The 60,948-nt window shown below is 44.1% G+C and overlaps 3 protein-coding genes across 5 annotated transcripts; 2 read left to right on the top strand and 1 right to left on the bottom strand.

Moving 5' to 3' along the window:
• Positions 1-8,092: 8,092 nt before the first annotated feature.
• LOC134142925 (homeobox protein MSX-3-like) lies at positions 8,093-10,088 on the top strand (the record flags this gene model as incomplete). The annotated part of the gene is made up of 1 exon (XM_062580493.1): positions 8,093-10,088. A coding segment is annotated over one exon (540 nt), but the record flags the coding sequence as incomplete, so codon positions are not given.
• Positions 10,089-11,224: 1,136 nt separating this feature from the next.
• On the bottom strand, positions 11,225-17,470 carry ZNF511 (zinc finger protein 511). Its single transcript, XM_062580494.1, has 6 exons — positions 17,339-17,470; positions 16,790-16,863; positions 16,162-16,363; positions 15,292-15,416; positions 13,771-13,956; positions 11,225-11,633 (listed from the first exon to the last, which is right to left on the bottom strand). The coding sequence occupies exons 1-6, from the start codon at positions 17,468-17,470 to the stop codon at positions 11,564-11,566; spliced, it is 789 nt and encodes a 262-aa protein (XP_062436478.1). The 3' UTR covers positions 11,225-11,563.
• A 37-nt stretch (positions 17,471-17,507) lies between these two features.
• Positions 17,508-52,531, top strand: TUBGCP2 (tubulin gamma complex component 2). Of its 3 annotated transcripts, none has more exons than XM_062579937.1 (18): positions 17,508-17,535; positions 17,917-18,633; positions 20,321-20,449; positions 21,779-21,955; positions 26,361-26,520; positions 27,791-27,998; positions 29,035-29,234; positions 32,739-32,928; positions 33,818-33,963; positions 34,639-34,819; positions 35,366-35,546; positions 37,197-37,369; positions 38,779-38,907; positions 40,341-40,461; positions 42,108-42,251; positions 42,830-42,958; positions 43,523-43,686; positions 52,182-52,531. In XM_062579937.1, exons 2-18 carry the CDS (start codon positions 18,484-18,486, stop codon positions 52,285-52,287), a joined length of 2,688 nt encoding a protein of 895 aa, XP_062435921.1. In that variant the 5' UTR covers positions 17,508-17,535; positions 17,917-18,483; the 3' UTR covers positions 52,288-52,531. The 3 variants fall into 3 exon arrangements, with proteins under 3 accessions (XP_062435921.1, XP_062435920.1, XP_062435922.1); XM_062579936.1 differs by having other exon boundaries at positions 17,531-18,036; positions 18,463-18,633; XM_062579938.1 differs by having other exon boundaries at positions 17,531-17,647.
• The last annotated feature ends 8,417 nt before the right edge of the window (positions 52,532-60,948 follow it).

Raw genomic sequence — 60,948 nt, forward strand, 5'->3', positions numbered from 1 at the left:
CCTGTGTCTTACCAAGACAGAGCTCATTAGAGAGCACAGAACAAAACAACTGAGAGGTATGTTCTATGGTCCTAACTATAGACTCCACTAGCATGGAGTCTAACTGCTCTACGGTCCAATACTGCCTGTCCAGGCTCCGAGGAAGGATAAGAAAAGCAGCAGCAGTTGAGGATGAAGGAAAAGGCCCAGTAGGTCGGGGATGCTCACTGATCATAAAAGGAGGAAGAGAGGGACATTTTCATAAACTCAACTGAAGGTTGGTTGGAAGGGACCTCTGGAGGTCTGCAGCCTAACCTTTGAGATTGCATTGAGATGCACCCCTCAGTACTGCAAGAAGTATTTAAAATGTATTTGCTTTCATTCCTTCCCTTGGTGTACCTGCTGGGCTCTGAAGACAGCTAGCAGAAGGCAAATTGTATCTGCATGCACCTCTGGTGTCCCTGGGGGATTCACTAGTTCATCTCGCTGCCAACAGGGAGGGTACCAGCATACCTTTCACTGCATGGTGCATGAGATATTTGGTTCTCAACTGCGGTAGAATAGTATCTTACCCAAGGCTGTTTGCTTATCTGTGGAAACTAGGAGGTAAGTATCATTCTCCTTTCCTTTCCAGACCAAAAACATTTCAAGGAGGACATGAGAACCTGCTGTGCATTCATCCCATGAATGTACACAGAGCTGCTGAGGGACCTCTTGCCTCCAGGATGTCAGAAACAAACAGACTCCACTAGGAAGAAAAGTAGATATGGAGGCTGCAACAGTGATTTCTGCCTTGCTGAAAAAAAGTGGAGAGCATAGCTCGAAGCACGGAACATCACCAAACAGACATGGGGAATGCACAATAATCTTCTCTTCACAGCCAGCCACAAGGAAGGCTACTGCTAACCTTAAGATTGCTAGGTCACAGCCCACATTGTTCTCTTTTTAGTGCATCTGCTTGTCCAGATTTAAGTCTGGGAGGATTAAAATATATACATATACCAAAAAAAGGGGGGGGGAGGAGGGCAAGGAGAAAGAGATTCCAAGGTGTGTCTCCAATTTGCAAAAAGTCGGACAGTTTCTCACACAGCAAGGACTGTGGGAATGTGTTGCTTTGAGTTCAGAATGCCAGTGGTTTTGATACAACACACCCTAACATGAATCTCTAAATACAATGCTGTCCATGGTGGAGCTGCTTCCCTCAGAAGTTTTGTTTTTACAGAGAGCATGCCACTGTGCAGATTGAGGAATCACTCTGATCCAGGGGACTCATTCAGTGAAAAGACACTGCCATCACAAGCACCTCCGGTTAAGAATGGGGGACATCACAGGATTCTGCCCTGCACTACAAGCCCTGAGAAGCACACATAGTCCTTCAAGGCTCTCTCTCTTATCCACCTCAAACTGACCAGATCAAGGGAAGAGCTAAGGTCTCTGCAGGGAAAGCAGCCATTGGGCTTCACTGTGGGAGTGATGAGAACAGGAGCTCGGAGGTCCCTAGAGTCTTTTGGTCAAAGTGGGTAACCACTGCTTGAGAGTGCCAGAGTGGATGAAAGCAGCTAAGTCATATTTACCACTGGGAAAATGAGACTTTCCCACAGTCTCTGTGCTGTAATTACAAGAAAATGAGGTCTGTGATAAATAACTTATTCTACTCCACAAAACAACTTTGACGGCATCAACTTTCCATCATCTACAAGGCTTAAAACAAACCAATACTGAATAAACCTGGGGAAAGTGTCTCTTTTGGGTTCCCTTTATTCCAGTCTTATTTGGGCTGGGTTATGTAAGAAGAGACAGGCATCAACTCTCCCTTTACTTCAGCTACAGTCAGACATTGTTCCTGTCATCTCTTCAAGGATGACAATCAGGATCCAGAAGTGGCTATCATCATTGCTGGATCCTCAGTAATGTCTTGTATGAATATGAAGAATATCATCTCATAAAGAAGTCAATGGAAAGAGAGAGGAAAAGAGAGGCTGAAAATACTGCTTGAAGTGGTACAACCAAAATGGAAGAGAAGATACTCCAAAAGATAAGAGTAGGAACTGCAAGCAATGTCCAGATAGGCAAGAGAAACAAAGGAAAAAATGAAAAGTCTACCTACAGTGAGGATCATGAGCCGATTTTACAGAACTGAAAGGTGTAATCTCCAAAGAAATGTAGTACAAGGCTGCATAACTAGGATGAGACACAGAAGGAGTAAAAGTATGTGTCAAAGCTTCCCTTCAAGGGGACTGTTTGCCTGGAGAGAAGACCTTCACATGTACCTGCACATCTTTTTTGACTTTGGATCGCTGTAGTGTCTTAACTAGCCATGCAAAGAAGTTTCCCACATGTCCCATATACAGGTAGCACATCAAATACATTGACCACATAGCTAGTTCATGTTTGGAGTACACTGGTGCAGCAAAACTGTGTGGGGATGTCCAAAAACTGACTTCGAGGCTACAGATTGGGAAATGCTATTAGCTCTCAACCAGCTCACCTTGCTTTAATGCCTTGCTGGGATAGGAAAAAACTGTTAAACTAAGCATCAGGGCAAGGTGTCACTCTGTGCTGTTCTTCAACTTTGGCCTGACTGCCTACGCTGGCAATGCAAGACCCAAAGGAAAGTAGGAGAGGCTGAAGATAAAAATTCAAAGCTCCTGTTTGCCCCTGGGAGAAATCAAAAAATCATAGAAAGATTAAAGCTGGAATGGGCTTCTGGAGGTCTCTGGTCTGACCCCAGCTCACAGTAGGGTTATTGTTGCAGCTACAGTAAGTTGCTCAGAGCTGTGCCCAGGCAAGCCTGGGCAATCTTCAAGGATGGAGACTACTCAGAGACCCTTCCACTGCTCAGAGACCTGTTCCAGATGGCACCACTTGCACAGGGAAGGACAGTATGCTTAGGGCCACATTGTGGCATGGGCTCTGTTATTTTTGCTGAACCCCTCTGTGCAGAATCTGGCCCCATTATCCCTGTAACCCTTTTAAGTAGTGGAAGGTGCAGCTGGATCCCCTTTCACCTTCTCATCTCCTGGCTGAACAAGCCCAGGTCCTGCACCCTTTCCTGGTCTCCAGTCCCATTATCTCCCTGGACTTGTTGATGCTTGTTTGTACTGGATAAAGACTAGGATGTGACCTAACTATGCGACCAGCAGTGATGAGCATTAGCACTCAGATGGAGATTCACAGGCACGTTAGTCAGAGATCTATCATTTCAGATAGAAAATACAACATATCATCAACATACTGTTTACAATGATCAGTGCTTGTATGCAGCTTTAATACATACAGCAGTGAACTGGCAGAAAACAACTCTCCCAAACGTGAGCAAGCCTGAGGGAAACAGAAATAAGGCAGCTGTTGTGCATGCAAACCAGATGTTTGTTTACATCTGTAGACAGCAAAACCCAAGCAAGTATTTATAGTTACTGTGTTCAGTTCATTCCCCTAATGTTCCTATGTCCTGCTACACCATTCACACATGAAGTCTTCTGGCCAGACAGGGACATCAGAGCCTTCAACAGCTCTGAAATATGTTTGTAGGAAATGAGCCAAATAAATCCAGTCCATGATAAATAAAACCTCGGGCTGAACCAAGAACAAGCAGATGGCCCGTGTACAGACCTTAGTCAAAACTGTCTCATGATTCATCTGGATCTTGGGAAAATAAAGCCATATATCTATAGACTCTACCTAGAAAAGCTATAAGATTCAGGTTTTTTTAATTGAATTCCCCAGACAGACTTGATAGAAAAAGGACTTCAAATCACCTGTTGCAAATGGCATTGTGCACTTCCCCATATCACAGCTGATCAAAAACATCTGTCCAAATTGACTGGAAATACTGCTAAAAATGCTTCTGATTATAACCAATCATAATAGCCTGGAAAAATACAGGAATAGTTATAGGGTAGAATTCCTGTATGGTGTTTCATAATATGACTTCTGCTAATTTCAGAGGTTTTAAACACCAGGAGACAGTTTTCATAATCTTGGTAAGGATATATTAATTATAAGGGACCACAATACAAGTTTATGAAATACTCAACAACATGCAAAAACGAGCATGAGACCCTGTCTTAGAGCTCCGGGCTAAAAGATCCCAAAATGGCATGATATTGGTCCTCAAGCTCATGACATCTACCATGTTCTATGAGAAGATCACCCTTATGTAGATTTGCTTTCAAGGAGATTAAAATAAGCAAAACATAGAATCATAGAATCAGTAAGGTTGGAAGGGACCTCTGGAGATCATCTAGTCCAACTTCCCTGCTCAAGCACGGTCACCTAGAGCATGTTAGACAGTGTTGCATCCAGGCAGGCCTTGAATATCTCCAGAGAAGGAGACTCTACAACCTCTCCAGGCAACTGTGTCCCATACTTGCCTCTGCTATACTGTTATCTTCCCAATTACTCTTTTACCAGGCTGGAGAGATCTGGTTGGAGTTCATCATTTGTGAGAGAACCTGACGCTTCCCTTGTGTAGCTCTCAAAGATCTCAAAATACAGCTCTGTTATCTAGACATACAAACTGCACTGGAAATCATGGTGACATCCCATATTTTTGAACAGGTAGGTGACACATACCCTTGCACTGATGCCTGCTCAATCATCCCTGTGCCCAGAGCTGATGAAACAGGGTATGTGAGAAAAAAAAACATTTGGGAAAGCTTTGTTCCTTTTAGAAAGAAAGTAAATCCAAAGGATGCAGCAACAGAGGTAAATATTATAGCCTTTTAGAGCATATTGTCTATTCCTGCAAACAAAACACAACTCTTCCCCCTCCATACGATGAACTACTTTCCACTCGTACTGTTTATTGCGTGTCCTTTTCCTGTAGCGTAAGCAATTTCTAAAGGGGGGGATTTTTCTGAAGATGGAAATGCCTTTCCCTGAAAGGCTGAATGAGTCATGGCAACTTGAGGGGCTGAAATTTCAAAACAGGGCAGATGATTTTGGGGCAGTAAGAGGACACAAGATGTTCTTGGCCAACCAAGAGCTACTGAGAGGAAATTGCCAGACTAATTTGAGGATGGTCGCAAACCTCCAAATGCTGACATTTCATGGCTTGCCTGTGTGATATTATAGCTTATCCATGTGCCTAGTCCATCTTCCTGCTGCCAGTCCCTACCATTTGGCTGCAGTTTCACTGCTCATTTATGTTTGGAAAGGGATGATTTATGTTGGTTATTTACATTCTTCCACCAACTTGACCACAACAGTACCATTCAAACAAAGCAGCTGACTCCTTCCTATCCCCACACTTCTATATCATGTCATAGTGGAGCTCAGGTCATGGCCAGGATGGCAGGATCAATTTGATGCCATGAACCAAGATCTAGATTCAATAAGTTGGTACAAAAATGGAAATGGTGTCTGACTTCTGTGTGTGCTGCACCTCAGTGTCTACTCCCTGCAGGCTTGCACCCACCACACCTGGTCTTCAAGGGGTGTCCCAAGGAAGCACTCACTGCACCTTTGATGACCACCAGATGGTTAATAAGGATGAAGGTGTCCTTGCTCTTGCAGGAGAGGTGTAGATATTTTTGTGCAGTCCCAAACAGCTACCTCCTAGGGGATGTGGCCAAGAAAAGGGTCTTCATAGAATCACAGAACCCTAAACTTAGAAAGTGATTGCATGTAGAAAAAAGCCCTTTAGAGATCATCTGGTTCAACCTCCCCAGCAAAACAGGACCAACAGGTTTCTCAGGGTCTTGTCCTGACAAGCTTTGAATACCCCTAAGGATGGAGATCCCACAAGCTCCCTAGGATTATGGTCCAGAATTTGACTGCCTTCAGGGCAAAAAAAAATTTTATATTTAATCAGAACTTCCTTGTCTCAGCTGGTACTTGTCTCATTTCCTATCCCCACATATCTTCATAAAGGTTCTGCCTCCATCTGCACCCTGCCATTAGGTAGCTGTATGCGGCAATAAGATATCCCCCATCTCACTCTTCTCTCTCCTGGCTGAAATAGGCCCAGTTGTTCCATGTGCATCCTGAGCTTCAGGTCCCTGAACAGCTTGGTGGTCTCTGCTGGACTCAATCTAGTATACCTATTCCTTTCTCGCAATGGAAAGAATGCCTTTCCTAGACCTGCTTGTAACAGTCCTATCAATAGCACAGAGAATGCAGTCAGCTTTCTTCGCTTCAAAAGCACATTGTTAACTCCTATTCAGCTTATTGTCTACCAGCTGCAGGTCCTGAGGGTACTAATTGGCCTTACTTGCCCAACTAGCCTTGTCTGGGACCCCGTTCACACCCTCTGCCCCTGGACTCCAGAGCTCCATTTAAACTCAGCCCTGGACCTTCTCTCTTTCCCTGAGCTATGCTGTAAGGTACTTATCTCAAGTTCTGTCTCCTGAGTGGCCCTCACACCTATGCTGTAACCTTATCTCCAGTCCTGTTGCCAGCCCAGTCTCCTGCTGCTCCTGGATGGACCTCCTGGATGGACCCTGGACCTGGTTGGTGAGGGTACTACTTGTGCTGGGTCACCCTCAGCTCCCAGCTCATCCTCCCTCCCTCATGAAGCCCTGCTCTTTCTGCTCCTTGACACCAAGACCCTGAGCTCCTCTTCTACAAAGCTGTTTTCTATCCTGTCAATCTCCAGCCCATAGTACCTCATGGGGATGCTTGGCAACAATTGCCACAGATAACTACACTTGCAGAAGAGTAATTCTGTTGATAGGATTAAGGCCCTGTTAGCGGTCAAAAGATAGAACAGCTTTGAAAAAATCAAAGACAGAGGACTTTCCAACACGTGAAAGATGAAAGACATAGATAGTTATCCTCTATGTAAATATCAACAGAGCATCTAAAAGCAGTGGAGCAAAGCCAGGCTTCTCAGATGAGCTCCAGGCAACACCATGAGGGACTGAAGTTGGTAGATGCAGAGTCTAGGCAGAAGCTCATAGTTTTGCTTACACTAGCAACCAGTTTTAGCTGATAGAAAGGTAGATACTCCTTCCTTTGCAATGGCTTGCTTAAATAAAAGATAAATGCTAGGTACTGTTGGCCCTGGCTCTCATATTTAAGAGGCAATTGCATAGAGCTGCAAACCAAGCATCCTCATCACTTGACAGATGGAGCAGCTGCGCCCAGCTCTGTTCCTTTCCAGATGTTTGGCCCTCATCTATTGCCACTTCTCTATCAGCTGAAGCTCTTGCTCCTCTTCTATTTTTCAGTGCTGTTTGGGGTTTTCTGGTGTTTTAATCCTGGGACTAAGTAAAGACCCTGTATATAATTTCATGGCATCTCTGAAGAAATAGAGATATGTTGAGCATGCAGATATTCTGGAATAAAAAGCCTGTATGGTCCTTTTCTATTCCAGAATATCTGCATGCTCAACACGTCTCTATTTCTGCAGAGATGCTCCCATGTTGGCTGGGGCCACCTGTGCCATTTTTTTATGAAGATGGGCTGCACCAATCTACAGGGTTTGAGTATGATACGTACATAGTGTTTGTAGATGCATGGGAGAACAGGGATGTGTGTACATGGGATTGTTTGAGCATGTGTGAAGGTGTGCTGGGATGCAGGTGTGCATGCGTGGGATATAGGGGTGTATGTGTGGGCGATCGTCCATGCGGATACAGGAGGGTGTGTGTGTGCATACACGGGATACAGGAGGGTGTGTGTGCATGCATGGGACACAAGAGGGTGTGCGTGTGTGTGTGCATATGCATGGGATGTTGCAGTGTGTGCGCATGCATAGGGGGTGCGTGTGGGTGTGCGCGTCCCCGCGATTCAGCGGCACGCGCACGGCAGGAGCGCGGCGGGGGCTCGTCCTCCCCTGCGGACCTCGCTGCAGCCGCCGGCTCGCGGGACGGCGGCCAATGGGTGCGGCGGGGCGGCCGCGTCACGGGCTGCGTGGCTCCGATTGGCGGGCGGGCCCATGAAAGCGCCGCGGCGGAACTTTTAGCGCCGTCAAAGTTGGGAGAGGCGGCGGCGGGGGACAGCGGGCACCGGGCACCGGCTCCGCTCCCGACTCGGCCATGGAGCCCCGCGCCGCCGCCAGCAGCGGCGGCGGGCGGGCGGGCGGCCCGCGGCGCCGCCTAGCCTGGCCCCCTCCTGCCCAGCCATGAGCGCAGCCTCGCCGCCGCCGCCGGACGGGGCGGCCGCCCGCCGCCGCGGAGCCGCGCCGCCGGGGTCGCCCCGCCACGGGCCGCCGCTGCCTTTCAGCGTGGAGTCGCTGCTGGTGGCGGAGCCCGAGGCCACCGCCCGCCGCCCGCCCGCCTCCCCAGGGCCGCCGGGGCCGGGACCGCGAGGGGAGCGGGAGAGGGAGGCGGCGGTGGCGGCGGGCGAGGCGCGGAGCGTGGGGCGGCGGAGCCCGGCGGGCTGCCCGCTGCGCCAGCACGGGCACAACCGCAAGCCGCGGACGCCGTTCAGCGCGGCGCAGCTGCTGGCGCTGGAGGGGCGCTTCGGACGGCAGCGGTACCTGTCGCTGGCAGAGCGGGCCGAGGTGGCGGCAGCGCTGCGGCTCTCGGAGACGCAGGTGAAGATCTGGTTCCAGAACCGGCGCGCCAAGGCCAAGCGGCTGCGCGAGGCCGAGCTGGAGCGCCTTAAGCTGCCGCCCTCCGTGCCACCCGCTGTCCTCTGCGCCGCTTGGCCGCCTGCCGCACCGCCTGCAGCTGCCCTCGCCTACCGCCTCTTCTACCTGGCCTAGCCAGCGGACCTCATTCCCCTCCATTCATCCTCCCCATCCCTCTGCCCATGATGCCCTCCGTCCATCCCGTGCCTTCATCCACCATCCCTCAAATGCATATTTCCTGCTGTCCTGTCCTCCCATCCGTCCATCTTGGCAGAAGATGCTCCCTGGCATCCTCACTTGGCTGAATGCGAGGCTGCTCTTGGATAGCGTCCCCTGTGCCGCGTGGCTCGTGATGCTCGGAAAGCAAAGTGCCTCGCACAAGTCGCAAAACCCAGGAGGCTGTCAAGCAGAAGGGCTGCACAGTCCTTGGGCCAGGCTGCAAGGAAGAGCAAGGCAGCGTGGCGAACTGCGATGTGCCCTGAATGGGGCCAGTGACCACACTGGGGCTTTCGCTGGACCATCCTCCCCAGGAGATCTGCAGTGCTGTACACTTGGATTTACAAACTGTAAAAAAAGCCTCGCGTGCATATATAAAAACTGGTCTTTCCCTAGGCCTGGTCACTGCTCTCCAGTGCAGAAAATTCAGTTTTGTTCACCAGGGGGCTGGCTGCAAGAAGTAGTTCTCCCGACATGGAGATGTGCAAAGCAGCAATCGCAGCACTGAAGCTAGCGATTCCCACTTGGGGAGCCGAGGCAACTGGTAAGCGGTTTGTGTTGGAAAAGTGTAATTTCACAACAAAGAGCCTCACAGTTCTCGCAAATGCTGATCCGTATGCTGAATACGGCTCCTTCCCCTCTTTGGCAAGAAAGACCAAACGCCGTGCCCCCATCCCTGCTTGGCTGCTGTCAGGCAAGTGGCTGTCCTGGCTAGCACATTGGTTAATGTCCCCCAAGTAAAACCGGGTGCAGGACCAATTGGGACACTGCTTCATAGAAAAGGTTGCTAGCCTTCTCTATAGGGTGAGCAAGAATTGAAGCTGGACAAACTGGCTGACTTTCAAAATAGTAACAGAATGAAGCATTTTGAAATGTACATGGAAATTTCCTGCATGTCTATAAAAATTACTGCCAGCTGCTATTGGCAAGGATTTTTCAAAGGCCTTATACCTTTGTTAGATTTTTGGGATGGGAGGAGGTGGAAGCAATTATAGACCCTCAAGTTCTCCGACAAATGCTGTACCAACTTGCCTGTACTTCTTCCAGATGCACACACATCTTTTTGAAATTCCTTTCTTTTCTTTATGGACAAGTTTTTAAGCGTCACTGTGTAATGGGATTTCAAGCACTGGACACAGTGTGCTTATGCCAGCTCTGTGACCTGCAGTGAGGGATCTGAGCAAAAGGGTATGTGTTTAAAACTGCATAGTTTTTCTCCCAGCGGGACAAGTCTAAACAGGAAGGAAGAGACAAAGCAGCAAAATAACCTCCACGATTACCTGGTTTGGGGGATATTTGGGGCAAAGGGTGGTTCATTGTGTGTGTCAAACTCCACCTTGTTCTTGTAACGTCATTTAAACTGTCTGCAAAACAATTTATTTTTTAGTTTTTATTTATTCACGTACTTGGAAATGTGCTGCAAAGCCATGTATGCTTTCCCTAGCCTTGGCAAACCTTTTGCCTGAGGTTCCTGAGTAGCTGCTGGGCTGTGGTAGCAATACGGAAAGGGTTACAATTAAGGACCAATGCTTTTAATCTGAGGGGTTTTTTTTTTGTTGTTGATTATGGTTCCAAATAGTTTCTGTACAGTCAGCATATTTCTTTTTTGAACTTCTTGAATCTGTTTTTCCCCAAAAAGGGAAAATGAAAATAACCCTCTGTAACTTAACCTCCAGCATTGCAAGACAGTTGATTTATTGCTGTGCCCTACTGCAATCCTAAATGAAGATCCTGTTCTTTTTGCTAGCAATTCACGCAAAGAAGCTAGGGAGATCAACCTGCCCCACTTTTGCCTGCTATCGAGGCTTTTCTCACTGGGATCTTTTAAAAAATGCTACTAGAAAATACATGACCCTTTAATTAAAGGGTATTGTAATAATTGAGGCAGTGTTGTACCTGTTGATCTCAGAGTTTGCAGGTATGGTCAGTAAATTTAAGGCAAGACCTCTGAAGATAGGGTTGTAGGAATTAAAATGTTTTGTCTCTGTGTATGCTCTCACTCAGGAGCAACACAGCGCTAAGCTACTACAATGGCAGGAGGTTGCTGCAGCCCTTCTTGAATGCTGCGCCTCACAAATGTATTCCTCTGTATTTTAATTCTCTCCTATGCAAGCAAAGCTGCCGGGAAAGTGTAACACAATCACACCAGACTAGGTGGTGGCATTAGGGGGACTCAGAAAACCTTTTCCAAATGCGTCACAGGAGTTGAGTTACCCGTATTAATCACTCACATGGTCTGGGGGAAAAGACAGCTTGTACCTAAGCGCAGGTAAAGGTCTTAAAACAGAAAGAGGGAGAGAAATACAATGTATTTTTTCTCCATGTTATCCCTGCTGCATTTTTGGCAGTGACTCTGCAAATTATTCACAAACCATCTGCATGATTCCTGTGGTTGTCTGGAGTTCAAAATATCATTTGCCATTTCCAAGCTCAGGCAAGATAAGAGCGTCTAGAAAGCTGCTGTTGCTCATAGCAGTACTGGCACTGAAAAGACATTAAAAACTCATAGCATAAAGGCAGATAAATTTATTTGCAGATCGATTCCAGGGATGTTCAGAAGACAGAGTGATGCATCTCATGACGAATAAATGTAAGCATGGCTCTGCCTTAAGGTCCTGTTGAGGGAATGTGGTAGAAAAACATGAAGGAACTGTAGCTCCCAAGGTATTTTTGTAACCCAAACTGCTGTGGCTGCACAATCCCCATTCTCCTGCTTCCACTTTTCTTTTACCAAGTGAATCCTTGCACGCAGCTGCAATTATTCCAACTTGGCCACAGTGCTGTTGCTAACTTTTGCTGGCCAAGATCGCTGGCACCTTTTCATCTTGTGCAAATCGGCTGTGCTGACCTTCAGACTTCTTTCTTTGGGCCTTTAAATCCTCGGGTGGCGCCTTGTCCAAAGCAAATTGTAGGTGGGATCCTAGAAGGGGAGACACACTTTAATACACATTTTTGACATCTTTTTGTATCAACAGAGGTTCTGCTATGTCAATTCATTTAATAGGAATAGTCAAACTTTAAAATATAAAGCTGGTTTAGTCCAAAGTGCAAAAAAATAGTTGCTGTTTTATAGGGAAAGCGTTTGCAGACATTTTGCTTAATATGGACGCAGTCAGCATATCAGTTTTTACGGAGGAAAGAGACTTGAAGATAATTTTCATTTCCTCTCTTCAAACATCCATTAGTTCTCCAGCCCTGATTCCCTCACAAATCTCTAGCTCTTCCAAACAAAAAAATAACTTTCAGATCACAAACGGGTTGGGGATAACCCATTTGCATGAACAAATACAGCTACACAGGCACAGATTTTGAAGGAGAAAAATACAAATCTGATGAGGCATGCATGTCATTTACATAACTTGATCTCGCTTTCTAAACAAGTTGTTGGAGCTGAAGGAGTGTGAGGAAATTCGTATCAGTAGAGAACTGATGGTTTGATAAAGCAAGACTTAAAGCACAGAGCTGAGTTGCAGCCAGCACTGAAGGTCTGGAGCCCTACAGAAGTATTCACTCTTATCTACTTGAGCTGGCATTGAGCTCTGCAGGAGCTCTCTAATATAGATGTTGCTAGCAGGCAGGTCTGATTGTATACTGATTCATTTGGACATGCTTTCAGCATGCTTATGCCCAGCCCTGCGCCCTCATTTCCCAATGTAAATATACTTCCCTTAATCCCCCACCTCTCACAGGGTAACTGAGATGTTTTATGCCTTGCCTGAACATTTTAAAGCTTTCAGGGTGGGAAGAGGAAAGTACCATAAGAACATAAGGTCTAAGTCACCAAAGTGTAATTTGAGAAACATGAGAACTATTGGTCTGCTTTTACATCTATTTAGTACATTTCATTTATATTCTGGAGGCGCCTCCTCTCTTCACAACCATGCAAGGGTAAGATGTTACAAAATATAAGTCATTGGACAGTTGTGGTGATTTTTTTGCAGCGGTATATGACTGTAAAGGGCAGAAGAGCAGTTGCAGCATGACCTCTGAGCAACAAATTTTTCTTGTGGCCTGTAGCATCATGCCAAATTCATCAGTTTCTCTCTGGTTTACCAGTTGTTATTGCTGAAAAAAAGCAGGGAAATTTAAAATGTCACCTTGGCAGCTGCTTAGCATCATCTTAACCCCTCTGAGATTTAGAGGGTCAGGTTTTTGTCAGAAAAACTGGCCCTTACATGCTACCACCAAAAGCAGAACTAATCAGCTGTAGCACTAGCACTTCCAGACATGGCTTCACAGCTTGTTAGAGAGCTATGGAACAGCAGCATTCACCTCCTTTTGTGGAGGTAAAGCAAAGTGTTGATGCCCATGAAAGCAGGAGGGAGTTGAGGGCAGAACCAGCATGGTTGCAGGCTCACCACACTCCTGGCAGGCTGTAACTGGCTAACTGACGCAGCAAACCAGGGGCCACAGCACAACAGCAAACCCAAAACATCCCTCTGCTATCCGGAATAGTTAAGCAAAACCATATTAAACTCTACACTGAAAGACCATTAAAAAGGTAAATAAAATAAGCAATGCTCATCTGGTCTTGCAAAAAAAAAAAAAAAAAGAAAATTAGCAGAGTAACGGAAATAGTCTGTTGACAAGGCTTTCACAATGCGTGCATGCTCTTTTCTTCCTCACACTTTCCTCAACATGCAACAATGCCAGGTATGATTGCAAGGACCACAGAAATGCATTTTTGAACTCTGATCCTTGAGCTTTTTAATCAAAAAGCATCTGTTTGCCACTGGCAAAGCAATAAACACTCAAACTGCAACTTGCCAGGATTATAAAACAAACACTCTTCATAATAACTAAGGCTTTCCTTTGAGATTCTTGGCAATCCTGAACCCGGTACTTTTGCACAGATGCAGGGTTAAGTGAGAAACCATGGGTTAGAAAATTCATCCTGCTTCATGAAAAAGGCTTTAAAAATATATAAGGAAATACCTCCTGTTTATGTTTTCAACTCAGAAACGCACTGAGCCATGGTACACTAGGTACAAAATGCAAATAAGATCACACTGTCCCAGCCCCAGAAATTTTTGCCTGCGAAAGTAAATGGTACAAACCGAGATTTATAGAGTCGTTTCTCAGGCACCAAAGGAACTGGGTTGGGTGCAGACTGAGGGATCTCCATGTTCTCACTGGGACTTATTTCCATGGAATCTGCTTGGAATTGCTCCAAAGTCTCCACACTCACATCCATTGGCACACCTGCATCCTGCTTCATGGGAGATCTCTTGGGCTTGGTGCTGCTGCAGAGACAAAATTTTGTATCTTCTCTCAGTAGTTGCCATGTGAGCTCAGAGTGAAGGAAGTGAAAGATATTTAATCAGGAAGCTATGAAACAAGTCAAATCAGACTTGTGGGAGATCACAAAGAGCAGGGACAGAAATTTAGCTGTGCAGACTGCTAGGAGCAACCAGAAAGCCTCTGCAGAGCCATGTGATAGGCTGTGATGAGCTCCTGCTAAATGATTCAGGGTTGTTGCCTTATAGTACATGGCTTAATCTACTTTTTTTTTCTTAAATCTATAAAACATAACTCATACATGTGCTTGAGTCCCCCGACAGGGGAACTCTGCCACAGACAAAAGTGAACATTAGCTTTTAATCCTCGGCTAACAAATTGGCAGTATATGCGGTACGCAGTTTCTTTCTTTCTTAAACGTGGAGCCATTACATTAGCAGGCAGCTGGCTCTACTTGCAAAGTTTTTGACCAACTTTCCCCATCAATGCCCCTATCAGTCTGGAGTACCCTAAAGCATCTGGAGTAGAACAAATTCCACCTTTTGCTATCAAATCTGCCCCAGAAATATCATGCTGTGATGTCATGGCACTAATGGACAGCCTGAGTCCCTTCACTGCTTCTGTAATCAGCTTTTTCCATATTCAGAGCAGCATTACGTCACTTCTTACCATAGAAACACAGAAACATTTAGGTTGGAAAGGAGCTCTGAAGGTCTCCAGCCTGCCCCTCTGCTCCAGTCAGGGTTCATAGCTAGACCAGGATAACCAGGCAAGCTTTGAAAGACTCCGCAGGCCCAGTCCCCTGTCCCTTTGGGCATCTCTCCCAGGACTGCACCACATTGCTAGGCAGGAGAATTTCTTTCTCTTTCCATCCTATTACCCAAGTCACTGAAGAAGGAATTGTATCAGCCCCGTATTAATTCCTGAAGTGATAGACAGTGCTTGAAATAAGCAGCCAAATCAGAGAGCCATTCACCAAACTTACAAAGCCTCCCTCTGCTCTACGCATGCTTTCGGAGAACTGGGGAAAAAAGCAGAATGCATGCACAAAACGATGGAGAGAGAGGTGGGCTTTGTGTTTAGACTTGAGACAGCATGAAAGGAGCAGAGTCTGGTGCTGCACAGGAGAGAGATAACTTCAACACTAACACACGATACATCATTGCTGTAAAAGACATGCCAGTTCACCTGTTCTTACAACTGGCAGAAAATTTTTCTGGCAACTCAGCCTCAGAAGGTGTAAACTTATTTACTCTGGAAAGGGAGTCAAACAGCAAAGCACAACATCTCTACAAACACAAAGGGGAAAAACAGCTACACTACTGCAATTCTATGGTTACCTTTTAATTTTTTTTGGTCTGTCAAATCGAAAGTCAGCAGGATAAAGGTGAATGGTGACCAAGTGATCCTTTCTGTCTTTGCTGCTCTTGAACTTCTCTGTGCAGCCTTCCACTAAGCACTTGTACTGAAAAGCAGGAAGAAAGAGAAATGATTGGAAAAGGTGAGTGGTGCCAGCCTGTTGCATGGCTGTGCTGTACCAGTGCATAACCTAGTGTCAGGGCAGGGGCACTGCTGGCACATTTTAGCAGATCCCCCAGTGTTCGCTCACAAATAGCAGCAGAGGGAGTCCTCTCCCTCATAATGTCTCAACAGAGCAAAACTAGAAGCTAGCTTATTAAAACTATTTGACCTTACTATCTAGCCAGCATCCAGTCATGCATAGAATAAAAATTGCCATTAATATGTGGCCAATCAATCTCCAAACTGGTAGCGTCAGTCTATAAGAATGAGAGCCCATGCCATACACACTGGGACATGATCTTACACTACAACCGTCAGTAAAGGGCTGTTTTGTGAACAATAGGCTGGGGTACAGCCCCACCTTGCCATGACAAGGAGGTCATCCTACCTTCTCTCGATCTTTGCTTCCTCCCACTGGGACAAGAACCATTCTTGCCCACTGCACAGTAGGCTGGGGAGCCTTACAGGTTTCAGATGCTTGGAGATCCTCACATGAGGAGATCTGGCAGTCACAAAGACTGCAATACCTATCTGCCTGCACACCTGCAATTATTTTTTTGGCATCTCTTAATTGTATACTGAAAATGAGAAGTGGCTGTACCAACCAGGATGCTATCGCTAAGGAAAAAAACACAAAAATCAGATATTGCAAGTCTTCAGGCAGCATGTGCCTCTCATTCATTACTCACCATGTTCTGTTTCTCTGCCATTATCTGGAAGAGCGAGTCATGCCACTCCAAGATATGAATATCCAAGAGGTGTCCTGATGGAAAAGAGCGCTTACAGAAGGAGCAGACGTTCCTGTGCAGCGTGTTGTAATGGTGCTCATAGCCCTCCAGGGTATCAAAGACCTGGCAGCACCCAGAGATGTGACAACAGAATTCAGACACCCTGCAGGGAGATTAGGACAGCCGCTCTATGTTAAAGGCCACCCCCAATATATAAACCAGTGCCTTAAATTAAGTTGCATATGTTTATTCTTACCACTAGGTGACTTTTCTTACTTGCAGCTTTTTTTTTTGTAATAATAAATTAAATGAATTATTAAGATTATTACAGTCATTTTAAAACTCTTTTGCAATGCATCTTGTTTTCTCCCTCTTAACTTGCTTCTGCTTGTCTGCCCTCACAGTCAATGCATAACAGGAACAACAAAAGTTCCAGCCTAGTATCTTTATAATAGGAATGGGCAGGATTCAAATACACAGAGTGACAGGATCTCCTCATTGGAAAGAAGATTCCATACTGCTCCAATAAAAACTACATTTTTTTAATTAGAAAGATCTTGTGATAGTTTGCATGCGCTGTCTCACTTACTTGGATCTTTCCGCCACCTCCGTAACACTTGTAAGGACATCCTGGAGGTACAAATGTCTGTGAATGTCTCCATCCTAGGACAGGAAAAAGATGTTATAGGCAGGCAACAGCAATCAGCACCTGCAAAGGAAAACGTGAGCTTTTTTACTAAGGGTAATACTAAAGTTGTCAAAAAGGATTTAAGGATAAGAATCTGTATTAAAAGAAATCCAAGAGACAGGCAGATTCTGAGCTTCACAGAGGGACTTTAACTAAGTCCAATCTGTTCTATTCTCCAAGAATAACCTGATGCCTTGACCAGGCCACGCTCGCACACCCGTGTGCCTTCCTCCAGCCCACACAGCTGTGCTTGAACACCTTGCGGGACTGCTGCCTGCGCGTGAAGCCCAGCGATGGCGCAGCCAGCCGCACTCGCCTTTGGTAAAGGCAAACGCAGCCGCCCCGTGTCATCGCTGCGGGAGGGCGGGGCTGGCCCTCCGAGGCCTCCCGGTCCTCCGAGGCCTCCGGCTGCCGTTGAAGGCAGTGGAGAGGGGGCTGGGAAGTCGTTACCTCGAGCAGCGGATGGTGGCGGCGCAGGCGGAGGCGGCGCGGGGCGAAGGCGAAGGGCGGGCGCGGCGTGGCGCGCGGCGCGGCGGGCAGCACCGCGGCATCGCGGCCGCGCAGCTCGGCCGGCAGCAGCATGGCCGCCGCCGGCGCATGCGCGTGCGGCGCTTCCGGCGGTGGCGCGGGCGCTTCCGGGCGGGCAGGTAGGAGCAGCCGCGCCGATCTTCCCGCCGCCGCTGCCGCGGCTATTGCGGCGCCCCGGGAGCAGCGGCGGATGCGGCCTTGTACAAGAGGCTCTGGAGGTCTTGGCTCCATGTGAGGGAAATAGAAAGGAAACAGGTGGAGGCCGCTAAGGTGGTGGGGTTGGAGGCCAGGGCATACGGAGAGGGGCCCTGGGAATTGGGCTCGTTCAGCCAGAGTGAACGGTTGGACCGAAGCTCCTTTCTGCCTGAATGAGTGTATAATTTGGGGTTTTACCTTGAAAGTATTGCAGAGCATAAGCGAATGCTTGGTATTTTGCATGTATGTGTCTTGAAACATTAAACTGCATGCTTGCATGATGCCTCGCTCTGTTTCTTCTGCAGCCCTCGTTTAAGTAGCTTTGCAGAATTCAATTCTTGTCTGCTTATGAAATGGGTAGTAGAATATAAAGACCCACAAACCCGGAAGACTGCTTTTGGATAACTTCAGAGGCAGCAGCACAGGTGAGTAGCTGAAGTCGGCTGTTTCAGCTGTGTCTGCAGGCTGGCGGTGCATGAATCCATGGTGCTTATGAAAACACAGTTTTCATAGCTTTTCCACCACTGTGACTTCCAAAATGAAATTTCTTCTGCTGAAGTACCTGCACTTTTTTTTTGTCTTTGTTGGGTTTTTTTGTTTGTTTTGTTTTGCTTACTTTCTTCTCCCTGTATGTGCATTTTTTTGTTCCACTCTAATGTTTTAGCAAACTTCTAGCCTTATAATACTTGTAGACAATATTACTTGTACGTGTATGCTCTCTCCTGTAACAGTATAATAATAATTTACTGCCTTTACTTCTACATCCTGTGGAGTTTATAACCTTAGGTGGACGCTCTCTCCTGTAACAGTATAATAATAATTTACTGCCTTTACTTCTACATCCTGTGGAGTTTATAACCTTAGGTGGAAGGATGAGCGAGTTCCGCATTCACCATGATGTCAATGAGTTGTTAAGCCTGCTACGTGTTCATGGAGGGGAAGGAGCCGAAGTATACATAGATCTTCTGCAGAAAAATCGAACACCTTATGTTACCACCACTGTCTCTGCACACAGCGCTAAGGTGAGTACTGATATATTGTAATCATAGTTGAGAGGTGTTTCAGATCTAATGGGGAAGCCGGTAGGACTCCTAAAGCATCTTGCTTTCTTCCTTTGCAGAGGTTGATAGAAATTCCATTGGCTCTCAGAGCACAATCATTTCTAAAGAGGTATTCAAGATAAATATTCCTCAGCATGATTTCTCTTGGCTAGTGATGTGAATTACCTTTTGCGTACTCTTTAAAAAAAGTGCTGAGATAGCTTGCTTTGTCCCCTCTTCTGTGAGATAACTTGTCTTCTGGAAGTATGAAGCTGGGCACGTGTTGGCAGTAACAGCTGACTTGAGGTTTTTTTTGTTTGTTTGTTTGTTTTTGTTTTTCCTTAGGTGAAGTCATGTTGGCAGTGGTAGGAAAGGAGTAATCTGATCTGGAACCTCAATCTTGGGTATAAAGTAGGGATATTATTTCAGGAAGAAGGCAAATTCCTTAGATTTTAAAAAGATTGTTAGAAGAATGTGAGGAAGATTGTTAAAACTGCAGGAAAAACATGAAAGAAAAGCCTTATATTGTGCCTACAATGGTTGTTTCAGGTTTTAATTGGAAGGGCCAAGGTTTAGAGGAATAAAACAAATGAAAAACAGAAGACATGTATGAAATAACATGATGTGAACATTATCTGCCTTCTCTTCTGAATATCAGCCAGGTGTTAGGAATTTAAAGCCTGAAATTTGCCATGACCAAGCATGCGTCAGAGGTCATAATACTACTTTTCATTGTCATCTTGAAAATCAGTCCATCAATCAAGTAATAAACAACAGAAGGTCTGAAAGTTCAGATGTTTGTAGCCTGTACTGCATGTTTTTCCTAGCTCCAGTCTTAAGATCATAATGTTTTAGAAAGATTTAGGCTGGAGGCACACCTGGACATCTCCAGTCCAACCCCTGCTTGCAACAGGGCAAAAGGAACAACTACATCAGGTTGCTCCATTAAGTTTTGAATATCTCCAAGAGGTACTTTGATCTCTCTGAGCCCTATTCTGTGGTAGCCACTGTTCACATGGCAAATGACTGTTTCTTTAGAGCCAGATGGGTTTTCCCGTGTCGGAACTTATGCTGGTGCTTTCACTTGGCTCTCTGAGCAGGGTATGGCCGTGTTACCTCTGTAACTCGTTTGGGCAGGAAGATTCCCCTTCACCCTCCAGTCTCCCAGCTGAGCCAGTCCAGCTCCCACAGCCTCTCCTTGTATGCCCTGGCCTCCAGCCCTGCTATTGCCATGGCCTTGCACGGTGCTCACTCCAGCTTGGAGATCTCTCTTGTAGTAGAGGCCCCAAACGGAATCCAGTATCCAGATGTGGCCTCACCCATGCCAAATAGAGTGGAATAATCCCTTAATAATGCCGTTGATATGAAATTACATTGCTTCAAAGTGAGCATTTGCAAAGTGAGTCCTGCTACAGTTCTTGTGCTTAACCTGCCTTTTTTTCTCTCCCACAATTCCTGTCTACAGCTGAAGTGCTAGGACCTCCCACTACATCCCCCACCTCAGCCTAATTATTAGTGGGAGACAAGTGTTGCATCATTCAGTCCGAAAGCTATTCACTGAAGTATTTTGGCAGCAGCCTGCAACTTGTCACCTTCCTTGTCCAATGCTACTCTCTGGAATGGTGTAATAATACTACTGAACATTTAATATTAACATGGTGTTTTATAGGTAAAAATAGCAGAATTTTCTCGAACTCCTGAAGACTTTTTAAAGAAGTATGATGAACTGAAGTCTAAAAATACAAGACATCTAGATTCCTTGGTATATCTACTGTCAAAACTCACAGAAGACAAAGAGGTTTGTTTCTGCATTAAAAATAAATCTGTTCTAGGTATTCAGTAGTAGCAATAATGCAGTGACTTTAAGTACTGCACACTTTCTGGTGAAACTCATTGAAGTCGATAGAAGACAACCAGTTATAATTAAAGCACTAGTGTGAGTTATATGGCTGGGGTTTTACTAAGAGACTCATGTTAATCCTTTGGTTTCAGCTTCTAGTGAGTTTGGGAAGGAAAATCTACATAGGAGATGAATTTGCAGATGCTTTGGCTTAGGAAAGGGTGAAAAAACATGAAACTAGCACCGAGGAAATTAGATTGAGATAGCTTTTTAAGTAATGTTAAGTAATGTTCAGGTTGTTTAAACCTGGCATTTATGTTTTACATGCTTAGAAGTATGTAGCGCTTTTTTTTTTTTTTTTTTTTTTTTGGGGGGGGGTAAGAATCTTAAAACTATGTTAATTTACAGTGGTACCTTCTTCATGTTTTAAGTTGTTAAAACAAGCTCACAAAGTACTTGAATACTAGAAGTGAAGGGAAAAGTACAGCCAGAACCTCAAGAGGAGCTGAAAGAGTGTGGAGGACTTTTAACCTCTAACAGTATCAATACCTTTGTTACATTTTATGTCTGATTTGGTGTTGGGAAGGGTCTGCAGCAAATGATCCTTTCTGACCAAACTGAGATGCACTCTGGTCAGCCCAATGGCAAGGTCAGATTTCATCGATCCTGACACAACCATAACTAACCACAAGAATTTAAGAACTGTAGTGCGTGTTTCCTCTAAGAAGTAACTCACTCAGTCTTTTAAGCATCACCGCAATGAAACACATTTGGTGGTATGTTGCGTTGGGGTTTCTGTCTTTTTTTTCTTCATTTATAAAGAAAAAAAAGGGAATTTAAGTGAAAATGTGCCTTGTCACAGCATATTTAATGCTCAAATCAGTATTTAATACCTGAAATCAGATTGCGAATTAATGCTGACAATGCACAGCAGGAATTGTTCTGTGTAATGAAGCATCTTGCCACAGGGCACTGTAGCTTGTAAAATTTCGTATATGTTTAGAAAACACCTGGACAAATTTGTGGTACAAAGTTTGAAGGATGTTGACTGCAAAGGGAAGTTGCTGATCTATAGCTTACTGGACAGTATAAGAGTATTCTGCAGAAGCAGTGTTTCATGTTAATCTGCTTTTGCACTCTTCTCTATGAAGCTCTGCAAGATGCAGGAGATTAGGCAGAAAAACCTTTGGTCTAGTTCCATGCAACCATTATTATAATCTTACGTCTTTTGCTTTAGTTTGTGCCATCCAGTGTTCACAAAATCTATTCTTTTTCATGTTTGTACAGACACTTCAGTATTTGCAACAAAATGCTAAAGAAAGGGCAGAACTTGCAGCAAATACAGCAGCCAGTGGTAGCACAAATTTTTCCATTCCATCATCTGCTTCAAAGATTTCTCTGCAGGAGCTTGAGGAGCTACGCAAGCAGCTAGGCAGTGTCACAGCCAGCTCCAGTGTACAGCAGGTACTGTCTCTTCCTTAGCCTTTTGGCAGAATCTGTCCCTGCTGCTCATGTATATAGCTGCACTCTTAACATTTATGCTTACATGCAATTATAAATATTCCTGTCTACACAGGTAATCTAAACTAACTCTCAGAATTGTTTTTTTGAATTACATTAAATCTTTGCCTGTTCAAGATGCAAGTGGCCTTTTCTTATTTAAGTGAATTAAGGCAAGCCGTGTTTAGGCCACTGCAGTTCTAATTAGTGGGGGTTAATGTAATTCCATTTTCCTCTTTCAGATGACTGCTTTAAGCTGTGCTGCCATTTTCTCTTCTACCCATAGCTATACTTGCTCAGGAGTCATTATGTCTTGTCCCCATTCTCACTAGAATTTCTGCTCCTCTGCTACACGCTTAAAATGCATCATGTAATCCTTCCCTAAGGAAAGCCAGCCGTTCCTTCTGTTTGCTGCAAAATGATTCTAGTTAAAGTCAAGGAGGAGGAAAAAAATCATCTAAAAGTGATCTAAAACCAGATCTTTGCACAAAACATTTAGAAAATGTTTGTTTGTTCACGGTATTTATTTCAGTATCAATAGGCAAGGAAGAGCAGAAAAGGATGATTATTACCTAAATCCAAACTTCCATTTTCCTGTAGTCATTTGTATAAATAACCACACCTAGCTACCCTGGGTCGTTTTGGCTGCAGAAGATAGTAGGAGCAATTGTGTGGACAGTTATACAGACAGAGTTGAAAGAGTGGTGGAGAAAGGGGGCTCAGAGGTCCATAAGGAGCAGCTGGACAATATGCACAAATGCTTCCATTTAGAATTTTGCAGCTTACCTTCATCCTAGAGGCTTGTCCCTGCTCTCCCTTCTGATAACTGGTCAGTAAAGCCTATCAAGAGACAGGCTCCAGGCTCTGGATGTGTCTGACTGTCCTTGAAGGCATATGCCTACTGGTGAACACTCAGAAATGATGTGTTGATGTCTTCTTAATCTGCAGAGTCTGTAGCAATTTTACATCCTTGCTCAGTGGAGGCATGTCTATCTCTGGATAAATCCCATATACCTCATCAACTTGGACAATGCAGTGTATGTTTTACTCATCTATCCACCCTACAAAACTTTCTGCCCTATCTGGTCACATGGCAGCATTTACATTCCTGATGTATCATACCAAACTTTCTGCTGAGAACTCCAGCTGTGGCTGTATATGGTTTACTGCTCGTACCAGCTCCCCAGCAGATGTGTAGTTATTCTTCACTCTGTGGTGGTTTTTCTGTTGCACTGGCTGGCAGAACTAACACCTGTCAGGGTGTTCCCTTCTACCTCAGATGATGATGATAGTAGATGCATCTGTCACTAAGCAGGGAGTTTGCAGTAGTGATCAGATCACTTCAGGCCATTGATGGCTAGAGAAATGGATTCTCCATGTTCAGTGTTTTGAGACACCTACAAAGCCTGTCAGCATGAAGAACTATGTATGTGTGTGATGATGGAGAGTTCAACTCCTGAACAGAAGACAACCAACACCTCCTCCTTTGTCAGGTAGTGATGAAACTGGCTGTGTCCCATATACTTTATGAAATAAATGTTTTCATAGGCTATCTGCCTAACTCATCCAAATCCTTCTGCTGATCTAAGTCAAGTGGTTGATGTAGATCATGAAGGAAAGATAAATTTGCAGTAAAATAGCTAATCTCTCTGTTATAATTTGTGTGCAGACTTGCTCAAAGAAGAAAGAAAAGTGGTGTTTTCCGGCACATGTAGTTCAAATAGATAAAGTGATTTTTCCATCTATACTTCTCCTTTGAGTCACAGATATGGTTTTGTGACTGAGAGGAACTGAAATGGAAATGCAAGTGGTCTATTTTATTTGCCAGCATGCTATTTTATTTGCCATGCACTGAACGAAAAGAAAGGAGGAGCATAAAACATGTTTCCTGGGAATAATGGGAAATAGAAACCTGTCCAGTCTGAAGTCACTGAACATAAATACTCTCAATAATTTGTGTTCTTCTGGCTTACATTTATCAAAACACTATTGACCAGTATCTTGATCCAGAGTTTCTACTAGAGCTGCTGCCCAAGAAGTTTTCCTCTGGGAAGTAATAATTGCAATTGCCCTTGCTCTGTAAGAAAAAGTCAGATTGCTAAAGTTGCTTTCCCGGTGCTTTCCTCGCCATCTGTGACTCCAGTACACCCACTATTACAATTAGGTTCCATCAGCTGTGCTGGAATTTAGTTAACTTATTTCTCCAGCATCTGCCAAAATCATTCCAACTACGTTTCCTTTCTAGAAGCCCGGTTGTGCACTGGCAGTCTCTGGAGTGATCCTAGTTACCATAACTGATGCTGAAAGATGAAAGGGTCTCTCTTGAGCTGCTGTTTTTGTGATCCTCATGGCACCATCTTCACTTGGTATGAAAGATAAGTGCTAGTGTTTCCACTGGTTCATAATAGCATTGGTGGGAGGAACCTGTAGGGGTTTTTTGTCTAACCTCGTGCCCATAGCAGAACTGTCACCCACACTAGATCAGGATGGCTGTGGCTTTGCCCACCTGAGGCCTTACGCACCCCAGGGTAGAGATCCCTCACTTCCCTCGTGGCCCCAGGGAAGCTGCTCCCTGCTCCAGAGAAGACTTATTTCCTCTTACTCAATCTGAATATCCCAAGGTGCAGGTTGTGTCTGTTACCTCTTATATCACCTGTCACTGCTGATGGAAGTTTGGTTCCATTCGTCATCTTGCTTTCTCCGTAGTTGTGGGCTGTTTCTAGATCACCCCTTCACCTTTTCTTGGCCAGACCCAGCAAAGCCCAGCTCTCTCCACCTCTCCTCACTGGTTGTGTGCTTTTGGTTTGGTGTAAACCCACTTGTTGCCTTCCCTCGCTAGCACCAAGGCTGCGGTGCAGAGATCCTTTTGACTGAGTTGACAGTCACTGAGCACAACGAGCTCTTTCTGCTCTCTTGATGGATGTGGGCACTGTCATTGCTTAAGATAGCAGATGCAGCTTCATCTGTGTGACAGTGGTAAACTGCTGTCCTGTCATGTAGGCTTTTAAGCACGAGGCTGATACCTGAGGATCACGTGTTCAATCTTGGGAGTTTTATTCAGGCTGTCATTGAATTCTGTAATGACAGCAGTCTAAAATTTAAGTTGCAGAGAGAAGGTGATTCATGGCGCTGAGACATGTGCCTTATCACCAGTGCCAGAAGTGCTGGATCACCTGTGTTGCGATTACTCATTTAGTGGTCACTGAGTGCTTGGAGTTGCTTCTTCTGTGTTCTAGGAAGGACATTAGACCAGTTTTGGTCCAAACATCATTGAAACTCATCATTGAAATCACGAAACTCGCATATACCCTTTCAGGTAGCAGTATCCTGTGCACTGATACTGTAGCACTCATACTGTGTCAATGTTTTTGAACTCTACTAGTTAACAAATTCACACTGGAGCTGGTTAAGCTCCAATAGAAGATCCGTGCCTCTTGTCATCCAAGTGAATCACTAAGAAATTACAAGTCCCTAAAAATGAGAATTTCCTTTCTGACCTGTTTCAGCTCTGTTGGCAAAAGCTAAAATCCTACAGGTTTTGTGATAAGACTTTTATGTATGCTCACTTCCTTCCTACACTCCTCTCTCCTCTAGGACCTATGAGGAGGATGTAAAATGACCTTGTGCATACCTGATTCCACATACATATCTGTGTAGCTTAGGGAATGACATTCATAAGCATGTTTCCCATATTTGTGGACTTCTGGCTGTGAATGTTCGTGTAGATTATACCTCTTTCAGGCCTCTGCCACCTGGTAATTAACCTTATGCTTCATCTATTTGACTGACTGAGACCCAGAGCCAGGAATAGAAAATCATTGGGACTTTTAACAGCTTGCTTCATTCATTGACTCCTATTTAGAGTAAAAGCTGCAGTCGTCTTCCAGCTATCTTTGGGCAGATTATCTGGATTGCATTTCACATGCAGCTATTCAGTCAGCACTGTGTATAAACTGAGTTCAGGGGCATTTATTACCTTGTCTGCAAGTGCCTTTTGAGTGAGGTTTAACTGCTGCTGTTTCTGGAAGTATTTGCTGGCTTTCATATGATCCTCTTTGTAAAAGCCTTTCTAATTCAGGCTTGTTGCTAATGCTTGTGCATGTCCCCATTCTGCTCTTGTATGTGTCCTGCAGCACCTAGACTGCTGAGGAGGGTTGCAGAAAGGCAATCTCTCCAGCACTGAGACCCACAGACTAGATGGTATTGGAAGATAAATCCTATATCATGCTACTAAAAGATCAGCTCTTCTGATTTCTGTTCTCAAGCAATCTGTTTAAAGTCAATTTCTACTTAAAATTCAAAATTTGAATTTGAACTTCTAAAGATATCTCTGTTTTTCCCTTTTTCTTTCTCTCTCTTTTTCCAACAGCCTCTTGAAGTTACACGAAAAATGCTCCGAGATAAGCAAAACAAGAAGAATTCTGGTCAGCCCATTCCAGTATTTCCATCCTGGGTATATGAGAGACCTGCACTTATTGGTGACTTCTTAATTGGCACTAGTTTAAGCACTGACACAACAGTACCTATAGGTATGTGATACACAGGGAAAATTGCTTTAACATTTTATGTTTTGTACTTGTTCAGAAGTATCATTCAGATTTCATCATATTCCAGAGGAAAGCAAAACTTGGCTGCTTGGACTCTGCAGAAGTGCAGGGCTCAGGAAAAGAAAAGAAAAGAAAAGAAAAAAGCCTTGTTATTTTCTTCATAGTTTCTCCTGTAATGAATTCCAGCCCTATATCCATCTATGCGATCTAATTTGTGTTTTGAGTTTCCCAGTCCTTTTCTGTCTTTAGTCATAGCCTTCATAAAACCCTACCATAGGGGTATCACATCGGTCTCTTCAATTGGAAAATCTGGAGCAGTACCTGCTAAGAGAGCATTCACCAATCCATCCAGATCAGTATCCCCTCCAGCAAGGCTGTTGGTAACCTCCACTGATTTTGCTGTCTGTTTCCTAGTCAGAGCAGCAGGGACTAATCTTTCACTGTTGTGTCAGCTTTAACCTGAGCTCTGTATAGTTAGTTATTTGTAAACTAGATTTAAAATCTTTTTGTGTTTTTTAAACAGAGCAGCTGGGTTAAAGACTTTCCACTTTCCATTCCCCAAGAAAGCGGAGGCTCCTGAAAGAAACCTGTAGCTTCTTCCAGATGTGGATTTAGGCTGTTAAGGGAGGGGGAATAAAAACTGTAGTCTCAGCCTTCATGTGCCCCTAAATAGCCTATCCACCAGTACCTTTCTGCTGGGGCCTCCTGCAATGTGTAATGAGAGTTTGTTTCTAGCAAGCACCAGAAACATTTTGTCTCTCAAAGTTTGGGAATGGCCACTACAGCCTTTTTGCATGTGGACCTTCTGGCTTATTCTTTCCTTTGGTGTTCTGATTCAGATAGCAGTGCTGAGTGTTTACCTGTTGTCAAATGGTTTTTGTAGCTGCGTGGGAATTTTGAGGTGTTTGATGCTTATGTTTTACAGTGAATTCTTTTTTTCAAGGCTTTTGACCTTTGTGTGGCTGAAACTCTCAGTCGTATCTCCACTTGAAAGTTTTTTTTCCTAGAGTCTGTCTAGAAGTCCTGTGGTACTACAGGTACTCTAGTATCCAAAAGTGTCCTAGAAAGCAAAGCAGATGATTTTGAAATTGACCCTAACTCAAGTTTATTTCACTGTATCTTGGTTCAAGTCTGCATAATCTTTTGAATGATGGTATGTCTTGCTTTCAAGTTTCAGATACTAGATCAAAAAGGAATGAATGGAAGTACTCTGGCACGTTCAGATTTTCTTTTGTCCTCTCTTTTCAAATAGGTACTTTACCATTAGCCTCCCAAGAATCCATGATTGTAGAGGACTTGTTATATGTTTTGATTGGTGTGGATGGAAGATACATCACAGCACAGCCTCTCATAGGCCGGCAGAACCGAGCATTTTTAGTTGATCCGAACTTGGACTTGTCCATCAAAGAGCTGGTGACCAGGATTCTTCCTGTAGCAGCAAGTTACTCTGCTGTTACCAGGTACCAAGCTGACATTTTTTCACATAGGAGGGTGTTCTCTTTCGAGCATCACAGTGTAGAATGGAGCCAGAGAATCTGTCATTTGTGCAGGTGGTAGCTTCAAGGCTTAATTTAAATCTTTTGAGATATGAAATAAAAATAACAATTCTTCAAAGTGGTTATGGTTATGATTCTTGTTGCTGCCATTCTTTGTGCTGCCAGTTCATTTTTGTGTTCACTTCACCTTTTTTTTCTCCAAGCTGTGTCTTGGCACATTAAGGCAAGTGGCAAATAGGATCTGTCTGTTTATTCTGGCTTTTCTCTTCCTATTCTGCTATGGTTTTCTTCTCATTTCCTGCTTTTTACTCTCTTCTGGGTGTCTAGGGGTGAGACAACTTTTATGCCTGCTGCAGATCAGGAGCACCTACTGCTACCTAGAGGCTGGTAGCCGCAAGATGCACCTCACTAACAGCAGACACTTGTAATACAGATGTCTGCATCTGATCTAAACTCCCTAAAAGATCAGCAAAGAGACAGAAGTGTTTTTAGGAGATGAGTTGTCTAATCTTTTACCTGTGTTCCTGCAGATGTGATGAATTGTGTTCAGCAACATTTGTCTCTTTCCACTAATGCAAGTGAAGCCATCTAAATCTGATCAGGTGGATCCTCTTTGTGGCATATTGAGTCAGAAGCTAGCAGCAGTTCTCCAGTCGTTGAATCTATCATATTACTTCCTTTTGAGATCTTTTCTTATCCTCTAATATATTGTATGTGCAATCACCTTGCAAATCCTAGCTCTGTCTTTTTATATACTGGTTTAGCAAGTAATTCTAGATGCCCTGTGATTTGAGAGGAGGCATTCTTACACAGCTTTCAAAACTAGGAAATGCAGTGATAAGAAACAGCCGGGGAGAAGGAGAGCAAATATGGCACCTGAAACTCCAGTACTCCATTTCGTGCTTGTACTCTCAATGCTTATGCAGGGTCCTAAAGATAAAATTCCTGAAAGCTATAGAAATTGCCTTGCCCAAAAGAGTTTCTGTTTTTCATTTTGTAGGTTTATAGAGGAAAAATCTTCCTTTGAATATGGACAAGTAAATCATGCTTTGGCTGCAGCTATGCGGACCCTAATCAAAGAATATATGATACTTATTACCCAGCTGGAGCATCTTCAGAGACAGGGACTTTTGTCACTGCAGAAACTCTGGTTTTATATCCAACCCACAATGAGAACCTTGGAGATTCTTGCCTCACTTGGTAAGTTCCAAAAATACAATTATTTTTTGGCAGGTCTTCTGAAAACTCTACGGAGTGGTCATACAAACAGAGCATGCGTCAATTTAATTTTGTGTTGTATTAAAAAAGAAAACCAAGGGGAATTGTACTTGTCTGAGCACTGCTCTTTTCTGAGAGAGTTCACTTGTACTTTATCGCACTGCATGTGTGTGTGCACGTGTGTGTGTGTACTATGCTATGTAGAACTGGAAATGTTCCCCTCTGCAGTGGACAGAAAACTGCTCCCTTCTACACAGAGTTGATTTCCACCAATGTCTATTCTTTTAACCAATAAGAGAGCACATGAAAAAGCTGGTTCTGTCAGGAGATATTGAAGCCTTGGAGATGGGAAATTGCCAATGAGATACAGCTCAGTGATTCATCTGAGTGCCTTTGCTGATCTTGCAGATGATCTTACCAAGTCTGAGATTCTGGATCATGAATTTGAAATCCACTCCACTCTCCTGCTAGATGTTTTTCTCAAGCAGGAATAGTCAAAATGAACTTATTTGACATCAAGAAGCATTGCAAGTTCTCTTCAAGACTAGGCAGCGGCTTGGGATCCCTCAGATCTCATGTATTCCTGTGGTCAGTAGGCTTCTGCCATGTATTTCTCCTTCAATCCCTTTGTTTCCTTAGAATCTCTTCATATTTCAGAGAGAGCACTAGCAATTTGGATTTGTTCTAATCTGTCTGTGGCAGTGCTGATTCTGGGATCTGCTTTATTGTCTGTTCAGCATCTGAGTATTTGGACTCTTCTCCCGGGTTTGCTGTCTTCAGAATCTGGCTAAGGGATCTCAAGATCCACATTTTTCAGGATGGATGACAGATGAGTCTTAGTAATGGACACATTGCACTCTCTTGTGTTCTAATTTGTTCTTGCCAGTAATTGAATGGTGTCCATTATACAGATATATTTTTCTTGGGCTCAGGTCCTAGCATTTTTCTACCTCTTCCGTGGCCTTAATCTCAGCTATTTTGGGATAGCTTTTTAGATTGAATCATTCAGCCTTCCTCCAGCTATATGAAAATCTGTCTGGCAGCTGTGTCAGTTCACTATCCTGCAGTTGTTCAGATTCCTGTTTTCATATCCCACTGCTGATAAAAAATTATCGACAGGAATTGATTCAGTGGAGAAGTACATGAATAACAGTGTACAATGGGATTTGAATTTATTTTTAATGAGTCAGCTGCTGGATTCTTATCCCTTTCTTCTTCTGCTTTCCTTGTAGCTGTCACGTCAGCCAGAAGAGCTGAGGGAGATTGAGGCAGTTACATCTGTCTTTATTTGTTTTCTTCCTCAAAGACAGATTATCCTCCAAATTTGCATAAGCATGTGCTACAGATGGTGTAGAGTACAGCTTGCCAGGAAATAAAACTTCCATTGCCTGCTCTCAAAAACTTAATTTATAGGACTGAGTGTGTCCTTCAAACCCTTGTCATGAGGAAAGTCCATCCATTTCATCTTCACAATCCAGGCCTTTCAGATTAGTTGTTTCTGCCACTGCTCTCTTTTCAAGTGCATCTCCAGCTGTGTATGGATGTATGATTGGAAACAGATTCAAACAGGAGGACAATCTGGAAGCCTGTAGTTGGGCCCCTTGTTCACAACATAGCCAACACCGCTACTGAGCAACAGCTAAGCAGTTTGCTCGGGGCCTTGTTCAGGTGAATCTGAGCAGTCCTCAAAGATGGAGTTTCCTCACCACTCTGGGCCCTGCCCCATGGCTTCACTACCCTTGTTCTCTGAGGGATTTTTTTTTCGCATCTCTCACTGAAGTTTCCCTTGTAACTTTTTCCCCCTTGCATCTTGTCCCCTAACTTGTCACTGTGCTCCTCCAAGAGGAGTCTCATACCATATTCTCTAGAACCATCCATTGGATAGCAGAAAATTACTATTAGATATACCTCTACTTCACTTTCTTTTCTTCTGGCTAACAAGCCCAACTCCCTCAGGCTCTCCTTGTATTCCTGGGCACCAGCCCCACATCTTAAGTAGCCTCTCCTGAATTCTCTATTTTGACAACATTTCTTTTATACCCGGGATCCCAAACTGAACCCAGTGTTCTAAGTGCGGTCTCACCAATGGTGAGTAGAGGTGAATAATTGCTTCCTTCAGTTTACTAGCTACCTTCTTGGAAATGCAATTGGTTTTCATTTCATTTCTGCAAGGAAATGTGGCTGACCCCTGATCAAATGGCTATCCACCAGGTTGTTCTCTGCAGAGCTACTCCCTAGCTAGTCAGTTCCAGCCTGTACTAATGCCTGAAGTTGTTGGTCACAGATTCAGGACTTTGCATCTCTCCATGGGGTAGTATTAGCAGGGTAAGTGCTTGTAGTAATTGTGTTTGTACATTTATATGTGGACTACCTCAAAGAAGAAAGAAGGGTTTCACCTACTTTCACTCCCACAAAAATATCTTTGAGATAGCATTGCACTGAGAGACATGCTTCTACACGCCCTGCACCAGGCCCAATGGAGGGACAGTGTGCGCCCTCTTTGGATGCCTCAGAAGAAAACTACTGTGCTATATGGCAAGGCACAAGTATAGCCCGTTTGAGAGTGCACATGTCTGCATATCTCAGAATGCTTCTAGGCAGATAACCATTCTGTGGTAATCAAGAAGAGGAGCAAGTTGCAGCAGTTTTATAAGTGCCATTTGAATACTATCATTTCTCACTTAGTTGTACTGTTGCCTTGATAATGTTGGTTAATTAAACTCTTTTTTTGTGTGTGTGAGAAGACTTTTACATTTCTCTCAACTCAGTCTAGATAATTTATTTCCAAATAAAAATCTGTTCTGTATGAAACCTGGACTTGTATGATCCCTCTTGCTATTTACATTTCCTGAAATTGTTTTTTTGGAATACAATAGTTAGTCAACTGAGTTAAAGTTTAACTCAGTCTGAAACTCACAGTATTCTTCTCCCCAGGTCCTTTACATTCCTTTTGCAATGACAAAATACAAACGTCACAACCGACCTGTCTAAATCCAGGTATTCCAGCAACATGCGTGGCTGGCTCAGTGTTATGCTGTGTCATGGCACAGAAGTATTCTTGAGATCAGAGATTCCTTTAGCACGTCACTCAAATATGTGATTCTTTAGTTAGCATCTGGAAAACAGATTTCTGTACCTGTTTCTTCCTATCTAGAAGCCTTTTCGATTCTGAGCCACCAGATACATTCTGTCTACCTGAGTTTAATTCTGCTTACCTGAGGGTTAATTTTGGTTGTTGCTTTTTTGCGTTGTGGATCATTTGGGTTTTCATTTCTCAGTGTTTCAGGATGTTTGTGTAAGTGGAGTGGCCTTGTACCTTCATATGTCCTCTCTACAGGAAGGGTCTACAGATGACATAAAAATTTGTGACTTAAGGTGGTCAGCTAATCAATGCTAACTTCATCACTTTTACCTGCATAACCTGTGGAATTAATCTGTGTATTTAAATGAAGAGTTTTAAAATACATTTATATTTTTAAATTTTAGCTACTTCTGTGGATAAAGGTGAGTGTATGGGAGGATCAACCCTGAGCTTACTCCATGACAAGACTTTCAATTACACAGGAGACAGCCAGGCTCAGGAGCTGTGTCTGTATTTAACCAAGGCAGCCAGCGTGCCTTATTTTGAAATTTTGGAAAAGTGGATATATCGAGGCATCATTAACGATCCATACAGGTAAAGAACAGTTAAGGATTTATTTTTGGTTTTGGCTTTTACTTTTTAGTGCACATATCTTCTGTAGAGTCTGCATATCCTAGCAGGCCTGGACTAGGCAGCAGTGTTTAGATGAGGCAACATTGCCAGGAAGGGGAGCTGTTAGAGTATGCTTACTTGCATTTCTTATTTGATTCAGTGGTCATGCATTCAGAGGTGTTGTTGCTTACTTTATTTGTCCAAATTAAAGGAAATTATGTGCAAACGCCCACAACACAACAGTTCAAATACATAATCCACTCAGATTACACCTTCTCATGTTTGTCCCATTTTATGTGTGTTCCCCTCTAACATCCTCATCCTTGTCAGGTTGGGGGTGAGACATATTCTCATGGCACATGAGTGCATTAATATACTGGCTCAATGCTGAATGTAATCCACTAACAGAATAATCTTGTAGGAACTAACAACACTCTCTGAATTTTCTTAGCTTTTATAGAATTATTTAAAGCATTTTTCTGTGTTTAATAGAATATACAGCATTTTTGTTTCCTGCATTTTCAGAATCCTGTGCAGGGAGAGCTAATTGAAATTAAATAGCTAAAAAGAATTCCTTCTTGATAGTAAGAAGGCAGAGAGGGGCCACTTTCCTCACCTATGCACTGACAACTGAATATTTAGACTTGGTTTGTGGGCTCTATAAAATTCTGTTGTAATGGATAGCAGATTAACACAAACACTGAAGAATGCTTTTCCTATTACTACCAATATAGACTATTTTCAGTTCCTGATTGAAATGTATCTTCATGAGACCTTATTTCTGATAGATCATATTACCAGTTGGCAGGTTAAAAAGAGTAATCCTCATTGTACCAATTCCTGCTTCTCAACACATGCTTTAACTGTTCAGTGAGTTCATGGTGGAAGAACATGAGCTGCAGAAAGAGAAGATTCAGGAAGACTATAATGACAAGTATTGGGATCAAAGATACACTGTTGTTCAGCAACAGATTCCCTCATTCTTGCAGAAGATGGCTGACAAAATCCTAAGCACAGGTAGGTGAAGATATGCTTCTGATGTAGGAACAATCTGAGGCAAGCACTGTCATTCTTTATATATAGACTCAGTAAATGTTACTGTGCTTTGCCAATTTATGGAGTTGCAACTTTTCAGAAGAATAGAAAAATCAGGGAAAAAAAAGAAAAAAACAAAACCAGTAAGTAAAACAAAATGTGGGAAGGAGTCTAGCAGGAAGGGGAACTTGTTTTGTTACTGCTCTGTGTTGCATGGCTACAGCTAGCTAGATGGAGCTGTGTGTCTGATGTTTGAACACGTTGAGTTTTAATTTGGACACTTAAATGAAACATGCCACCTGATGGTTACTCTTACTCTTTATCAAAAGCACTATCTGGTAGCTGCTCCTGAAATGTAACACCAGATTTTTGAGGTTTCCAGATATCTGCAAAGATGTTTTCCTGCCACTGGGAAACAAAACCGTTTCTAAATCACTCCTTAAGCATGACTTTAGGAGCGAAAGTTAAAATCCTGTCCTATCTCAAAAGACATTTAAATCCTTTCCAGCTTTCAGTACAACTTAATGTAAACATTTCAAAACTTTCACTTGAAAACAGTGAATTGAAAGTTTCCCTGTTGGAGAGATGTATAGTTGGTAATATGGGTCATTCTTTTTTTTCTTTTTTTCTTTTCCTTTTTTTTTTTTCCGCTTCTAGGGAAATATTTAAATGTTGTGCGAGAATGTGGACGTGATGTTACCTGCCCTGTGGCTAAAGAGGTCATCTATACTTTAAAAGAGCGAGCATATGTGGAACAAATAGAAAAAGCATATAACTATGCTAGCAAAGTTCTTCTTGATTTCCTAATGGAGGAGAAAGAGCTGGTGGCTCACCTAAGGTTTGATTTATTTTACTAACTCTGTGCTTCTAATAGTGAACATATGATTTTAAAGTTAGTTTTCTTTCTATGGGACATTATTGAATTTTCTATGTTTTCATTAGAAATGTTGGCCTGAAAAAAATAAGTTTTTTTCTTTTTTCTGGGAAAGAAATGTATAGAATCATAGAAATATTGGGTCGAAGGGGCATCAGTTTCGCTGTGTGAATCGAGCTTCTAGTCTGTTATTATCTTCAGAAAATGGTAAAAAGAACCTAAATATCCAGAAGACAAAGACAGAAACAAATAGGTAGAAAACTGTAATCAATAACTACCTGTAAAATAGTTTGCAGGTGGGCTATGACCTAGTACTAGAGGTTCTGCTTCAAACCAGTCACACAGAATGTGAAAATAGTGATCTGAGCTTCATGGGAAGTCTAAGGGACTGTGATCAAAACCAGCAGGCTGGCTGAATTGATTGCTTTTGTTCCTGTATGATTAGTGTTACACATGGGTACATTTGGTCTTTAAATACTTAATGGATTGTCTCTTAATCTTCTTGAGCAGATCTATAAAGCACTATTTCCTGATGGATCAAGGGGACTTTTTTGTTCACTTCATGGATCTCACGGAAGAGGAACTTAAGAAGCCTGTAGATGACATCATAACTACTAGGTTAGAGGCTTTGCTTGAATTAGCCCTGCGAATGAGCACAGCCAACACAGATCCTTTCAAGGATGATTTAAAGGTAAGAGTATGTGCAAGCAGAATATAATTGAATCTGAACAGAAGATCTGCTATTGGGAAAATCTGTGTGCCTTTAAGAACTTTCTGAAAGTGCAGTGAAGGAAAACAGAGCTAATGACTGTCTTCTGTAGATCTTCTCCTAGTAAGCTTTTTCATCAAGGTTAACAACTAGAAGCACACATCCTGGATAACGAGCAGCATTTTCTTATGTCTGAAGACAGAGAAGGTACTTTTGAGGGGCATCAGAATGAGATGGAAGCAGTAGTGTGTCCATCATGCTTATTCTCAGATTGGATACCCCTTTTACAGTGCAAGAAACAAATTGATTAAAAGTCCTGCCGAGTAGTAATTACTGCAGCTCAACTGAAAGCCAAGCAAAATGGTCTTCCACTCCAGTATTTCATAGAATCAGTAAGGTTGGAAGGGACCTCTTGAGATCATTTAGTCCAATGCCCCTGCTCAAGCAGGGTCACCTAGAGCGTGTTAGACAGGGTTGCATCCAGGTGGGTTTTGAATATCTCCAGAGAAGGAGACTCCACAACCTCTCTGGGCAACCTCTTCCAGTGCTCTGTCACTCTCACAGTGAAGAAATTCCCCCTCACATTCGGGCAGAAGTTCTGTGGTTCAATTTTTGCCCATTACCTCTTGTCCTGTCACATAGGACAACGGAAAAAAGTTTGTCCCCATCCCCTTGACACCCTCCCTTCAGCTACTTATACACATTGATAAGATCCCCCTTTAGTCTTCTCTTCTCCATACTAAACAGGCCCAGCTCTTGCAGCTGTTCCTTCTATGGCAGATGCTGCAGTCCTCTGATCATCTTTGTAGCCCTACGCTGGACTCTCTCCAGTAGCTCCATGTCTCTTTTGTCCTGGGGAGCCGAGAACTGGGTGCAGTACCCAAGATGAGGCCTCACCAGGGCTGAGTAGAGGGGCAGGATCACCTCCCTTGACCTGCTGGCAACACTCTTCCTAATGCACCCCAGGAGACCATTGGCCTTCTTGGCCACAAGGGCACATTGTTGACTCATAGTCAACTTGTCATCCACTAGCACTCCCAAGTCCTTCTCTGCACAGCTGCTCTCCAGCAGGTCAGCCCCCAGCCTGTACTGGTGCCTAGGGTCATTTCTCCCTAGGTGCAGGACTCTGCACTTGCCCTTGTTGAACCTCAGGAGGTTCCTCTCTGCCCAGCTCTCCAGCCTGTCCAGGTCTCTCTGAATGGCAGCACAGCCCTCAGGTGTGTCAGCCACTCTTCCCAGCTTGGTATCATTGGTAAACTTGCTGAGGAGGCACTCTGTCCCTTCATCCAGATCATTGATGAGTACGTTGAACAGAGATGAAGCAGCATAGAGGCTGTATCTGTGGAGAGTGAGATCTGAATAGACCTGATAAAGGCTGAGGCCAAGGGAAAGCTGTCAACTGAGTAGTATGTTGTATGCTAATAGTTAAACACCCCTGTTATATGGCTGAGGTATCTACTGCAGAACTATTGAGAGCATACCTTTCCCTAATGCTTCCTGGGTTAATCTGATGACTTAGGAGTGACTGATAATTTGCACTTGGCACAGTTATTGTGTCACGTATTTGTTGCTACGCAGTAGTTGTTAAGTAGTCTGTGGCTTCATTTTATCCTACTCTTCATTTCTTTACAGATTGACTTGATGCCACATGACCTCATTACACAGCTCTTGCGAGTTCTGGCCATTGAAACAAAACAGGAGAAGGCCATTATTAGTGCAGATCCCACAGAGCTCACTCTGAGCGGTCTGGAAGCATTTTCCTTTGATTACATTGTTAAGTGGCCTCTGTCCCTTATAATAAACAGGTAATATTTCTGTCCACTGAAGGAAAACAAAACACAAGCTTTTGCCTGGGGTTGAAACCTGTTTCCAGGAAAAAAAAGAGGGGGGAGTCTGTATCTTTTAAGTGATATTGTAAGTTTCTAATTAGCAGGAAGTGTTTCGGGATTGTTGAGCCACACTTGCTCTGCTTGTAGACTGTAGGATATGGATTGTCCTACCAGATTGTACGCTACCAGACCATGTCTAAGGCGGTCAGACTTCCATTTTAAACAGTAGGAGGACATAGATCAATTGATGCTCTCTCAAACGAGTAGCTGATTTTCCTTGGGACTAGTTACCAGGTTTTCATTTGTCCATGGTTTTCTGAAATATCTCCACTGAGTTGAAATATTCTCAGTTAGATCTTCATTTGACAGTGAACTGTCTTAAGGGGGTATTTGTGTAGGAGTCGAACATTTCTCATTTGTGGAGGACAGAAATACATTTTCTGGTAGACATGGTCCCAAACTAGAAGGATACAGGCTTTTGCTAGAATTGCTGTAGCAAAGTGTTTTTCATTTGGTTAAGCTATGAGGGATTGAATGTTTCATTTTTCTGCAGTGGCTTGCCCCCTGCTTCCCCAGAGAAACACTGGCAGTCTTGCCACTGTGAGCCAGGACCGTTGAGGCCGGCAGTGTTACGTGACAAAGGTGACAGATGTTAGTTGTTATATGCCAACACTTAGTTTAGCCCTTAATTTCACTTTTTAAAAAATAAGTCAGCACTGTGTGACTTTTCTAATGACATGATCCTTTTGAAATTATGTCTCTTTCTTAATAGCAAGATGGGTGTATTAGCTCTGATGGTAACTATGGTAGTGAAAATACTATATGGTGAGGTTTCACAAACTGTATCAACTGGAGCTCTGCAGATACCTACATAGAAGTGTCTGAATGCAGACACGAATCTAGTCCCTGCAGCTATAAATAAGCATCTCCATCTGCTTCTGACAGTGCATTCCTGGCAGCGTAACACTGCCTGTAGCTTGATTACTGTTTGTCTTTTTGGAGAATCCTGGTGAATTGTTTAGGCAGTCCTAGCAGTCTTAGCATGATGGATATGTGACTGCAGGCTTTCACCCTCCAACCCAGCATGTGTGTGAGTGACCTTTTGCAAGTGTAACCCAAGAGAATCGGAGGTCGAGGCTGGTGATGTACTCAGTGGGAGGAAGTACAGAGGAGGGACTCCTTGGAGGGGAAATTTTCTTTGGGATGGTTATGAATATGGTTTTTTCCTTTGGTTTGCATTGTTTCAGTACAGAACTGTGAGTGTCTGAAGGCATAAGAAAAACACTGTGCAAAGTCTCTTTGCTTTTGAGCAGCCTTAGTCTTCACAACTTTGCCTGTCCATCAGAGCAGGACTTAATCTGAATGGTTCTCTTCTTTCTTTTCAGGAAAGCACTAACAAGATACCAGATGCTTTTCAGACACATGTTCTATTGCAAACATGTGGAAAGACAGTTATGCAATGTTTGGATCAGCAATAAGACTGCCAAGCAATTCTCCTTGCATTCAGCTAAGTGGTATGGCTATTTTTCCTGGTGGGTCATTTTTTGAGAGTTGATTTTCCTTGTTACTAGATAGATACATTGTGACATGAATTGGATCATTTTCGTGTGAAACAGATCATTATATATTTCTGACAGGCTGAGAATGTACAACTTTTCATATAACATTTTAGGTTTAAGTACAAAGCATCTGCTCGATGAATCTCTGTGCTGCTTGGCTGGTTCCTCCTTGTTGGCACAAAGCTTCAAAAAGAAAGAGATAGTCTTTAGGATTAGCTTGTTATACAGCAAACAGTTACAGAAGAGATCTGTGCATGCATCATCTTGCACAATACTTCAGCATGACCGTGATTAGTAAAGTCCCCACTAGTTTAAAAGCAACACCTTTCTCTTTTGAACAGACTATAATAATGCTACTAGCAAGAACTGGTGATCAGTGCCCAATTTGGCTAATTTTGGGGGAGTTGGGGGAGTTTGGATCTGATAAAAGTTGGGTAAGGTAAAATTGGTGGGATGTTTTCCTAGAGAATCTTTCTATCTTGTTCCATCTGTGAGCATAGATTTTCATCTTTGGATCTATACTCCAGGTGCGGTAGATCCTAGTTTGGGGAGTAAGACAGGTCTCCTGATACTGCAAGGCAGTACCTTCTGCCTCACTGCTGCCACTTTCTTGTTATGTGGGAGCTTCAGCTGCCTTTGGTGCTGACCTCAGCAAATATGGCCTTAGTGTTGGTCAGGACCCTGTAGCTCTCTAGTCCAACTTCTGCTCACAGCAGGACTGTCACAAGCACTAGGTCATAGCAGTCGTGGTTTTGTCTAACTAGTCTTGAAAAGTCTCTAAGATGGAGATTCCTCCCATCCCTGGTGACCTGTTCCAGTTTGTTGATGTCAGGCTTCAGTCTGGTTTCACAGAGCCTAAACAAACTATCATTGGAAGAATCTCCTATTTAATTCCACCATTTTATTTTAAATGGGTAATTGTATTAAATTCTGTAGATAGCAGGTGATTTGATTAAATTATTTGTGTCCCTGGAATGTATTTGCAATAAACAGAGTATTTTTAGTGTTCATTTAACAAGTAAATGCTTATAATCCAGAAAAAGACATGAACCACTTATTTGTTCACAGGACAAAATATAACATGATACAGGTCTCACTAGATAGCTACGCTAGTAAAATGTCAGTTGAATATGAGCAAATATTCAAAATAATTGTCCACTGTAGAACAGGTTCAAAAAAGTTAACTAGTAATTGATGAAAAGCCATTTAAATATATTGAAAATCATCAGTGATGGTTTGCGTTAACTTTACAGACCCTCTCATGCAGCAACAGTAACATTGCTAGGACAGAAATATTTAGCTGGGCTTTACTTCACTGTGCAAGCCTGGTTATAATTCTCAGTGGCATTTGCTATCCTTAATTTTTGTGGGTGTAATATCTCCCCTAGGTTTGCTGGGGCTTTCACACTGCGGCAGCGAATGCTGAATTTTGTACAGAATATTCAGTATTACATGATGTTTGAAGTGATGGAGCCAACATGGCACATTCTTGAGAAGAACCTGAAATTGGTGAGTATGTGGTCAAACAAAAGTCTCAAGTTACCAAATTTAACATAGGAAAAAACTCCCAATTTCAGTTACTGCAGGTGACTCTTAACCATTTTGTTGGAGGCACTGCCTTCACCAGACACTCCTTCATTTCTGAAGTCTTGAGTGTTGCTGCAGTCTTTGGTAGAGCATTTGTGTTATTGCTATGTACATGAAGGGGTGCTCTAAATAATAATATAGTAGTACTGATTCAAAGCTGCCTGTGGTATGAATATACATACAAGTTGCTCACTTGCAAAAACTTCCTCTGCTTCAAGTGACAAAGTTCTTTAAGACATACTCAAAATGTGCATTTGCTTCCATCACCCTCAGTCTTCCAGGGCTTTTAAATCTCTGGGAAGGAGGGCCTGGAGCACACCCTCTACCAAGGCTATGACAGGAAAAGTCTAACTGTAGGCAAAGTTGCGATACATGAACTCGCGAGGTGAACATCTCAACACTGCCAACTAAGTCAAGTGTCTATTTCAGCAGTCACTTTTTTGTACAGTCCTTTAAAACTGCTCACCAGGGATGAGATATCCACAGCTTCTAGCTAAAATCTTCCTTGATTTAAATAAAAGCATCATTTATTTACAAATAGAGTATGCAGAACTGGCTCTTTAACCTCCTTAAGCAACAGACTGGGATAGTTTTTCCATTCATTTACATTTAAGACAGAAAAGGATGTTCCTTACCAGTCTGATGCAATGCCTTATGCCACTTTTTTCTTTGTCAAAGTTCTTTCTTGTGAACTTCTGCTTAAAGCCATGCTGCCCTCTACCTAAAAATACGACTAGTATCTTTGTCTTCACAACATATTTTGTCCTCATCAACACAACTAGTTCCTTCTTCACATCAGAGAGCAGCATTTATCCCTGTTCTGTACTAGTTGTTTAAAAATTATGTTTCTTTGTTTGATCACTGTTCCTGATAAAGCTGAGCAGATATCTTGGGAATTTTAGTCCCGTGGCTCTTTCCTAAGCTTGACTTCTATTTTCAGCCTGTGCACATCTCACAGCGTTGTAGAGTGGGAGAATTTTTTTATCTGATCTTGTTTAATACTTAAGACTGAAACAGTCCATTGAAGTAACAGAAATAGACTAAAATTTTAGAGAACCCTTCAAAAGTAACATTTCCCAATTCCTCATTTTGTTCACCTGCATGTTTTAAGCCTGTAAGCTTACTGACCTTTCAGGTTATCTGATTTCATTTTCTCTTTTCCATTCATTGTACCTGACTTCACTGAGATCAAAAAGATGATAGGAGGTGAACTTCACAAAGTGGGCATGACAAGCATATTTAAAACCAAATGATCATAAAATACGTAACTCCATTCTGACTCTCATTGCCAATGGAAGGTTTGAATGTGTGAAGTAATTTAGTTGAAAAGGTGATGTGACAAATCAAAGATGAAACTATGTGAAAGACTGTTGAATACGGGAATGCAAATACAGTCTCAAGCTCAGAAGGTTTCTGGAAGCTGGAAGGTGTTTAAGAAGTACCTCTACATGCCCTGCTGAATCCTGTGGGTCATTGTCAGGGGCTGAATACTGGGTTAGAGCTTTGGTCCAGTGCAGCACAGCAACCCTTATGTGTCAGTTTTTCATTATTATGTTATCCTGTAACAGGCTTCTAATATTGATGATGTCTTGAGCCACCACACAAGCTTCCTGGATAACTGCCTGAAGGACTGCATGCTAACCAACCCAGAGCTGCTGAAGATCTTTTCCAAGCTGATGTCTGTTTGTGTCATGTTCACAAACTGCATGCAGGTATGTACAGCATCGCCATATTTTGTACACCAGTGTCAGCTGCTTTGGTTGCCACCCAGCTGTGACTCTTCCTTCTTTCTGGTTGACACCTCTTGTCTACAGTACGCTTGGAAGAGCCTCTGTTCTTCCAGCCAACAGTAATTATGAGCTTGACCACTCATATTCACACCCTTTTGAGAAAGTATTTCTTGAGGCTTCTCCTTCTTCTAGGCACCACTTTGTCAATGTTGGGATGAGATTCAGATGAACTTTAACCAGTCCTGCAGCAGAATTTGAGGTGTAAGTTGTAGGGCTCTTTAGTTTTTGGCATGATCATGTGAGAGCCAGATTGCGGACTGGTAGGATCTGTGGAGACTGATCTCCTTTGTCAGGCTCTAATCAGTGTCTCAGGGAGCCCATGGTCAAGTATTCCGTTGAGTTAAATGAGCTTTGTCTATTAACATTTTAAATTAATCTCAGAATTAGTTTTCATGAGAATTAGCTCATTGCAAGGCCAGCAGAATCAAGTCAATCTCATTGCTTTGTCATAATGATAAAAATGTGCTCTAACTGTTTTTCCAACCCACTGCCCTTCCTAGAGGTTCACCCAGAGCATGAAGCTGGATAATGAGATGGACCGGCTCACCTTAGAGCATGGCACAATGCTGGGTCCACCAACAGAAGAGGAGCGTGCTGAAGAGACCGCAAAGAAGAAGCTGACTAACAAGGTGCTGCAGTGGATGAACAGCTGGCCCTTTTCCTTTCTAAATGCTGCCTGGGGTTTCAGGCTGATTGGGATGGCTCTTTTACTTCCTAGGGATCCAGGGCACCTCTGGCCCTGAAAGCAGTGTCTTTGCAGAGTCATGGACAATTTTTGAGGGTAGTGTAGAGCACTGATGCTGCTCTCAAAAAGTCTGCTTTCAAGAGTTCTTAGCTGTATTTTCAGCTATGCAATGGGTATCTGCATCTAGGCTAGGCATCTTAGTAGTCCTTCTTGCTAACTTTTTCTATTGTTTGAAAACAAGCAACAACAGCACATATATATAAAGATAATTCCAGTCTACTGGGATGTATTTTTGGGGATTCTTGCAGAGAGGCACAGCAAGGCATTTAACTGCTCAGGACCTTGCAGTTGTTTCAAAAAATGTATTTCAGTGGCTGAACAATTGTCAAGTTTTATGGCAGTATTTTTGTGCAAGTCTAAAAAAAAGGGGGGAGGGAGGAATGATTGCATCTCTTTTTCAAGTGTATATCAGCAAACACATGGGGTCACTCTTACTTTCTCTTAACAGCTTTTAGCAGAGCATGCTGACAACCTGCACCTGACATCTGGCTTTGAGTCAACTATCAACAAGTTTGATAGTAATTTCTCAACGCATCTCCTGGACCTGTTGGACAAACTGAGTGTTTACAGCACCAATGACTGTGAGCACAGCATGCTCAACATCATCTACAGGTGAGCCAGAAGTTTTCTCTCAGTAATTTCCTCTCCTGTGTTACTCAGCTCAGGAGAAATGATTGCTGTTTATAACAGTGCGTGTCTGCCCCATCAATGAACACACTGAAACAACAAGAAGCATTGCCTTGCATTTTAGCCCATAACTATAAAAAAGTAAATACGTTTATTTGAATGAAGAGAAATTTGTCTGTTAGCATTGTAAACCTAATCCAAGAGATAGTTTTCATGGGGATTATTTCACTGTGTGGACAAACTTTTTCTGAATAAGCTCAATCAGAATACGGCATAAGTAATCTAGGGAGCGTGGACTGTGCAAGGGATTCATCAGAAATTGATATTTTGTTTTAAATTCACATCATGCATTTATTTAAATAAGCACTCGTTAATGTGTTTAATACTTACCAGCGTTTTAGAAATCAAATCTACTCACGTAGTACCTAGAAGTGCAGTGCAGTCTTTTCTATGAGGTATACTATAAGAATCAAGAGACCTAGGGTTTGCTGTGGTTCTGTTACCTCCATGTGTCTTTATAAAATGGAGAGCACAAGGACTTCTTTGAAATAATTCATATTCATATATGAAAAGTTGCTATAAAAGTAGTGCTACATATTAGTGTTGGGCTTTTTAAGATCTGTGTTATACTGTGTTATAGCATGAAGGGACCTATTTTGATATTTCTAGATTTGATTAACCACAAATAATGCTCTAGGACCATTATCTCCAATTGAACAAGTGTGCTATGCAAATACAGTGCTTCTCACTCCGTGATTCTACTACCAGCACTTTATGAGAAAAAATCAAATAACTGCAACTATGGAGTTTGCTGCTGGTAGCAGCTTTTGGTATTTGTGTTTTGGTGTATGTGGCTGGGATGTGTTTTCAATAGTTCAACACCAGTAAAACTTAGCAGCCTGCAGTTTGAAAATGCTCAGCTGGGGCATACACATGACTGCAGAAGAATAGCGTAAACGAGAGTCAGAGAGTCTCAGGAGTCACATTGGTGGAAGTCATGTGTTAGAGCTGTTGGACACTACCCATCCTACACCTGGCAAAGGCTATAACTCATCAGAGATGGTACTCACAGACTGTTAGGCATGTATGAAAAACACAATTTCTTTTTGTAATTACCTCTTTTTCCAGTGAGGAGGTTTGGTATTGGCATAATTTATAGGCTTAGAGTTTATAATGTATAAAATATTTAAAGAGCAATTTTTTGTAAGTACTTAATACACGTTCTAGGCACACTAGCACTGTTACTCTGTGTATTAGCTCAGGACACTTAAGACCTACATTTTGTCTTTGGTGTCAGCTAGGCACATAGAACAAAGCTGTCTTAAGCATCCATTAGTTTCTTGGTGCTATCTGTAAGTCAGTGTGTAGCCTTATTTTCATGTGGAAGTAATTATAAATAATTCTTGCAGGACTTACTAGAAATTAAGGTCCTTTTTAGATGTTGATTGTTTCCTTTCCTCTTTTTCTGAGGAAAGGCCCTTTGTCTACCAGGGAAATATTCTACGGTTTTAAGAATATTTTCCGTCTAAGGTTGCAATGCTTTCAATGGTAGATACGCTAGAATCTGCCATTGGTGGTATGTAGTCTTGTTCATAAATGTGCCTGATAACTTAGAAATCAGATATATTTCCTTTTTGTCATTGTTGTTGTAAGGATTTATGTCTCAATCTCTTTTATATTTAGTGCAGAACATTCCAGGTCCGTATTTACTTCTTCTTAACTACATAAGGATACATGAGGATAAACAGACTGACCATTCTCCTAACTGTACTTTATCCTGTCTTTTATTCTAAATATAGCCTTATTTTTTTCTGTTTTATTTGGTCTTTGTGAACTGTGCTTTTTTGCTGGTCATTCAGTCTTCAGCTTAATCCTCAGGAATCACAGAATTACAGAATTGTTGATGCTGGAAGGGAGCTCTGGGACCTCTGGTCCAAAGCCCCTGCTCAGGCAGAGTCAACTAGAACAGGTTGCCCTGGCCGTGTCCAGTAAGGTTTTGAATGTCTCCAAGGATGGAGACTCCACAGCCTTTCTGCGTAACCTGTTCCAGTGTTTGACCACCTTCACAGTAAAGAAGTATTTTCTTAAGTGTTTTGATTTGTGCCCATTGCCTCTTGTCCTGTTTGTGGGCACCACTGAGGAGTCTGGCCCCCACTCTCCCATCAGGTATTTATAAGCATTGATAAGATTCCTCCTGAGGGTTCTCTTCTCAAGGCTAAACAACTTAGTGCTCTCAGTCTTTTCTCATAAGAAAGATGTCCCAGTACCTGAATCATTTTTGTGGCCCTTTGCTGTACTCATTCCAGTAAATCACAGAATCACACAGGGGTTGAGGTTGGAAGGGACCGCTGGACATCATCTAGTCCAACCCTCCCTGCTCAAGCACAGTCACCTAGAACACATTGGACAAGATTGCATCCAGGTGGGTTTTGAATATCTCCAGAGAAGGAGACTCCACAACCTCTCTGGGCAACCTCTTCCAGTGCTCTGTCACCCTCACAGGAAAGTTCATTCTTATATTCAGGTGGAACTTCCTATGGTTCAGTTTGTGCCCATTTCTTCTTGTCCTGTTGCTTGGCACTGCTCAATAAATTCCAGCCTCATCCTCTTGACACCGTCCCTTAAGCTATCTATAGATGAGACCCCCTCTCAGTCTTCTCCATACTAAACAGGCCCAGCTCTCACAGACATTCCTCAAAGGGCAGATGCTCCAGTCCCATAATTATCTTAGCCATCCACTGGACTCACTGCAGTAGCTATGTGTCTCTCTTGTACTGGGAAGCCCAGAACTGGGTGCAGTACTCGAGATGTGACCTCACGAGGGCTGAGTAGAGGGGCAGGATCACCTCCCTTGAACTGCTGGCAACGCTCTTCCTAATGCATCCCAGGAGGCTATTGGCCTTCTTGGCCACAAGGGCACATTGCTGGCTCATAGTCAACTTGTCATCCACCAGCACTCCCAAGTCCTTCTCTGCACAGCTGCTTTCCAGCAGGTCAGCTCCCAGCCTGTACTGGTGCCTAGTGTTATTTCTCCCTAGGTGCAGGACTCTGCACTTGCCCTTGTTGAACCTCAGGAGGTTCCTCTCTGCCCAGCTCTCCAGCCTGTCCAGGTCTCTCTGAATGGCAGCACGGCCCTCAGGTGTATCAGCCACTCCTCCCAGCTTGGTATCATTGGTAAACTTGCTGAGGAGGCACTCTGTCCCTTCATCCAGGTCATTGAATAAGTTGAACGAGACTCCTTGAACAAGACAAGTCCATGTCTGTCTTGTCTTGAGGAGCCCAGAATTGGGCGTAGCGCTGCAGGTATAGCCTTACCAGTGCTGAGCAGAGGAAGAAGATCAGTTTCTTCAACCTGCTGTCAAGATTTTCTAATGCAACCCAGAACATCATTACCCTTCTTTGCCATGAGAGTGCATTACTGGCCCATGCTCTCCTTGTCCACCGGGACTCTCAGGTCCTTCTCTGCAAAGCTGCTCTCCCCCTGGTTGGCCCCCAGCCTGTACTGGTAGAAGGGGTTATTCCTCACAGGTGCAGGATTTTACCCTTCTGTTTGTTGAATTTCATGAGGTTACTGTCTGCCTATTTCTTCAGCCTGTCTAGGTCCCTCTGAATAGCAGCACAACGATCTGGGATATCAGCTCTTCCTCTCAGTTTTGTATCATCTGTGAACTTTCTGAGGGTATATTTGGTCCCATCATCCAGGTCATTAACGAAGATGTTAAACAGTATTGACCCCTGAGATATTAACTCCTTGGAGACACCAGTAGTCATTGGCCTCCAGCTCTACTTTGTGCTACTGATCACAAGCCTCTGAGCCTGGCAGTTCAGCCAGTTTTCAGTCCAGCTTGCTGTCCTTTTCTCTAGCCTATACTTCATCTGCTTGTCTGTGAGGGTGTTAAAATACACAGTGTCACAAGCTTTACTAAAATCATAATAAACAGCATCCACTGCCCTTATCCACTAAGCCAGTCATCTCACTCTAGAATGCTATCGGGTTGCTTAAACACAATTTCCCTTTTGTAAATCCGTGCTGACTACTCCCAGGCACCTTCCTGTCCTTCACTTGTCTGGAAATGGTGTTGAGGATTAATTGCTCGATCACTTTCCGAACGATCGTGGTGAGACTGACTGGTGTGTAGTTCCCCGCATCCTCCTCCTTGCGCATCTTGAAGATAGGACTGATGTTAGCTTTCTTCCAGTCCTCATAAACTTCACAGTGATCTTTCAAAGATAATCAAGGATAGCCTCATAATGACATCGGCCTGCTCCCTCAGCACTCATGGGTGCATCCTGTCAGGTTGCATGCACTTGTGTATGTCCAGATTATTTAAGAGTTCCCTTAGCTGATTCTCCTCCACAGGGTAAGTCTTCCTTGCTCCAGGCTTCCTCTCTTGCCTCAAGGGCCTGGATTCATGAAGGCTGACTTTACCAATAAAGACCAAGTCTAAGAAAGCATTTGGTACCTCTACTTTTTCTGTATCCTTTGTTACCAAGGCCACTTCCCCATTTAGCAGAAGGCTAGCCTTCCTTTTGCTTACATACTTGCAGAAGCTCTTCACATTGTCCTTAACACCCCTTGCCAGTTTCAACTCCAGGTGGCTTTTAACTTTCCAAACCCCACCACTCCGTGCTCAGACAGTGTCCTCCTGAGTCACCAGTCCCTGCTTCTACTGCCATGGGGGGAGGTGGCCTCACCTGAAGATAGAGAGAGAAAAGGCTTCAACTATGTCTTTAGAGTTGTCCAGGCAAGAGCATTTACTCTTGTCTAGGCAAGAGCAGTGTTCCAGCTCTGTCTCCCTCCTTATAGAGCATTTGCATTTTTATCATTACCAATACAAGCTTTTGAATAGACTGGCATTTTTGTGGTGCTTCCTCCAGGAGACATCAGGGATAACCTAAATGGTAACTACTTTCATGATCCAGCTTCTCGGACATTATTGCAGGCAACTCTGGCGTGGCCAGTGCAGTTTTGAAGAGCAAGTGGTCTGCAGTCTTGAATAGAAGAACATCATGGCCCCATGGTCCTTAGGTCTCATAAAGAACATGTGGAGATCCTCCCATTGGTGGGATCATCCAGCTCTGTCTGAGGCTTAAGTTGGTTCTCAGCCCACTGAGGAATTCAGAACAATAAGTCCTTGACCACTCTTCCCATGACAGTAGAAACCCCACAACCTCGCATCACACATTATCAGATGCAATGCCAGGAATTTCATCAATGTAAGGCCTTTCTGGCAATAACTCAGCTGTGTACTTTCCAGCACTTAACATCATAGGTTTACCACTTTATCATTGCCTCCTCCACTCTTCTGTCAACTGTTTATCCTTCTACAAGGATGGTGGGACAGGCTAATGCTGCACCATGGAGACTGGCTGTGCATCCTGTTAGATTGTGTGTCACTGGTGCTATGGGCTGGAGCTAACCACAAGAGTGTTAGCTCTAGCAGGAGACAACTCCTGAGCTGTGGCAGTTGTGGGGCCAGTTCTTCTGAATATGGAGAGCTAATTTTTACATTGAATACTTCCTGCTTCAGAAGAAAGGAGAAGTGCATAAGAAAACAAAATGCTTCCGCTGGCAGTTTACACTGAGGATGATGACTTAAGCTGCAGTCAGCTGTTTGGAACAAGTTGTTCATCGTTTGCTTCCAGATACTTTCATGTCCCAGTTCTGTTGAAGGGCTGCAGAGGTTTGAGTCTTTGTACTGTCAGGACTATCATCACTCTCAAGTCCTCCAATCTGGACCTTCTAGGACTATGTGAGTCTTCATCAACATGCTGGACATGGCTCAACCTTTCATAACAAAGCAGATATCCCTGTTTCTTTAACTGAAATACTATATAATAACAGACCATAAAGAGAACATGTGTTTCCATTTTTACAGGCTGCTGAATAATGTTTTTAAAACATTTCAGTTTTAAAAGTGAAAGTCTCATGGTGAATGCCCAGATCTGACACTTAGCTCTCATGCAATCTGTAGAGATCATTGAATTGAATTCTAGACTCTATGGCAACAGTTACCCAAAAACTGGGATGGACACTTCCCCTCTGAAATAACACATTTGAGAGACAGATAGAAGTGTTTGTAAAATATACTGGTCTTTTCTTATATATGATAACCTCTTTACGTGATTACATTTCAAAGATGATGGTCACAATGTAAAACAGATAAAATATGCTTTTTGTTCATCGTTCTGGTACTATGCTTTTGTTTATGTGATCCTGGTTAATATTTATTCAGTTTACAGTATTGGTAAATTTTTACTGAGTGACTGAGGTACAACCATTGTATTTGTAGCACTAAATAATATAAAAGGGATATCTAGAGGATTTACTTCAAAGCAATGTTGGGGACACAATTCACAGCTCAATAGTATGTGGAAGTGCTGCTCACATGTCCTGTCTTCATCAACAGCAGTAATGACAAAGAGTCTGCAATTACAGAAAATCTACAGTCACTCTTTCACATTCCACTAGTGAAAAGGAGAGTAATTACAGTATAGTTATGTCAGATGTCTCTTTCAACATTATTAACTGTTAGATAAATTACTTGATTCCGTATATTCTGTAATGTTGCACGTAAGTGCTGACAGCATTTATCAGATATCCTTCCTTTACCAGTCTGAGGCAATAGCAGGAACTGAGCTTAAAAGGAAGACCACTAGCATATATGATGTGATGCAAAAATTAATGAATAAAAGTTCCAGCCAGAAAAGCCAGCTTTTCAGCCAGGAGAGAGCAACAGATAAATTCCATCTGTCGAGGCTCTGTTTTTTGCAGTCACAAAAAATGTCAAGGAACAATTTATTGCCATTTGTGTAAGGTTGTTAAGCAACATGAAGCTCAAATATTGTGCCCATTCATTTAGTATTGCAACAACTTACTTGAGAAATGACGAGAGTAACTTTCATGTGATTCACAGACTTACATCTACTATTGCTGAATGTTCCCCAGAATACCTGTCTGTAAGAACTGCACGTAGTCTAGAAATCTGCCTAAGGAGGGCCACAACAGTAGTGGAACTAGGTGGTTTTGTGGAGTCTAAAAGACTTTTTCTATTATTGAGGAGATAAGACTATGATATTGCCAATCTTACCTACTCTACAGATGTATTTAAATGTATGAGCAATACTTAAGATTTCGGCTGAGCACCTTTCAACCAATTACTCATTTTCTTGAATCGTGCATCTGTTTGAAGTGTACTCCTAATAACAAGGACATGGAAATTGCAGCATTTTGCGGTAGTTACACTGATAGGGAGGATTTCATACTGCTATTAATATAGGAGTTCAATGTTTAAAGAGATAATTAGGAAACTAATTAGGAGACTGCCCCACATGTCTTTTCAAGATATAGCTACTGCTTTTGCTGTCAGGGAAAAAGTGGAGACAAATGAAAGCATATCTTCTGGGGATGACATGAACGTGTAGGGTTACTGCTTGCTCGCTCAGAAAAAGGTACCACTTACTTATGCAGTCCTTCCAGATGCCTTATCCGTATGTCTGTTCTTGCATTCTCTTTCCCCCTCTGAGTCTCTCAGAGAAGCTGTGTGCACTGAGATCTTGCTGTTGGGAGGGAGCCAGGGCACTAAGTGCCCCTGCCCCAAATGCTATATAGGATGTGTGGATGAACACAACTGGAGGCAAGGGATTTAAAAAGTTAGATGAAATTCAGTACCTGCAGGACAGCAGGCACTAATTTGATCCTTCTGTAGCTGTCCTCTTGGTTTGTATCAAGAGGCTTCCCTCAGAAGTGTATTTCGGCATGAATGATACTGCACTGTGTATTCGTTGACATACCCCTGCTCGCTTAAGGGTCTCATTCTTCCAGAGCACCTTGCCTGGAAAAATACCTACTGTCAGAAGCACCGAGCAGTTACAGCTTCACATCCTCCTACCCAGTACTGCTAAGGACGTTTTCAGATCTCACAGAGGTTTGGGCAGCTATATGTTGCCCTCCTGTTCAGGAGTTGCCACAAGCAGCATCCACCTACATGGGAAGGCTGCAGGTTAATAGATATGGCCAGGAAGGGGCAGCAACTTAGCAGCCCTTACCACTGGACCATCCAAGGCACAAGCATAGAAGAGATGTCACCAACAATGTGCATGGCACAATGTAAATGTCTCAACCTCATTCTGAACAGGCTGGTCTGTCTACTCAGCCTGGGACAGCCCCATGTAGAGATACAAGCTCAAGTGACTAATGCAGTGTAGCCACATTAGCCTGGTGCTCTGACACAAAATGCTTTGTTTTGGTTCAAACCCCTCATTTTGTCAAACCTTATCCTGAAATTCACCTGACCCCCTAAAAGAGTTTGTTTATTTTTGGATCCCCTTGCTGCCTGTGAGCCATAAAGCACTCCAGTGAGTGTGTGTTGCAGTACTTGCAACACTTATTTACAAGCATTTTAAGCTTGTTGTGTGCTGCTCTGTTTGGGGACATTGAGCAAGCAGACTGCTGAAACTTCTCTTTTTTTCTCTCTCAGGTTGGACTTCAATGGATTCTACACGGAGCGTTTGGAGCACATGTCTGCAGAGCGGAGCCAGAAAGCAGCTCCCCTGCTTCCCCATGTGGTTGTACCTTCCCAGTGAAGCCCTGCTGTTGCCTGTTTTAGCTGCCAGCTCCTCTGCACTGGCAGAGAACAGGATGTCCAGATAGTTCTAGCTATGAGTATTCTGCCTTTTATGTTCATCATGGGAGCTGTAAGCAAACCATCAGAGTTGCCTAGAGGAACGGGGATATTTAATCTCCTGAAACATATGTAATAGAGTTTCTCTTCTGAGAGACTTTTCTTAAGTCCTTTTTTTACTACATTGTAAAATGATGTATTTGTGTGTTGTAAAATAAAAAAAAAATCAGGATTATTTTGTCTGTTAACGGAACCTACAGTGCAGATTCATCTTAGGTGACTATATTTTGGTTTGCTCACACAGATCTGGCTCTGCTGGCAAGCATTGTTATTTTGTGAGGAAGGCCTAATTTGGGGTTTGCTACAATGAAGCTGATCAGCTGCTCTCATCGTTGAGATGTTATTCAGAGCTGATGAGAAAATGTGTACTACCAGGGAGTCTTACAATAATAAGACTTGTGGCCAACACAGACCCGTGTAAGACTGCCCCAGGATTGCCAGTGGTGTTGCAAGCCCACAGAAGAGGGGCTGCAGTGCTTGTGCAGTTCATGGGTAAGTTTCCTGTTTTCCTTGCTGAGGTGAGATATCAGTCCCAGTAGCCTTGGAGAAGCTTTTCTGCCATTTCCCCTAGGTTTTGGTGGATCTACACGCTTCACAGTGACCTGTGTGTCCCTCCTGGGTGGTGGCGAGCTCAATTTGAAGGGGCAGAGGGACTTTAGTAACTAGGAGAAACCTGTTTGGATCTCATTGTCTAACATCTCAGACTCAAAAGATTCCCGTAGCAGCCCCATCTTTCTCACTCTATGTCACCATTGATCCAACATACATTTTCACTCCAACAAGCAGTGTGGTGGCTGTTGCAGGGGAAAACGGCTCATTTCATGCAATTTAAACTTAATCAGGATTGATTAAATCAGGATCAAAGCCCAATTAAATCAAGATTGAAGTTGATGACTGACAATATCATTTTTGGTTAATGACACAATTAACGAGTGATCAGTGCTATATGTTCAGGATCAATAGAAGTTATACAATGGATAAACCACAGATAAACCAAAATACTAGACACCTGTATTAATTTCTAAAATTAACAAAACATTTCTAGGCACCTGTATGCAACTATGCCCAAGAAGTTTCACGCACAGACAACCATTCTCACAGAACAAGTAGGTTACCTGTACCCCCATTTCCTGGCCTTGCTGGTTCCCCTTCTTGCACATAATTCCCCTCCTTGCACACACAATTAACAATTGGCTGCGCTGCTGGTGTTGGCAACAGGGTTTTGGTTTCTATGATCATGGGACATTGTTTGAAGATCAACAACTGATGGGGAGAGATGGGATTCACCTTGCTAAGCAGGGCACATGCGTCTTTGCCAGCAGGACAGCCTGGTAAAGAGGGCTTTAAACTAGGTAGGAAGAGGAAAGGGGAGAGTTATAGGGAGAGGGTAATCAATAAAACAAAACTCGGGCTGGGGGCTTCCAACGGGTGCGTGCAGCTGGGGATGTGCATATCAGACATGGCTGTGGGGGACCCCTTTACACCCTTCCTGGGAAACCTGCATGCATGACTACCTCTGAAATGCCTGTACACCAATGCATACAGCATGGGGAATAAACAAGAGGAACTGGAGATCTGAGTGCGGTCGCAGGGCCACAGTCTCACTGCAATTACGAAGACACGATGGGATAGCTCACATGACTGGAATGCTACCATGGACAGCTATGTGCTTTCTAGGAAAGACAGGCCAGGAAGGCAAGGTGATGAAGTTGCTCTTTATGTGAGAGAGCAATTGGAATGCATCTACCTCTGCCTAGCAGTGTAGGAGGAGCCTGTGGAGAGCTTATGGGTGAAGATCAAAGGACAGGCCAACATGGGGGACACTGTTGTGGGTGTCTGCTACAGGCCACCTGACCAGGAAGAGGAAGTTGATGAGGCCTTCTACAGACAGCTGGAAGGAGCCTCACGATCACAGACCCTGGTCCTCATGGGAGACTTCAACCACCCTAATATATATTGGAAGGACAACACAGCTAGGCACAAACAGTCCAGGAGGCTCCTGCAGTGCATCAGTGATAACTTCTTGACACAGGTGGTGGAGGAACCAACAAGGAAGAGTGTCCTGCTGGACTTTGTCCTAACCAACAGAGAGGGACTGGTTAGAGATGTGAAGGTTGGGGGCAGCCTTGGCTGCACTGGCCATGAGACAGTGGAGTTCAGGATCCTGTGTGCAGGAAGCAAGGCAGTAAGCAGAATTGCAACCGTGGACTTCAGGAGAGCGGATTTTGGCCTCTTCAGGGACGTACTTGGAGGAATCTCATGGGTTAAGGCCCTAAAAGGAAGGGGCGGTCGAGGAGAACTGGCAAGTATTCAAGCATCACTTCCTCCAAGCTCAAGAGCAGTGCATCCCAAGGAGAAGGAAGTGCAGCAAAGCGGGCAGGAGACCTGCACGGATGAACAAGTAGCTCCTGGCAAAACTCAGACAGAAGGAGAAAGTACACAGAATGTGGAAGAGGGGCCAGGCCACTTGGGAGGATTATAGGAATGCAGTCAGAGTATGTAGAGATGCAACGAGGAAGGCTAAGGCCCATTTGGAACTGAGTCTGGCAAGGGATGTCAAGGACAATAAGAAGGGATTCTTCAAATACATCAGTAACCAAAGGAAGACTAGGGGAAATGTGGGCCTGCTACTGAATGGGGCGGGGGCCCTGGTGACAAGGGATACAGAGAAGGCAGAATTACCGAATGCCTTCTTTGCTTCAGTCTTCACTGCTAAGGGGAGGCCTCGGGAATCCCAGAGCCTGGAGACAAGCGATAAAGTCTGGAGAAAGGAAGATTTTCCTTTGGTTGAGGAGGATGGGATTAGAGGCCTTCTGGGAAGGCTGGACACCCACAAATGCATGGGCCCTGATGGGGTGCACCCACGGGTACTGAGGGAGCTGGCGGATGTTGTTGACAGGCCACTCCCCATCATCTTTGAAAGGTTCTGGAGAACTGGAGAGGTGCCTGAGGTCTGGAAGAAAGCCAATGTCACTCCAGACTTCCAAAAGGGCAAGAAGGAGGACCCAGGCAGCTATAGAGTGGTCAGCCTCACCTCCATCCCTGGAAAGGTGACGGAACAGCTCGTTCTGGATGTCATCTCCAGACATATGGAGGAAAAGAAAGTGATCCGGAGTAGTCAGCATGGATTCACCAAGGGGAAATCCTGCTTAACCAATCTGATAGCTTTCTCTGATGGAATGACTGGCTGGGTAGATGAGGGGAGACCAGTGGACATTGTGTCCCTTGACTTCAGCAAGGCCTTTGACACTGTCTCCCATAACATCCTCCTAGATAAGGTCAGGAAGTGTGGGTTAGACGAATGGACAGTGATACAGACGGAGAACTGTCTGAAAGGCAGAGCTCAGAGGGTTGTCATCAGCGGTGCAGAGTCTAGTTGGAGGCCTGTGGCTAGTGGAGTTCCCCAGGGCTCAGCACTGGGTCCTATCCTGTTCAACGTACTCATCAATGACCTGGACAAAGGGACAGGGTGCCTCCTCAGCAAGTTTACCAATGATACCAAGCTGGGAGGAGTGGCTGATATGCCTGAGGGCTGTGCTGCCATTCAGAGAGACCTGGACAGGCTGGAGAGCTGGGCGGAGAGGAACCTCCTGAGGTTCAACAAGGGCAAGTGCAGAGTTCTGCACCTAGGGAAAAATAACCCTAGGCACCAGTACAGGCTGGGGGCTGACCTGCTGGAAAGCAGCTGTGCAGAGAAGGACTTGGGAGTGCTGACGGATGACAAGTTGACTATGAGGCAGCAATGTGCCCTTGTGGCCCGGGAGGCCAATGGTGCATTAGGAAGAGTGTTGCCAGCAGGTCAAGGGAGGTGATCCTGCCCCTCTACTCAGCCCTGGTGAGGCCTCATCTTGGGTACTGCACCCTGTTCTGGGCTCCCCAGGACAAAAGAGACTTGGAGCTACTGGAGAGAGTCCAGCGTAGGGCTATGAAGATGATCAGAGCTGTTCCTGTTTATCCTGGAGAAGAGAAGACTGAGGGGGGATCTTGTCAATGTCTATAAGTATCTGAAGGGAGGGTGTCAAGGGGATGGGGCCAAACTCTTTTTAGTTGTCCCATGTGAAATGACAAGACACAAACTGAACCACAGGAAATTCTGCCTGAATGTGAGGGGGAATTTCTTCCCTGTGAGAGTGACAGAGCAGTGGAACAGGTTGCCCAGAGAGGTTGTGGAGTCTCCTTTTCTGGAGATATTCAAATCCCACCTGGATGCTTCCAACCTTACCCCATTCTGTGTATGCCCCACAGTGAGATAATGTTACATACCTCCTCCAGGCGATGAGGGTGCTCTATGGGAGCTATGATGCTCCCTACAATCTGCTACTCCACATAGTGATAGAAAGCCCCTGTGAGGTCACATAAACACCCTAGCTGTGGGTCCCTGATTATTGCACTCTGTATTGTTTGCCAACTAGCTGGATGCAGACTCCTCTCAGTATTCAGCAGGGAGGCTGCTCTGCCCAGCGGAGGAAGAGGTATGGATGCCAATGGGCAACGTCTGACAGTGTCAGACCAGGTTTTCACTGCTGTGTTCTATTCCAAGGTCTCTCCCCACATTGTTACACAGTTTTGTTCTTCTTTTCAGGCTGACTGCTTTGCTTCAGAAGTCTCTTTGAAGCTCCCTGGGTGTTTAATCTAGTTAATGGATGTCTTCCTCATGAATGCCCTCCAGGCTTTTGTGTGTCCGATTTCAGGCACAGACCATTCACATTCTTATCCTAAAAGGTGTTGTCATCCCAGCCATTTGCCAGGGGTGGTTGATGGGAGGCTTCCCTTCCTCTGCCCTCGGTGGCAAAGTCCCTGTCACAAGACCACTAGCTAATAACCTTAAACACCCAAAGACAGTGACCCACAAATAGGATGCTCAGCTACTTGCGAGAGAGTGCTTTTGGTGGTTACGGTACTTTGACTAGTCTCCGCTTAGATATAGCTGCTCTTCTCTCCAAGAGCAGAGTCCAGCTCTGACATTTTCCTGAAAGCTTTGAGTCAGAGCCAGAAGTGTGTGTCACCTCCATTCCTAGCCTTACAGCCAGGAATGAGGCAGGTAGAGCAAGGCTTGTGTGGTGATACTGCAGAGAAGGAACCCTCTTGTAGCAGGAGAGAAGCAGGAAAAATCCCATATTTGAATGCAGCAGCCCCATATCCCATAGTGTAGCAGCTCTACATTCACAGCTTTGTTGCAACATTTCCTACACCAGAGTCCAGGCTTACGTAGGGCCTTACTTAATTGTTTCTTCCCTGTGTGAAATCCTATATGTTACTAGGTCTACATTTGGCTCTTTGGTCCCCGATGAATGACCCTCTAAAGTCTTTCATTGTACCTTCAAACTTCCATGCCACCCTATGAAAGTGGCATTCCCAGTTGCTAGTGTATCCAATGGAGCAATACATATAGATTAAAGGTATATGTCTGGCTGGAAGCACTGCATTTATTTAGCTTTGAGATTCAATGTTCCTATGGCCCATGGCTTCTGAAAAGTAGCAGAGATTGAGAGAAACTTCAGAGCTGCTCTGTGTCCAAATGCAAATTGTCTAAGTGGGTTTGGACTTAATTTCTCTCCAGCCTGCCTTCAGTTAAAGCACAGAGCAGACTGAGGAGACAGCTGGCCGCATACCAAGGTGTGCATACTAGCCTCTAACTGATGGTATTTTTAGTGTGACACCTTTTGACACTGTATCTGTGGAACAGGAAGGGCAGCAGACAGAAAGGGTGAGGGCAATACAGGGACAGACATTAGAGACCCAGGTAAAGAATACAGTTCCTTCCCTGGGGTGATCAAAACTCATTGGTTGTGCGTCACCATTTCCGGAGCCAGCTCACTTCCCGTAGCTTGTGGCCCCACAAGGTGCTGGGGCAGCAGATGGGATGTGTGCGTGTGGCAAGAGACACTTCCAAACTCCAGTGCTGAATGGCAGAGGTCAGTGACCAATGCTGTGCCCTATATGTGCTATTACTTTGCTAGTTTGGTGTCCTGCTCCCCAGCCATGTCACAGTGCAGTGGGACTGTCACTGTTGGCTATGCTGGTTCTACCACCTGGTTCTGTTAACTCCATGTAGCCCTGGTCCTTCCTGCCCTGTTATCATTGTCCTTTGGGATGCAACCCTTTTGGAAACACAAGCCCATTCCTTATGGCAGCCTGGCCCTTGCTACATCAGTCAGTATTTCTCCTGTCTGTGCTCTCTATAGTGTCATGGGACATCACTTTTACTTGCTGATGCCCTGAGTGCCAGAGGAAAAGTGAACAATTGGGTTCACTGTAGTCAGCCCTGACTAGTTCTCCAGCTTCAGTCTCCAGCCTTCAGCCACATCAGGCTGGTTGAGGGCTGAAATTCTGCAACGTACAGGGCAAGAACCAGTTCAACCTAAAGCTCGTTCTTCAGCACCATGCAGTTCCTCTTGGGTGCCTCATGAGAGCCCGAGCACAGCTGCTCACTTCCTGCAAGGCAGCGGTCCCGATGAAATCACTGCCTTACATCCGGTGTCAAGCAGGAGTGAGCAGCGCCCACACATCCGTGCAAGTTCCCCAGCCTATGTAGAGATCTGAAGCCATGCATGGCAGGGAGCTGCAGCTCCAAGCAGGAAACGGGGGTGCTTCCTCTGCCAGGTGGTGACTCACAGGTCCTTGCATGGGATGGGAGGCCCCCTCATGACCCACACCTGCCCATCAAGCCCTGGAGAGGGTGTAGCCAGCCAAAATTGTTGCTTGCTCTTGACTCTAGTTCCCTGAGCTGGCAAGGTGTCCGCATGAGGACTGGGCTGGAGCAGCATGCAGCTCTGTGCTTTGCACTTGCCTGTAAAGAGAAGCACGGAGAAGGGCTCTGTTTCAATGTCAGTGCTTCAGTTGATGGCATGGGGCTAAATTGTCTTCAGGGCATCCACTTTGTGCTCACAAGACTGATTGTCCTGAGCTTTCTAGGTGTGGATGTTCATCCTTGGGGCTCTCCCTACTGCTGTGACTGTCTCTGGTAAGCGGCTGTAGCATGATCCCAGCACAGGTGCACATACTAACTGGGAATTGCAAGAGAAGCGTGTTTGTCCTGGATAGGTTGAATTGGTTACATCTATGCTAGTAAATTAAACAGGGCTGGTGTCCAGCATCCCCTCCTCTGTGCTGCATGGATTTTTGATCAGTTCCTGGCCACCAACCACCCAACACCCTCAAAAGCGAGATGACCTTTCCCAGGTGGCACCTTAAGGCACAGTCAACTAGTTTGCAAGTTAACAGCCTATTAGTATGGCCTCAGTGTCAGAGACCAGACATGTCCAGAGCTGCCCTCACTAGGATAAGCTGGTGCTAGGACACCAGCACTCAGAAGAGCTGCTAAGCCCCACTTTACCCTTTCTGCTGCCTTGTGCATGCAGCTTCCTATGGCAACACTGGAATTAGGTGCAACAGGAGTTCTAGCTCTGCTCTGACTGCTCCTTCTTCTCTCTCTCTCCTCTGAAAAAGGCACCCAGCATCAGACAAGGTGTATTTGCTACTAGAATTGTAGCAGGACACTGGATGTCTCCCTCCTCCTGGAGCTGTGCATGGCTGCTTTGGGATTTTCCACTTACTGTTGTTCTGCTAGCTGTCAGACCCTCCCTCCCCCAGCAATGCTGTTGCTGCTCTGCAAGCTGGGATTTTGCTGAGTTAACACTGGGCTAATTCAGGAGGGACTTTCTGGAAGAAGAGGCAGGAAACAGAAGAAAAGTCATCCTTTGCGCCCGCCTAAGTTCTCTCCCTGTCTCTTGTTTGTATTCTTCAATGAGCTATGATACCAAGAGATTGGTTTTCAATTTTCTGTCCAAAAATATGGAGTTTTCTTTTTCTCTTTTCTTTTCTTCCCCCCCCTTTTTTTAATAGATGTCTACATTTAAGGGCAGAACTAAAAGAAAGCTGCAGACAGAAAAAGAAATGTGGAACAAATTCATAGTCCACTGGAAAAATCCCTTTTCTCCATGTGTTGATACATGAACATGGGAGTCCTGATCAGTGGTCAAAATGGAACTGCCACAGTCTCAGGACTCAGCCTTTCACCCTGTAGGCTCTGACTGCAAAGCACTAAGAGGGGGAGGGTATCGTATAGTACCCTGTCCTGACCACTACTGCCATAGCACAGCTGCCTTCTCTTCCCGTGCCTGCAATGACTTATTGTATCTCTGTTAGCCTAACTTAACTTTCCAAGAAGTGACTGCAAACAAACCTAGCCTGCAGCTCAAGACTAGATGACACACAGCTTCTGACATTTCTTCTAGAAGTATTTCTTTGGCCACTTTATCCTCTAATAAGTAGTGGCCATGTCTTATGGTCTAAGTGACCTCCTGCCTTGACTTCTGACTGATAAATTGTCTTCCCTCTTACCACTTACCCACATGTTAATACTCATAGCCTGTCATTTCTTGTGCTCCATCAACTCTGCTGCCTCATCACTAGCAAGCAGCAGAGCATTCCTGGAGCATGCCACCCTGACCATCCCAGCTTTTCCAAAATATGTAGCTTCAGGCCCACTTTTGAAAGGGAGTTAACTGTGCATTCAGTATAAACTAGGAGGCCACATAATAAATCCCAAGTGATGAAAACA

The sequence above is a fragment of the Rhea pennata genome, chromosome 7 (assembly GCF_028389875.1).
Source record: "Rhea pennata isolate bPtePen1 chromosome 7, bPtePen1.pri, whole genome shotgun sequence".
Taxonomy (NCBI): domain Eukaryota; kingdom Metazoa; phylum Chordata; class Aves; order Rheiformes; family Rheidae; genus Rhea; species Rhea pennata.

Bases quoted from the DNA above. Each gene is read 5' to 3' on its own strand.
- TUBGCP2 (XM_062579937.1), top strand. From the start codon at position 18,484: ATGAGCGAGTTCCGCATTCACCATGATGTCAATGAGTTGTTAAGCCTG. The intron at 21,956-26,360 runs GTACTGTCTCTT...TTTTTCCAACAG, and splicing joins CCAGCTCCAGTGTACAGCAG to CCTCTTGAAGTTACACGAAA. The intron at 42,959-43,522 runs GTGCTGCAGTGG...TTCTCTTAACAG, and splicing joins AGAAGAAGCTGACTAACAAG to CTTTTAGCAGAGCATGCTGA.
- ZNF511 (XM_062580494.1), bottom strand. From the start codon at position 17,470: ATGCTGCTGCCGGCCGAGCTGCGCGGCCGCGATGCCGCGGTGCTGCCC. The intron at 16,864-17,338 runs GTAACGACTTCC...TTCCTGTCCTAG, and splicing joins GCCACCATCCGCTGCTCGAG to GATGGAGACATTCACAGACA. The intron at 11,634-13,770 runs GTTTGTACCATT...CTCCCCTTCTAG, and splicing joins AAACGACTCTATAAATCTCG to GATCCCACCTACAATTTGCT.